Below are 72,089 nucleotides of genomic sequence, written 5' to 3'. Positions count from 1 at the left end.
ACGAGCAGTGACAAACCAAATGTTCATAATATACTTGCAGTAACAGTAACGATTGGGGGGGGGGGTTGGTTGTTTGGTAATTAAAGAGCAGAACAAGTAAACTGGAATACGAAACTACTAATATTAAAAATGGGTTGTTTCCTCTGATTCATAAGCCATTCTCTTATCCTGGGTTATGGAGAATTCGTCCCTAACAGTCAACCACTTAATCCAACCCTATTTCAATTTACTAAGCGAAAATCAACTTAGGGTTTTCAATACGTGATTAGGCACCACATACACCAGTTAGCCCTTCATCCATTAAGCATGAACGCAAGTTAGGCTCAGAGGCAATTAATCGAACACGAAGCGTGCACTGATGAATATTCACGAAATTGGGATAACTTGTGAAGGGAAAACTGCCAGGAAACCACATTACAAGTGAAACCTCAAAGAGAGTTGGGCTTCATCCTCAAAAGGAAACAACACCAGAAAATCTAGCCTTCCATGGATTCAAACAGAAAACGCAAATGAAACATGAAGCAGAAACGTAAATGAACAGAAACGTAAATGAGACAGAAACGTAAATGAAAGTAGAAGAATAAGCAAGAATGAACTCGTAATTAGAAGCAGAAAACGGAAATTTGCATTAAGAACGAAAACCGTAACAACGGAACAGAAAAACGTGAAAACCTAAAACCAAAGCTCTGAATAATGAAAATAGCATAACAGAATGCCCTGCACGAATCCCAAGGCTGCTATTTAAAAAGAGTCACTCAAAGTCACTGGGCCCTATTACAATACTCTGGCCCAAAACGAAATAAACACTGAACAACATAAAATAAAATTGCAAAATTTCCTAATTAGAAATTAACTAATGTAAGCGTTGCTTTATTTTCCCTCTTCAAGTCCATAACCAAAATCCGGATTAAGCCCAATGTTTCATTAATTCCTGAAATTAGATTAAAAACATCAAATTAGCTAAATGAACCCAAATAATAAAACTGCCTGATTAATTGACAATTAAGACCAATCAGTAATTAAAATAGTGCAAAAAGGGTTTAGAAAATAGAAGAAAATGATGGCACATCACCTAGCATGACCATAGATTCGCCTCCACTCCTTACTTTTCCATGAACCCGGGTATAGGGCCCCTTTTTACTCAAACCCGTGGGTGCTTAGAATGCAGTGTAAAAATGTGGAAAAGACAGCATTTATTATATTTACACAGTTCAAAAAAATGCACACACAAAGTTTCACAATTCCACACTTTCCTAAAATAGGCCTAACTCACAAAAACAATCCCCAATGGAGTCGCCAACTGTCGCAACCTACCCTTTGGCGGGCGAGTGAGGCGAGGCTCACGGGTGCGTCTTCCAAAGGAGGAAAATGCGTGGAGTCGCCACCAACGTTTATTTGTGGAAAATGTCGGAAAAACCGAAGGAAACCGGTCATGAAGAATATTCCAAATTCGGGAGTTGTATTTACGTTTGAGGAAGGTATTAGCACTTCTCACGTTTGTCCCAAAGGACAACATCCTTAAATTAGAATCGTGTGAAATTGTGTATCTAAACTTTTATTTCTTTTTTATTTTGAGGTCGACAAAAGCTGGGCTGTTGCTCCTACGTACCCTCCATCGAAGAGGAAATCAGACCTACGTAGTTCTTTCTAAAGGGTGAATCAAGCGATTCTTTTTACTTGGAAGGTGGTCCTTTTAAGGCGTTGGACCTTAAAATGATCCATTTTTACTTGGTGAGAAAAAACTGAGGTATCGAACCTTAAAATCCTTTTTATTGATTTTTTGCGGACGAGCTTGACTTTGCGAGTTGATTTTAGCCTTAGTTTCACTTTAGTTATTAGTCAATTCAATCAAGAAAGAGAAATCCCAAAGAGAAACGTCCGATTGATTTTTTTGGTTTATTTTACTAAAAGATATTTTTTGATTATTATATTATTATTTCACCTCTTTTTGGTTTCCAACGTGGTTACGACATGACCGAACGCTCGGATTTCACTTTAACAGAAATTAACGGATATTACAATTCAAATGATCGGTCGAAATTTATTTTATTTTTTGATTAGGCGAAAAAATGACTTAAGTAAATGACTAAAGCACGTCAAAAGGGGGTACGAAAAGTAAATGAAATTAAAATAAAAGCACCTGAAACAAGTGGGGACCACTAAGGGTATATAGAATGAATTGAAAAGTTCGATTTCGGGAACTTACCGGTTGAAGACCGAAGAACGACGAAGAACGGTCGAAAATCTTCGCGAAATCACCCACGGAAACGTTACGGAAGTGCCTCGGCTTGGATTTTCTTCACGGAAACAATTTTCCTCACTAATTTTAAGTGATTACGAAGTACCAGAAGGGTTGAACCCCTTTCACCTTCACTCCCTCTATTTTTAAGAAAATAGGGGAGGAGCTTGCCACCCAGCTCGCCCAGGCGAGCTAGGTTGCTTCCTCCAGAAGCAACCGCCATCTAGAGGAACATCCTGGAAGGTCCAAGTGGGCCTGGTTGCTATTTGCACCCCCTTTTTTTACTAAATAGACCCCCTTTTGCTTTTTTGGTGATTCTTTTTCTGTAACGTTACGAAACTTTACGAATTTCGTAACCATACTTGTTTTCTTTTTGTAAGGTTACAGAACCTTACGGGTCATGTAATTACTCCTTTTTTAGCTTTCGGAATGTTACGGAAACTCACATATTGCGTAACAATACTTCCTTTTGATTTTCGGCATGTTACGGAATTTCATGGATTGCGTAACAATGCTTACTTTTGATTTCTGGCATGTCTCGGAACTTCACGTATTGTGCAACAAAGGGTGCCAAGTACCTCGAAGCGGTCAACCAAAGGTTGCATGTCATCAAACAATAGTCCCCAGACGAAATTAGGGTATGACAGGTACCTATAGGGAAGATCCAATAGAGGATTTAGCTTTCCATACCAGGAAGCCTTCTTTACAACAAAGAGAAGAACAAGATGAACAATTGCAAAAATACAAGTGGTGAGGATGTCTCCTTCACCTTTAGGATCTCACAATCACTCACAAACTCATCTCAAGCAATCAAATCGGTTCCTGCTTCAAGCTCTGGTCTCTGCAGATCTTCACATAGCAAAATCTCTCAAATCTCTCAGAGAAATAGGGATTAAATCAAGAACTCACATGAGTAATTAACTTAATTTTAAGATAAGCATAAATTCAAAAACAAAGGGGGAGAATGGAAATTTATGTGAGTGATCGACTAGGAAAAAGTGTGTGTGTGTGTTTCTTGATTTTAGAAGATGTCATCATAAAAAAGGAGGAGATTGTAGAAGCAAAGCTTCATGATGAATCAAGAGTGATTCAAAGATGTTTTGATGATAACAAAAGATGATGACAAAGGTGATGACAAAAAGCTCAAAGGTCAATCAAAGAATGAGTTCAAGATATTCAAGATAGAATCAAGAACACTTCAAGATTCAAGAGGAATGTTGATTTCAAGAATCAAGAATCAAGATTCAAGAGATCAAGATTTCAAGAATCAAGATTCAAGACTCAAGATTCAAGAATCAAGAGAAGGCTTAATCAAGATAAGTATGAAAAGGTTTTCTCAAAAATTGAGTAGCACATGGTTTTTCTCAAAACATGTTTACCAAAGAGTTTTTACTCTCTGGTAATCAATTACCAGATTGTTGTAATCGATTACCAGTAGCAAAATGGATTTCAAAAAGTTTTCAAATGAATTTACAACGTTCCAATTGATTTCAAAATGCTATAATTGATTAAAATGTTTTGGTATTCGATTACCAGTGCCTTTGAACATTGAAATTCAAATTCAAATGTGAAGAGTCACATCCTTTCACATAAAAGCTTTGTGTAATCGATTGCATTGATTTGGTAATCGATTACCAGTGATTGTTTCTAAATAATTCAAAAGATGTAACTCTTCAAATGCTTTTTTGACTTTTTCAAATTGGTTTTAAGTTTTTCTAAAAGTTATAACTCATCTAAATGCAAGGCTTTGATTTGCTTTTCAATACACTTTTCCAATCAATCTTATACAATCCTTTACAAGCCTTGAATCTCTTTGAACTTCTTCTTCTTCTTTGTGCCAAAAGCTTTCCAAAGTTTTCTGATTTTCTAAACCTTGAAAACTTGTGCTATTCATTCTTTTCATCTCTTCTCCCTTTGCAAAAAAGAATTCACCAAGGACTAACCGCCTGAATTCTTTTTGTGTCTTTCTTCTCCCTTTTCCAAAAGAACGAAGGACTAACCACCTGAATTCTTTTGTGTCTCCCTTCTCCCTTGTCAATGAATTCAAAATGACACAGTCTGAGAATTCTTTTCATTCTTCCCATTCCATTATACAAAAGTGTTTGAAGGACTAACCGCCTGAGAATTCTTTTGTTTCCCCATTCACAAAGTATCAAAGGTTTAACCGCCTGAGATCTCTGTCTTAACACATTGGAGGGTACATCTACTTGGGTTGTTGACTGAGAACAAGAGAGGGTACATCTCTTGTGGATCAATTCTAGTGGAGGGTACTGTTGGATCGAGTGGCCTATGAATAATTAAGAAGGGGGGTTGAATTAATTATTCCTAAACCTTTACTAATTAAAAGTTACTCTTCTAAGGCTTTTACTAAATTGTTAAGATACACACATAAGCTCAAAAGGGGCTATCTAGTCGGGTGCCTGGATGATGGGGGTGGTAGTCAGTGCTCTTTTGAGGCAATCAAAAGCCTCTTTGCATCTGTCATTAAAGTCAAACTCCACCTCCTTTTGCAACAAGTTGGACAATGGAAGGGCTACTTTGCTAAAATCTCTTATAAAGCGCCTGTAGAATCCTGCATGACCAAGAAAAGATCGCACCTCTCGCACACAAGAGGGGTAAGGCAATTGTGAAATAACAGAAATTTTTGCAGGATCTACTTCAATACCCTTATTGGAAATAATGTGGCCTAAAACTATACCTTGCTCAACCATAAAATGACATTTTTCAAAATTTAGAACAAGGTTAGTTTCAATGCATCTATTCAAAACTTTTTCCAAACTATTCAAACAACCATCAAAAGAGGATCCATATATAGTGAAATCATCCATAAACACCTCTATTCAATTTTCTAAAAAATCACTGAAAATACTAATCATGCACCGCTGGAAGGTACCAGGGGCATTGCACAGGCCGAAAGGCATCCTCCTATAGGCAAAAGTGCCGAAGGGGCAGGTGAATGTGGTCTTTTCCTGATCCTCAGGAGCAATAGTAATTTGCATATAACCAGAAAAACCATCAAGGAAACAGTAGTGGGATTTACCTGCCAGGCGTTCAAGCATCTGGTCAATGAATGGCAGGGGAAAATGGTCCTTTTTGGTAACCTGGTTCAGCCTCCTATAGTCAATGCAGACTCTCCAACTGTTCTGCACCCGAGTAGGAATTAGCTCCTCCTACTCATTTTTTATCACTGTGAGGCCGGTCTTCATCGGGACTACCTGGACGGGACTCACCCATTGGCTGTCGGAGACAGGATAAATGATTCTAGCTTGCAAAAGCTTGGTTATCTCCTTCTTCACTACATCAAGAATCACCGGGTTGAGTCTTCTCTGTGGCTGCCTTACTGGTTTAGCTCCATCCTCTAAATTTATTCGATGCATACATGTGGATGGGCTAATACCAGGGATGTCCGCCAGGGTCCAGCCTATAGCCTTCTTATGCTTCTTGAGAACTGACAACAACTTCTCCTCTTGCTCATCAGCAAGGGAGACAGGTATAATCACTGGAAAACTCTTGCTATCATCCAAGTAAGCGTATTTTAAATTTGATGGCTGAGGCTTCAATTCTGGTGTGGTCGACTGGACAGTGGTAGAAGAAGATGGTTTCTCAGCCTTTACCTCATAAAGAAAGTCAGAGGTATGTGTACTTCCTGAAACATGGTTAGTCCTATCTGACTCTATAAAATCAATCTCAAGAGGTAAAACACCACCACCAGACATGCAATCAATATCACTCTCAAATTCACTCTCAGATTCACTCTTAGCATCAAATTCAGACATATGATCAAGTACAATTTCAGACTCAATGCATGAAGAGTGAGAGGCATGCAGATTAGAATAAAGATCAGTCATGTATTCATCAACAACATGGTCAATTATTTAAGCACGAAATACAAAAAGATCTTCAGATGGGTATTTCATAGCATCCACAATATTAAAATGAACAGTTATATCACCAAACTCCATGGATAGTGTGCTTGCATAAACATCTATCTTAGTTCTAGCCGTTTTCATAAAGGGTCTGCCTAGAATGATGGGAACTGATCCTTGAGAAAATCCATCTTCCATATTCAAAATATAAAAATCAACAGGGAAAATCAGTTCACCAACTCTAACTAAGACATCTTCTATGAAACCAACAGGGTAGGCAACACTTCTATTAGCTAAATGAATTACCACATCAGTTGACTGCAAGGGACCTAGAGATAGAGAATTAAAAATAGACAGAGGCATAACACTAACAGAAGCTCTTAAATCTAGCATGGCATTGTCAAACTTACTATTCCCTATAATACAAGGTATGTTGAATGTACCTGGATCTTTGCATTTTTCAGGAATTTGAGGAACAGATTTACCAATCAATGCGGAAACATTTCTGCCCATGCTAATCCGTTCACTTCCTTTAAGCTTCCGCTTATTAGTGCACAGCTCCTTCAAGAATTTGGCATATCTTGGAATTTGCTTTATTGCATCCAACAGAGGTGTGTTTACCTCTACTTTTCTAAACGTGTCCAAGATCTCTTTCTCTGCCTCTTCCATTTTTTTGTTGGAAACTGCTCTTGGAGGGAATGGAAGAGGGGGGATGTGCTGCTTCTGCAAATCAGAATTACCTGTGGAAGAAGATTCACCTGCACATAAATTGTTAAGTAAATTTTTGTCATCACCTTTTTCTGGAGTAGAGTGAAGTTTGGCAGGTTTATTTGCAGATGAGGAAGGTGCTACGGGTTGAGGTCGTTGACATTGCTTTCCCGACCTCAATTAAATGGCATTGCATTTTTGGGATTTTGGACAGCTTGAGAAGGCAACTTGTCAGAATTCTGGGACTGTTGTTGATTTAATTGGGTAGCTAATTGTCCCATCTGATTGGTTAAGCTCTGAATGGAGGCTCTAGTCTCTTGTTGAAACTGCATGTTCTGCATAGTCATTTGCCTCACAAGTTCTTCGAGGGAAGGTTGTGGAGGGGCCTCAACTGTTGGCTGTTTCTGGGGTTGTTGCTGTTGTTGGATTGGTGGAGGAATGTATGGTCTGCTTGGGCCAGCAGCATTTTGGAAGGAAGGAGCAGGCTGTTGTTGTTGTTGCTGAGGGCTGGACCATCTGAATTTAGGGTGATTCCTCCATCTAGGGTTGTATCTGTTGCTGGAGAGGTCATAATTGTTATGCTGTGGTTGATTTTGCTGCTGAGGTTGAGGAGGTCTATTGTAAATATTTGCAGCATAAGCTTCAGGCTGCTCGATTGCTCCAGGTTGCTGCATGGAAGGGCAAAGGTCTGTATGGTGGTCAGCAGAGGAGCACAAACCACAAACCCTTGTGTCGCAACCTACCCTTCGGCGGGAGGGCGACGCGAGACTCGCGGGATGCGTGTTCCACGAAAGGAATACACGCGGAGTCGCCACCAACGTTTATTTGAGGAAAACGTCGGAAAAACCGGAAAAGACGCGATCTACGAACTTTTAAGTGAAAGGTTCGGGAGTTGTATTTACGCACGGGGAAGGTATTAGCACCCCACACGTCCGTCCCAAGGGACGGCAGCCTTTAATCGAATGTGCAAACATGACTTTGATTTTTTATGTTCCCTTTTTATGTCCTTATATCCTTTATACCCTTTTTATATTTTTCTCTTTTTGTGGTCGACAAGGGTGTTTCCCTTTGCTCCTACGTATTCCTCAATTGCGATGAGGAAATCAGACCTACGTAGTTCTTTCTTATCAAGTGATTCTTTTTTACTTTAAGAGGTGATCATTTTAAGGCGTTGGACCTTGAAAATGATCCATTTTACTTAGTAAGAAATTGAAATGACAAACTTCAAAAACCTATTTTTATGGACGAGCTTGACTAGGCGAGTTGATTTTAGCCTTAGTTTCACTTTAGTTATTAGTCAATTCGATTAAGAATGAGAAATCCCAAAGAGAAAACGTCCGATTAATTTTCCGCTTTATTTTACTAAAAAGATGTTTTTTGATTATTATATTATTTTTTTACCTCTTTTTTTGATATCCAACGTGGTTACGGCACGACCGAACGGTCGGAATTTATTTTAACCGAAGTTAACGGATAATACAATTCAAACGATCGGTGGAAACTTATTTTATTTTTAGGCTAAGCGAGAAATGACTTAAGTAAAATGGCTTAAGCACGTCAAAAGAGGGTATAAAAAGTAAATAAAACGAGAATAGAAATACACAAAACACAATGTGGACCACCACGGGTACATAGAATGAATCGAAAAGCTTGGTTCGAGGTACTTACCCATTGAAGATCGAAGAACGATGAAGAACGTCGAAGAACGGTCGAAACCTTTGCGAAATTCTTCACGAAAAACGTTACGGAAACGTTTCGGAAGCGCCTCGGCTTAGATTTTCTTCACGGAAACAATTTTTCCAAGCAAATTCGAAAGAGAGAGAAGTGCCTAAGGGGCTGAACCCCTTTCCTTCTCACTTCCTCCCCTATTTATAGCAAAATAGGGGAGATGCTTGCTGCCCAGCTCGCCCAGGCGAGCAGGGTTGCTTCCTCCAGAAGCAACAACCTTCTGGAGGAATATTCTGGAGGGCCCAAGTGGGCCTGGTTGCTATTTGCACCCCCATTTTTACTAAGTACACCCCCTCTGCTTTTTTTGGTGATTCTTTTTTCGTAAAGTTACGGAAACTTATGAATTTCGTAACGATACTTGTTTTCTTTCCGTAATGTTATGGAACCTTGCGGATTACATAATCATCCCCTTTTTGACTTACGGAATGTTACGGAACCTCACTAATTATGCAACGATGCTTCCATTTGATTTCCGGGGTGTCACAGAACCTTTACGGATTGTGCATCAATATTTTCTTTTGTTTTTCGGCATGTCCCGGAATTCCACAAATTGCCTAATGATGGGTGCCAAGCACCTTACAAGGACCAAACAAAGGTCGCATGTCATCAAGCAAAGGTCCCCGGACGAAATTAGGGTATGACAATTGCCCCTCTTTACTTGTCTTTTATTGGAGATAAAAGGAAAGAAAAGATAAGACACTAATTTCGTTCCTTTCGATTGACGAGAGTCGCGGGTGACCATAAAATCTCCGCATGCAAATGACTTGTTGTTCCCGAGGGAACAAAAGGTGCAGAAGACGATGTCAGTCTCTGCATGCTATCAAGCGTTATGTCTTACAGATAGCAAAAGAATGTTTATACGGATAACCACTCGGGTATTTCCGCCCGTCAGCGTGACTCAAAAGTAAGTATGACAGATCTTGTGAGTGCGGAAGATGATGTAAATCTCCGCGTGTCAATGGGCTTGTAGGCCGCGATTGACAAAGGGTGCAGAATGACCATAATTTGTCTCTGCGTGCCATCGGACACGACTGTGTCTGAATGGCAAAGGGGTGCGGAATGACCAAATTTTGTCTCCGCATGTCATCGGGCCCGCCGCCTCTGGATGACAAAAGGGTGCAGAATGACCAAATTTTGTCTCTGCGTGCCATCGGACACGACTGTGTCTGAATGGCAAAGGGGTGCGGAATGACCAAATTTTGTCTCCGCATGTCATCGGGCCCGCCACCTCTGGATGACAAAAGGGTGCAGAATGACCAAATTTTGTCTCTGCGTGCCATCGGACATGACTGTGTCTGAATGGCAAAGGGGTGCGGAATGACCAAATTTTGTCTCCGCATGTCATCGGGCCCGCCGCCTCTGGATGACAAAAGGGTGCAGAATGACCAAATTTTGTCTCTGCGTGCCATCGGACACGACTGTGTCTGAATGGCAAAGGGGTGCGGACACGACTGTGTCTGAATGGAAAAGGGGTGCGGAATGACCAAATTTTGTCTCCGCATGTCATCGAGCCCGCCGCCTCTGGATGACAAAAGGGTGCAGAATGACCAAATTTTGTCTCTGCGTGCCATCGGACATGACTGTGTCTGAATGGCAAAGGGGTGCGGAATGACCAAATTTTGTCTCCGCATGTCATCGGGCCCGCCGCCTCTGGATGACAAAAGGGTGCAGAATGACCAAATTTTGTCTCTGCGTGCCATCGGACACGACTGTGTCTGAATGGCAAAGGGGTGCAGAATGACCAAATTTTGTCTCCGCATGTCATCGGGCCCGCCGCCTCTGGATGACAAAAGGGTGCAGAATGACCAAATTTTGTCTCTGCATGCAATCGGACACGACTGTGTCTGAATGGCAAAGGGGTGTGGAATGACCAAATTTTGTCTCCGCATGTCACATGACCTCAGGGCCAGTATGACAGAGATTGTGGGGCGGCCGACAAAAGCAAGGCTCTTGCTCCTACGTATCCTCCAATGAGGAACTCAGACCTACGTAGTTCTGGATAACTTGTGAGACTTGAAAAAGTCTCCACCGGAAGATGTTGACATCTCCGGAAAGGGCGCAGATGACCATATTGGCCTCTGTTCATCAATCACACTTGGGGTCACTGAATGACGTGTGCGGATAACTGTAAGGTATCTCCGCGGGTTACCAGCTCTTGGGTCATGGCAACAAAAGGTGGTGTGGTCGACAAAAGCGAGGCTCTTGCTCCTACGTATCCTCCAATGAGGAACTCAGACCTACGTAGTTCTGGAGAACTTGTGAGACTTGAAAAAGTCTCGGTGTTTTCTTCACTAAAATGCAAACATGCTTTAGCAAAGAGACAAATATTCCAACTGATTAGAGCAGCATATGCTTTTTTGAGTGAAAAACAATGCGTCTACCGGGGAAGGAGAGTATGCTGATGAAATTTTCTCATAACCATAAATGAGATTTTGGATGTTTAGCATTTCGTTTCTAAATGACCATCTAGAGGAAACACTGGGTTCAACAAAAATAGAAGAAAATCACTCAAAGTGTATCAATCTCGCACAGGTAAGTGTTTCATCCTAATTCCGAACCATAGATATGTCATGACTTGACTTTGCAAATTATTTCCTATCAAATAAAAAATTACATGCGTGATCATGGATCAATAGGGCTTCCCTTGGGAATGGGTTCTTTTGGTGGGATTTTCGGCTTTTGTGTGTTTTGGCTTTTCCTTTTCTGTTTTTGTTTGACGCGAGGCGAGCAAGTCACCGACGCACAGGATTTTGGCTGGTAATCAAAGGGAGAAGACCACTTTTAGGTTATGGTTTCCTTTTCTTTCTTTTGTTCATTTGGTGACAATTCTGTATTGTTCAGATATTGTCTGGTCCAAAGACCTCTCTGCACATTTCTTCTGGTTTCTTTGACCAGGAGCTTTCTTTTTTTTTTACTTTCTCCCATTCTTTGGTTGGGAATTTTCTTTCTTTTTTTTTTCTTTCTCCCACTCTTTGATTGGGAATTTCCTTTCCTCTCCTTTTTCCTTTGATTGGAAATTTTCCTTCTCTTTTTTTTTTTTTTGCTTTCTCTTTGATTGGAAATTTCCTTCTCTTTTTTATGGTGAGTTAGGATTTTGGCTCAAAGCTTGTAGAATGGCCAGACATGATACATGTCAGGGTTTGGTTTGGTTCAAGGGTAAAAGGGATGCCCCACATTATTTCCATGACACAAATGCAAAAATGATGATTTGGAAACTTTATGCAAAACTGGTCATGCATGCACCTATGCGGACACTCAAGTGTCAAATTTTTATGGTCATGTGATGCTAGGGCTCAGGATTCATTTCCTCTATTTTAAATCAACCCAATGTTTCCAAAATATGTTCTTTTATCCATTTGTGCACTCATCCGAGTCCATTTTGGGCGTCTGAGAAAATTTTCACAGCATTCACCCCTCAGGTGTTTACACATTTTTTTTCAAAAACTAGTTATGATCAGTGAATTTTTTCAAAGAAAAGTTGGAAGTCATCTCTTTTCAAAAGCATGTCGGTTTTTCAGCTAAACAACTTATTTTTTCTTTTCTTTTTCCTCTCTTTTTCTTACTTGCTCTCTTTTTCATTATATTTTTTTTATTTCTATTTTTATCATGATTTTTGTTTGTTTTATTATTATTTTTTTGGACAATGTTCCTAAACGAAGAACTCTACACGGTTCCAGAATTTCAAACATCATTGATAGTAATGATATAAACACTAACGCAACAATCCAAACAAAAATGTATGCGCTGTACAAATGACAATCGAAACAACAAAAACAAACATTAGTCTCTCAAGTCAAAAAATAACATAACATAAAAATGATAAAAGAAATATGAAAGAAAACATGAATCTGGGGCTCTCCCAGTCATGAAGCTCCACTCCCTCTCAAGAAGTCAAGCAAATCGGCCATCTTCTCATCCTCGTGGGCCTCCTCTCCATCGCCGGGAACTTCCGGGGGCGCTTCTCCTGCTTGGGCCTCGGGCCAATCCCCGGGCCATGCGACCTCTGCCCTAAACTGGTCTGGAGTAGGGCATGAAAAAGAAGCGAAGCCCTGGCTCTGCATGCTGAGGCTCATCTGGTACAGACAATCATGGGTCTGTAAATGTGCCCGGTGGTTGGCCGCCTGCTGGCGAACCAAATGTCGTAAATACTGCTCCATGTCAAATGACCCAGCCTGGCCAGCCTGATGAGGTGGTGGGGGCGCGCCTGCGGCCTTTGGAGCATCACCCTGAGCCTGTCTCTGGGTACAGTACTTCTCAATAAAAGCCCGGGTGATGGGCGGCCGAATTACCTTGGTAGGTGCAACAGGGACTCCGAACGACTGGCAGAGTCCTGTGATCAGTGCGGGAAATCCCAGGGCCCTGTTGGACTTATCTGGGTCCAAAGGGTGCCTGGTAGGCGCCATACCTGCAAAAATATAGATGGCATCAGTGATTAACTGAGCCACATGAACACTCATCCATGTCAGGATGGCGTACACCAGCTGACACTTCGGCAGGGGGAGGTCAGAATTATGATCGCTGGGCAGGATGTTGCTGAGGAGCAACGTCATCCATATCTGGGTCAGGGTGGTCATGTTGGTGCGCATGATTCGCACCCGCCTTCCGGCAGCAGTTCGGGCAAAATCTTGCCCCGGTATACATAGCAACTGGGCGATGGCCTCCTCATCGAACCCATCAGACCGGTTCCTCCTCTGGCCATACTCGCACTCCTAGCCCTCTTCCAGCACTAACGGATATCCCTGGAGCTGGCCGATAGCATCTGCATCGAACGGGATCCACTGACCCCTTACCCAGGACCTCATGTCACGCACGCCCTCCTCTGTTGGCCAAGCATTGGCATAAAACTCAAGGACTATTTCTGGATCGAACTTGGCCATGGGGGTAACCAGTGATGTCCACCGCCGGCGCCCTATCTCCTCCTGGAAATCAGTATACTCGTCATCCCTGAGCTGGACGCGTCGCTCCCGGAGAAACGACCATCCCTTGATGGCCTCGAAGCGCTGCTGGTGTACAGCGCTCCTAAAGTGGTGACTGTCATACTCAGGAGTGGAACTAGTTCCTTCGGCCGCCTTGTCCTTCCTGGACCTCTTTGAGGCAAGCTTCCTCGGGGCCATTTCCTGCGAAGGCAAACATTTGGAAAGTTAGTTTTACCAAGAAATGCTACTCTTAAAACAAAAATGGCATACAACCTCCTCCAATAAACACAAACATCAATGTAAATTTAGAGCAAACTCATGCACATACTTCTTTACGAATGTTCACTTGCACAAGACATTCTTATAACTAAGAAAAATGCACCCATGTACAATCAAGGCACCTTCGTTACCTAGATTATTTATATGTACTTCCAAGGTGTATTTGTTACCTACATCTCATGCACTTCCTTGGCTAAATTTACATACATGCGCACTCAAAGCATTTGGGGTACCAAAAATTGCACATGTGCATATTCCGGTATTTCTAATATTTATGCATATACAAACTTTGTGATGAATCTTGGCTATCTACACAATAAGGTGCTACATTTCATGCTTTATTCAAGTGTTTTTGCTACCTAAAGCAGCATGCAAATTCAAGTATATTTTCTTTTGCTGACTAAAATTGTATTCAAATTAAAAGGTATTTTTGTAAGGTATTTTCTTTACATAACATGCAACATATATATATATATATATATATATATATATATTTTGTGAGACATTTGACTACCAAAAATTACATGTACATACATCCAAGTATTTTGCTACCACACCCAAAGTGTAAATTGCCAAAGGTATTTTGCTACCTATTCTAAACCTACACATTTATGATGAGCAAAATTCCTAAACATCTAGGCGTAGGGAAATTATTGTAGCGTGGCCCATAGCTGATTGCTGGCCAAAAAAAGGGTAACTTTACCCAATATGCACCTCATCTTGTGTTCTTTTGCATAAAACTTTGGTTCCTAGGCCTAGGATATATGTGGGGCAATTACTCTAGCCCTTTCGAAACTGAATGCATGTCTCAAAAAATATGTGCAAACCAAATTGCCCCATGGGTTGTTTCCTTACAAAAATCATGCGCTAATGCCATTGAGGCATTTCACCGAACACTTGGTGGGCACGCGTTTAGGCATCAATAGCAAGAGAACGGGGACAATGTGGCATGTCCCATTGCTTCAAAATGCATTATAGGCCTAGGGCCATCCCATACACACCCCCAATTCAACCCAATCAAGCAAGAAAACAAACCAAAATTGCCCCGCATATTTGAGCATATTCCCACATTTTAGAGCACCAAAAGGAGATCAAAATACACCAATGAAAAGCTAGAAAGCTCAGGGATGGAATACTTACTTGTTGGTGATGAACAAAAGCGCGAAACGGAATCAAAAAATGCGAAAAATGATGACCCTAGGGTTGCAAACTCGTCAATCCCGTGGGTATGGCTTTTGAAAGGGGGGAAAAGAAGTTTTTGAATGCAAAAACGTCCCCCCTTTCGTCATTTTTATATTTTGGTGCAGGGGTTGCTCGCCCAGGCGAGCTAACCTGCATTTTTTTTTTTTGAGGGAACATTAACCATGTCCCCTCCTTTCTCATGGATTAGCGTCTTGCCTAACTTGAACTTACCTAAGTTAGAATTAGGCGTTGATTACTTATTTTTAAAACAAACAAATAGTAAAAGAAAACTGTGAATACAAAGGATACGGGGCTACCTTGCAGCGACGTTCTTTGCTTGTCTAGCGCAGAGAAAGGGCAACGATCAGTCGGTCGTGACCCCATCCCCACTTGCATCCGTTCCTAAGTACCTGCAAGTAATAAACAACCAGGTATGGCCAATCTTGACCGCGTCGTTGTCTTACCTTGATTGGTTTCTGCTGTCCATGTTTGGTCCCTACCCCAGAAGGTAGCTCAAGATGATCCTGCCCCTGTTTTACCACAACAATATGCATGCATATGCGTATGCATGAATGTTTTCAAATGCAGCAAATTTTAGTGAAAGTTGGTTTAGGTTCAATTTTAATTAAGCGCTTGGGGCATCCCATGAACTGAGCGGAAGGGCTCAAGTGGTCACAAATTAACGCAAGGTTTGAAACCAACGTGAGGACTAAAGCCTCGAATCCACATTCATTTCTTTGAAAGATTGTAACGAGAGATACAGCAGACGGGAAATCCCTGGGGGAAATCCAGAAAACGCATAAAGATAAAGAACATGCAGCGACATCCTTAATTGCCCCAGATTCTAAGCATAATATCGCTTGACGACATCAGAATTCACGGGTGAAGGTAGCTCTTCGCCATCCATGTTGGTAAGCACCAGGGCTCCTCCAGAAAAAGCCCTCTTCACAACAAAAGGCTCTTCGTAGTTCGGAGCCCATTTCCCTCGATTGTCCTTGACAGCATGGGACATTTTCTTTAGGACAAGGTCTCCCTCATGGAACTTGCGCAAGCGTACTTTCTTGTCGAATGCACTCTTCATTCTTTGCTGGTACAAACGCCCATGACTCATGGCCGTTAAGCGCTTACCCTCAATGAGGTTGAGCTGGTCATAGCGCGTTTGAGCCCACTCTGATTCCTTTAATCCGGATTCTTCCAAGATCCTTAATGATGGGACTTCTACCTCAAATGGTAACACAGCCTCCATCCCATATACCAATGAGAACGGCGTTGCCCCAGTTGACGTTCGCACTGAAGTTCGGTAACCGTGTAACGCGAATGGGAGCATTTCGTGCCAATCCTTGTATGACACGGTCATCTTTTGGATAATCTTTTTGATATTCTTATTGGCCGCTTCCACGGCTCCATTCATCTTTGGCCGGTAGGGTGTGGAATTGTGATGCTGGATTTTAAACTCCTCGCACATTTCCCCCATCATCTTGTTATTCAGGTTGGTGCCGTTGTCCGTCATAATCTTCCTTGGCAAACCATATCGGCAGATGATCTCTTTCTTAATGAACCTGACCACTACACCCCTCGTGACACTGGTGTAGGAAGCCGCCTCGACCCACTTGGTGAAATAATCTATCGCCACGAGGATGAAGCGATGACCATTCGAGGCCTTGGGCTCAGTGGCCCCAATGACATCTATTCCCCACATGGAGAAAGGCCAAGGGGCGGACATGACATTTAGAGGATGTGGTGGGGCATTGACATTATCTGCGAATGCCTAACATTTGTGGCATTTCCTCACATGGACACAACAATCACTTTCCATGGTAAGCCAGTAATAACCTGCTCTTAGGATCTTCCTGGCCATAGCATGCCCGTTGGCGTGCGTTCCAAATGAGCCCTCATGGACTTCCTCGATCATGTGATTCGCCTCCCTGGCATCCACACACCGCAGGAGTGTCATGTCGTGATTTCTCTTATACAGTATGCTTCCGCTCATGAAGAAACCGGCCGCCAACCTTCTCAATGTCCTCTTATCATTGTCGGCAATCTCTGATGAGTATTCTTTGCTTACGACATATCGCTTGATGTCGAAATACCAAGGTTTTCCGTCCCGTTCCTCTTCTACTTGGCAACAATGCGCGGGTTTGCCACGACACCAAAATTCAATGTAGGGTAGATCCCCGTGCGGCGTTAGCTGGAACATAGACGCCAAAGTAGCAAGCGCATCCGCCATTTGATTTTCCTCGCGGGGAACATGATGGAAGGAGATCTCATCAAAGGTCTTAGCCAATTCCTTGATATAGGCTTTGTAGGGTATCAGCTTGGGATCTCTAGTTTCCCATTCCCCTCTCAGCTGATGGATTACCAATGCTGAGTCGTCGTATACCTTGAGTAGTTTGACATTGGAGTCAATCGCTGCTTGGACGGCTAGGGCACATGCTTCATATTCGGCCATGTTGTTGGTGCAGTCGAATCCTAGCCTGGCTGTGAAAGGTACACATTGATTGTCCGGAGAGACCAATACTGCCCCAATGCCATGGCCTAGAATGTTTGACGCTCCGTCAAACCATACGGTCCATTTGTCCCGATCTTCGTCCAATTTTTCCTCAAACAAGGCCATGATGTCCTCATCCGGGAATTCAGGATGCATGGGCTAATAGTCGTTAAGAGGCTGTTGAACCAAATAATCTGATAAGGCGCTTCCTTTTATCGCCTTTTGGGTGACGTAAACTATATCAAACTCGGATAACAGGACTTGCCACCGGGCGATTCGTCCCGTGAGAGATGGCTTTTCAAAGATGTACTTAATCGGGTCCATCTTGGATATCAACCAGGTAGTATGGCTCAGCATGTACTGCCTTAGGCGATGGGATGCCCATACTAAAGCACAACACGTTCTTTCGAGCAAGGAGTAATTCATTTCACAGGTCGTGAACATCTTACTTAGGTAGTAAACAGCGCGCTCTTTCTTTCCGGATTCGTCATGTTGCCCCAGCATACACCCCATTGACTCGTCTAAGATTGTCATGTACAAGATGAGAAGCCTTCCAGGTACTGGTGGCATAAGTACGGGAGGATTCATTAGGCACTTTTTGATCCTTCCAAAAGCCTCTTGGCAATCCTCATTCCAACGATCAGTTTGGTTTTTGCGTAAGAGCTTGAACAACGACTCACAAATGGCGGTGAGCTGCGATATGAATCTGGCAATATAATTCAAGCGTCCCAGGAAACCTCGGACTTGCCTCTCTGTACGGGGTTCTGGCATCTCAAGGATAGCCTTCACCTTTTCGGGGTCTACCTTTATCCTTCTCTGGCTTACAATGAAACCAAGCAATTTCCCTGATTTGACCCCAAAAGTACACTTGGCGGGGTTCAACCTTAATTGATATTTCTTAAGCCTTTCGAACAACTTCCGCAGGTTGACTAGGTGTTCTTCCTCGGATTTAGATTTGGCAATTATGTCATCCACGTAGACCTCGATCTCTTGATGCATCATATCATGGAACAAAGCTACCATGGCCCGTTAATAAGTTTCCCCGGCATTCTTGAGTCCAAAGGACATCACCTTGTAACAGAACGTTCCCCACAAGGTGACGAATGTAGTCTTTTCCATATCCTCTGGCGCCATCTTTATCTGATTGTAGCCGGAGAAACCGTCCATGAAGGAAAATAAAGCGAAATTGGTCGTGTTATCCACGAGGATATCGATGTGTGGCAAAGGAAAATTGTCTTTGGGACTGGCCCGATTTAGGTCCCGATAATCCACACACATTCGTACTTTCCCATCTTTCTTAGGGACCGGTACGATGTTGGCAACCCATTCTGGATACCGAGCGTCGGCAAGAAAACCAGCGTCAAATTGCTTCTTCACTTCTTCTTTTATCTTCAAGGATGTTTCGGGCTTCATCCTTCTCAATTTCTGCTTTACCGGGGAACACTCGGGATTTAGAGGTAATCGGTGTTGTACAATGTCAGAACTCAAACCGGGCATATCTTGGTATGACCAAGCAAAGATGTCTTGGTAGTCTTTTAGCAGGATTATTAATTCTTCACGGATAGGTGCGGTAATACCTGTGCCTATCTTCACTTCCCTTTTTCCACTGCCAATTCCTAAGTCTACCAGCTCTGTTTCTTCTTGATGAGGCCCCATTTCTTGGTCCTCATGGGCGACCATTCTTTCTAATTCTGGGGGAAGTCCCACATCCTCGTTTCCTTCATCTTCCGTTTGACTCATTTCTTGCTCGAAGTGGATAGGCGGGTCCCAAGTATTAGTACCTTCGGGGGACTCATCATCGGATCCGCCGTTTCAGAAAAAGAAGTAAACATGCAAATGAATGAGAATGGGTAGAGATGTAGGAACAGATGAAGAAAGATCCTTGTATTATAAATTCAAAAACAAAAGACACAAAGCTTTAACAAAAGGAAAAACTCTAAAGCCTAGGCCCAACTATAGAGCTTTAAAAACCGTAAAGGTTTACATTATGCTCGTTGCGTAAATGCCGGGGCGTTCCTCCACTCGCCAATTTCCCAGCTGGAAATCAGGAGGGCATGGTCGTACCAAATCCAATGTACTCGGAACATCATCTTCGTCTATCGTGACCACTTGACCTTTGTCTCCCAGACCCGCGCTTATAAAGCTTCTACTTATGTGGCAGGGCGGGCTTCCTTCACTTTCTTGCCTCAACCGCGAGCTTTGACCACCGCTCTTTCTTTCCGCGATGCTTCTCTTTATATCCGCCTCAGTGGGTTTATAGCCTAAACCATACTTCCCACGATTTCCTTTGGCATTTATCAAGCTAGTTATGTCGTCGTTGGCTTTGCCTAAACCCATTCCGGGTTCGTAACCGTTCCCCAACATAACACGGGCCATCATTACTGCTGCATCGGACAGGCAAGCTTGCCCAGAGAAGGAGTCCACGGAGGAAATGCTTACCACCTCGAAAGATTGGAAAGCGGTTTCTAATGACTCCTCTGCGGCTTCCACATAAGGCATAGAGGATGGGCAGCTCACCAGGATGTCTTCCTCGCCTGATACGATGACCAGATGCCCTTCCACTACGAATTTCAACTTTTGGTGGAGTGTTGAGGGAACAACTCCTACTGAGTGGATCCACGGGCGCCCCAACAGACAGCTGTAGGGGGGGTTAATATCCATTATTTGGAAGGTGACTTGACAGGTGTGAGGGCCTATTTGTACTGGGAGATTGATCTCTCCCCTAACCTCTCGGCGGGTGCCGTCGAAGGCACGAACCACCATTGAACTTGGCTTTAAGTGGGAGGCATTGAATGGTAATTTCTCCAAAGTGCTCTTAGGCATTACGTTCAAACTGGAACCATTATCGATGAGCACCTTGGCTACGATATGGTCCATACACTTGACTGATACGTGCAAAGCCTTATTATGCCCTCTCCCCTCGGCGGGGATTTCTTCTTCGGCGAAGGCGAGATAGTTGTTGGCAGTGATATTGTTGACCAGCCCTCCGAAACCTTCTACCGAGATATCTTGGGCCACATGGGCCTCGTTCAGAACTTTTACTAGCAGAGCTCGATGAGGCTCGGAGCTCATAAGTAACTCCAACAGCGAGACCCTGGCCGGGGTTTTGTTGAGCTGTTCGATAACCTTGAATTCGCTCTGCTGAATTATACGGAGGAACTCGCTGGCTTCCTCTAGTGATACCTCCTTTTTACCATCCTTTTTCTCCGGAAGACCTTTTGCCGGAATATTTTTATTCGAAGCGTGGGGTGCTTCGCCATCCTGTTCCTCCGCCACTTTTCCTTTTCCCTTGACGTTCGCGGGTTGGACTGGTAGGTCCGGAGGCGCGAACACACGACCGCTATGGGTCACACCACTCAGCCCTGTGATATTTGTCACCTTAGCCGACAATGAGCTGACGTCGGTGGCTTCTTCATCCTTCTCCCTCGGAGGTGTATGGTACTGCGTGGCTACTTTGGTATGGGAAAGGAACAGGTTTAGCTGCTAAGGGGTGTCCGGGCTTTTGCGAAGCTGTGCCCTTGGTGAAGTATATCACCAAGGGTTTGGGCCTCGCAACACTGCTCCCATCCGTGGACTGCATGCATATATGCTGCTCTTCTTTTCCTTCACTGCCAACTTCCAGTCGACCTTGATCTATCATTCATTGTAACAATTCCTCTACTCCCAAACACGTTTCCATGTCATGCAGCTCGCCGGAATACAGCAAACAGGAATCCTCCTTACACCCACCATGGGGAATCACACCTCCCTTTTGTAGGGCCTCAAAGATAAACCTCCTAGGGGTTGCCACATCCTTTAAAGGTTTAGACCTGCGCGGCCTATCGGACTCAACGGCGTTAACTGCTCCCCCTCCATGATTGGCGAGCGGATTGGTTCTCACATTGGGCCGATCCTCTTGGAAGGTCAGCCATCCAGCATCCATCAAATGTTGGACCTTGTATTTAAGGGCCTAGCATTTTTCAACGGAATGTCCCGGGACACCCCCATGGTACTTGCAAGTTGCATTAGGGTCATACCACTTTGGGAAAGGGGGTTGGAGGACCTTTCCGGGAGTTACCACGGCCAAATGGTTGGCGATGAGGGACGGCAAGAGGTCTTCGTACGTCATTGGGAGTGGGGTGAATTCTTGAAATGGCCTCGGAGGGAAGTTCCTTGTTGCGTTGAAATTACCGGTCGGGCGAGTTGTGTTCGGATTTGGAACTTGGGGAGCTTCCCTCTGGGTGGGTGCCTTAGGCTGCACAGGTGCCGAAATAGAGGCGTTCCCGGTATGAGCCGAGAAGCTCGGGTGATGTTGCGCGTACTGGTGGGTACCATGAGGTGTCTGCGGGGGTTTGACCCACGCGGGCGTTGAAGAGACGGCATGGGCATCTCCTTCCTTCCTTTTTGCCCCTGTTGCCCCGATTCTTTTGACATTCGCACTCGTGGAGGAAACGTAATCAAACTTTCCTCTTTTCAATCCTACCTCGATTCTTTCCTCGGCGAATACTAGGTTCGCAAAGCTGGACGGCATGTAACCTACTAGCTTCTCATAGTAGAACACTGGCAGAGTGTCTACCATCATGGTGATCATCTCTCTCTCAACCATGGGAGGAGCTACTTGTGCCGCCAAATCTCTCCACCGCAGGGCGTATTCTTTAAAGGTTTCGCCCTCTTTCTTGAACATATTCTGCAGCTGAGTGCGATCGGGAGCCATATCGGAATTGTACTGATATTGCCTTAGGAAGGCAGTAATCAGATCCTTCCAAGTACGGATACGAGAAGCTTCCAAATTAGTCTACCAAACTACCGCGGCTCCGGCCAAGCTATCTTGAAAAAAGTGTATTAAAAGCTTTTCATCCCTAGAGTGTGCGCCCATCTTGCGACAGTACATCTTGAGATGGTTTTTGGGACAAGTCGTCCTTTTATACTTGTCGAAGTCCGGCACTTTGAACTTCGGAGGGATAACAACGTCGGGTACTAAGCAAAGATCCGTCATGTCTGCGAACGGATAATCCCCAAATCCTTCCATGGATCTCAATCTTTCCTCGAGGAGATCGAGCTTCCTCCTTTCTTCAGTTGCCGGGGGCGGTCCTTCCGTGGACAAAACTATTGGTTGTGTCGTGATGTTGGGCTGAGGCAACGTGCTGGGTGATGGCCCTTCGGGGATCAGGGGATAGAACTCGACATCCCTTCGAGCATAGTCTTGAGGGTCTTTGTGGACCTCGTCGGGCTGTTGAGGAGGTTCTCTTTCAAGGACGGGAGAAGCAATATGGACCGCATCGTCTTGCAAGACGGGTGGTGAGTAGTTGGGCGGCAATCCATAAGGGTAAGCCGCTCGGTTGTATCCCAGGTGAGGGCCGCCATCGTGCCCCAGTGTGTCCCTTCCCCGTCCGACTATGTTTGAGGGAGGATGGTGCGCAGTTGCCAAGAGAGTTGGGTCTGCTTCGGCAGTCGAACTGACAGCGGCAGCGGTGGCGCGTTTAGTTATGGTGTTTTTCCCTAAAAAACCAAACGTGAGGAGTGGGTAAAGAAAGAAAGAATGCATGGTAGAGATGAAATGCAGGAGTGATTTGATTCGCACAAGCTTTTGGGAGTAGAAACATGGGACCAACTCATTTTATTTCAAAAAGAAAGCCGTATCTAGTCAAGGTCTGAGAGACCATACAAGTTTCCTAGCGATTTCTAATTATGTGGGCCATTAAGTCTACCATATGCTGACAATAGCCTAGAAGCCCATGAATTTCTTCGGGGGCGGAGTAGGTGTCCGCCATCGCCTTGGCCTTGGCTAACAATCGGGGAAGTTCTTGACTCCCGTTCAAGGTAAAAGCAAACCGATCCATCCACATGGTTGCCTCTTGGTGTAAAGAGTCGATCACCCTTCCTCTAGCCTCTTTTTCCGCGTATACTTGGGCATACTCGTCCGCGAACCTATGCTCGTGGGCCATGGCTAGGCCTAACTCATCTTGGTACTTGGCGATGATAGCTAGCATGTTGGTCTCCGTCTCGCATAAACGCTGAGACAAGCTCCTCTTGGACCTCGAACAGGCAACTAACTCCTCTTTCAAAACCATGCTATGTGCTCGCGACTTGTCCCTCTCTTCCCTTCGCAGCTTAAGTTCGTTGTTGCTACCCCACAGAGCTCCGCGAAATTTGTTACGGCCATACTCTTCCTTGCGAGCCCTCTTGGTCTCTTGTTCAAGGGCTCTCGCGGTAGTTGCATTCTCTTCCCGTAATCCGGCACACTCCTCCCGGATATGTGTAGCGGCCAATTTGAACTTCTCCTTGGCAAGTTTCGCCTTTCCTAACTCGCTTTTGAGAGCTTGGACTTCTTCGTCCTCTTCCGGTGCTTCAAAACTCTCTTCGCTGATGACTTTTAACTTGGCGAGCCAATCTAAACCTCGTATATGAACTTTCAGCCATTCATGGTAACCACCAATGATGCCATTACGAATGCCCCTAAGTTCTTGATCTTTTCTTAATGGGGTTTCCCATGCCTTATGGATTCTTTGTATAGCCTTGAAATTTTGCGCGCCGAAATCCCTTACAAGGAAAGGAGACATGCTTCCTTCCGTCGGTGCTCCCCTCATGGGGTACCCTAGTTGTCTTATAGTGAGCGCGGGATTGTAGTTAATACAACCCCTCGTTCCTATTAGCGGAATGTTTGGGTACCCTCCACATGAGAAAAGGACTCCTTCTTTTCCTTCCTTCCATCGGGGGAACCAATTGATTGTTCTACCTCCTATCCCGGCCAAAAGCTGGTCCCAATCTATTCTCCTCTTTTCAGTACACGAGCGATGGCTCAGGAGCGGACATGGATGCCTTGTGTGTTGCTGGAACAAGTGCGAAACCAACCAAACACAGAGGGCGGGCAAACAACAGATGATCCGTGCGCTACTCTTTTCGCACCTTCGGTCAAATGTGTCAAATAAATCTGCCAAGACAGCTACCACCGGACTTTCCTTGCTATGGTGGTATGCAAGGAAAGCGTCGATTGCTGCTAGGTCCACCAAACCATCCACGTTTGGAAAGAGGACGACCCCAAAAATTAGCAAAGCTAACACATCCATAAACGGGACCCAATCTTCTTGATTGGCCATACCCCTCGCCTTGTCTTCTAGGTACCTCCGTGGTAGGCCCGCTATGCCGTTCCGAGTCTGTTTTATGCGGTCCAAACCTCTTGCTGAATCCTTGACCACAGTTGCAATTCTGCTCAAAGAGGGGAGACACCCGGACGAAAGGTATGGTTTTCTTCCCCCGAGAGGACATCCTAGAATTTCCTCAAATTCTTCAATGGTTGGTACCAATTGGAAGTCTCCGAATGTGAAGCATCTCAAAGGCTAGTCGTAGTATTGGGTGAGTGATGCAATGGCTTCTATGGATACCTCTGCTATGGTCAACTCTAAGATCTTTCCGTAAGTCTTGCGGAAGGCTTGCATTTGGAGAGGTTCCATCAACCGCCCTAATTCCTTGATGCTGGTGGTATCTAGGCTTTTAACCTTGACTTGGTAAAACCTCTTGCCGGTTTGATTTGTCCCCATGCTTACTAAAGTGAGACAAAAAGCTGGTGCAAATCAAAACTCCGATATCTCATGGGTGGAATGGATGAATGCATGAAGGAATGCATATGACACAGATGCAATCTAGGAATGCGGGGGCCTGAGGAATTGTCTCCTTCTTAGATACAACGTCTAGGGGTAGCAAGGTGCCCCAACGTATGTTTTTAAGAAGGCGACACGGACCCTCCGTTGGTTTGTTTATAGAGGGGATCAAGACAGAACCCATATGCATATGCAAAAGACGCAATGCGGGAATGTACATAGTATGACAATATTCACTGAACATAAGCAAAAGGGTATATGATACTTATGCATGGCAGTGTGAAAAATGGCACGCAGCGTGTTTGCTCCGTGCCCCTATTTAAGGGACCTATAAGGGAGAGAACTAACTAGGCATTTAGTGATAGCCCCCCAAGGTAGTCATATCTCTCTTGATGGTTTCTAGAGGTATTATCGTCTTCGAAGAACATATTGCAGCAGTAGGGACTACTAGCAACAATAAGTTTTCAAAGAGAAAAGCTCTAGATGAGGGTTCACTGTAATCAAGCAAGTCGGAGACCTAGCATGATCACAGATTCACCTCCACTCCTTATGTTCCCATGAACCCGGGTATAGGGCCCTTTTTCACTCACAGTGTGTGCAAATAGTGTTGGTGTTTGTGTGCATCAAATGAATAAATATTTACTTCATGCATACATTTTAAAACGCACTAAAAGCAATAAAGAGTTTGTATACACAAGAACATAATGAAGGGAAACCCACAAAGGAGTAAGTCATGGTAAAACATTGTACAAGATTAAATGGCCTAACTCTCTAAAAAGAGTCCCCAATGGAGTCGCCAACTATCGCAACCTACCCTTCGGCGGGAGGGCGACACGAGACTTGCGGGATGCGTATTCCACGAAAGGAATACGCGCGGAGTTGCCACCAACATTTATTTGAGGAAAACGTCGGAAAAACCAGAAAAGACGCGATCTACGAACTTTTAAGTGAAAGGTTCGGGAGTTGTATTTACGCACGGGGAAGGTATTAGCACCCCACACGTCCGTCCCAAGGGACGGCAGCCTTTAATCGAATGTGCAAACATGACTTTGATTTTTTATGTTCCCTTTTTATGTCCTTATATCCTTTATACCCTTTTTATATTTTTCTCTTTTTGTGGTCGACAAGGGTGTTTCCCTTTGCTCCTACGTATTCCTCAATTGCGATGAGGAAATCAGACCTACGTAGTTCTTTCTTATCAAGTGATTCTTTTTTACTTTAAGAGGTGATCATTTTAAGGCGTTGGACCTTGAAAATGATCCATTTTACTTAGTAAGAAATTGAAATGGCAAACTTCAAAAACCTATTTTTATGGACGAGCTTGACTAGGCGAGTTGATTTTAGCCTTAGTTTCACTTTAGTTATTAGTCAATTCGATTAAGAATGAGAAATCCCAAAGAGAAAACATCCGATTGATTTTCCGCTTTATTTTACTAAAAAGATGTTTTTTGATTATTATATTATTTTTTTACCTCTTTTTTTGATTTCCAACGTGGTTACGGCACGACCGAACGGTCGGAATTTATTTTAACTGAAGTTAACGGATAATACAATTCAAACGATCGGTGGAAACTTATTTTATTTTTAGGTTAAGTGAGAAATGACTTAAGTAAAATGGCTTAAGCACGTCAAAAGAGGGTATAAAAAGTAAATAAAACGAGAATAGAAATACACAAAACACAATTTGGACCACCAAGGGTACATAGAATGAATCAAAAAGCTTGGTTCGAGGTACTTACCCGTTGAAGATCGAAGAACGATGAAGAACGAATGAAGAACGTCGAAGAACGGTCGAAACCTTTGCGAAATTCTTCACGGAAAACGTTACGGAATTGTTTCGGAAGCGCCTCGGCTTAGATTTTCTTCATGGAAACAATTTTTCCAAGCAAATTCGAAAGAGAGAGAAGTGCCTAAGGGGCTGAACCCCTTTCCTTCTCACTTCCTCCCCTATTTATAGAAAAATAGGGGAGATGCTTGCCGCCCAGCTCGCCCAGGCGAGTAGGGTTGCTTCCTCTAGAAGCAACAGCCTTCTGGAGGAATATTCTAGAGGGCCCAAGTGGGCCTGGTTGCTATTTGCACCCCCATTTTTACTAAGTAAATCCCCTTTACTTTTTTTGGTGATTCTTTTTTCGTAAAGTTACGGAAACTTACGAATTTCGTAACGATACTTGTTTTCTTTCTGTAATGTTACGGAACCTTGCGGATTACATAATCATCCCCTTTTTGACTTACGGAATGTTACGGAACCTCACTAATTATGCAACGATGCTTCCATTTGATTTTCGGGGTGTCACGGAACCTTTACGGATTGTGCATCAATATTTTCTTTTGTTTTTTGGCATGTCCCGGAATTCCACAAATTGCCTAATGATGGGTGCCAAGCACCTTACAAGGACCAAACAAAGGTCGCATGTCATCAAGCAAAGGTCCCCGGACGAAATTAGGGTATGACACCTTGCAACAGGTACAGATTTCTGATTCAAGGCCAGCTGGGTTACCAAGTTAACCAATGCATCCAGTTTGCCTTCTAGCTTCTTAGTCTCAGATGATGCAGCTGAGTTTGTAGCTACCTCATGCACTCCTCTAATGACTATGGCATCATTTCTGGCGCTAAACTACTAAGAGTTGGAAGCCATCTTCTCAATTAAATTTCTGGCTTCAGCAGGAGTCATGTCTCCAAGGGCTCCACCACTGGCAGCATCTATCATACTTCTCTCCATATTACTGAGTCCTTCATAAAAATATTAGAGAAGAAGCTGCTCCGAAATCTGATGGTGAGGGCAACTGGCACATAGTTTTTTAAATCGCTCCCAGTACTCATACAGGCTCTCTCCACTGAGTTGTCTAATACCTGAGATATCTTTCCTGATGGCTATGGTCCTGGAAGCAGGGAAAATTTTTTCTAAGAATACTCTCTTAAGGTCATCCCAGCTCGTGATGGACCTTGGAGCAAGGTAATAAAGCCAGTCCTTTGCCACTCCCTCCAGAGAATGAGGAAAAGCCTTCAGAAATATGTGATCCTCCTGGACATCTGGGGGTTTCATGGTGGAGCAGACAATATGAAATTCCTTTAAATGTTTGTGCGGGTCTTCAGCTACAAGGCCATGAAACTTTGGAAGCAAATGAATCAGTCCAGTTTTAAGAACATATGGGACATCCTCATCAGGGTATTGGATGCGGAAGCTTTCGTAGGTGAAATCAGGTACAGCCATTTCCCTTAGAGTCCTCTCACAGGGTGGAGGTTGTGCCATGTTCTCAGAAGGTGAAAAATCAGAATGCTCAAAATTATAATGCTCCAAATCAGGATGTTCAAAATCACTAATAACAGAATGCACAGATTCACCAGTAATGGAATGCTCAGGATGATTAAAAGGTATAAAATGATGCCTAACTAATCTATGAAATGTCCTATCTATCTCAGGGTCAAAGGGTTGTAAGTCAGATGGATTGTCTCTAGTCATACACTACATTCAGCATGCACAACTAGTTGCCTTGTCATGTAAATAAAGGTGCAGGTTTGAACTACAGCTACCCTCAAATGATATCCAAATGACTTGAAATTTTGTGAGCAACCTTATAAAATGATGAGAAGATAGCACAAAAAATTTTAGACAAAAATTCAAAGTCTAACTATGAAAGCTAAAATTGTTGGGTTAAGAAAAATAAGTGAATAAAACTTGAAAAATAGAAAACTTTTGACAGAATCGCTTTTTTTGGACGATGGAGACCCCAGCCGGCCATAGGCATAGGAAATTTTTTTCTACCCCAAATGCATGTATAATAATTGCGATTCTGATAACTGGAGCAAAAGTTATGGCCGTTTGAAGTTTTGACAAACACAAAATTTGCTAGTTTTTTGGAACTTTCAAATCTGACCAAACTAAAGGCTCTAGCTATTTTTCCCACAAAATATGGATTAAAAGAAGTTACCACACAAAAAATTCCGCCAAAAATAACAACCCTAGCTACTAAAACAAAAAATCACAAATAATTCAACATGGGTGGTCGCTAAAATCCGTCTCTAATTGATTTCTACTACTACTCTGTTTTGCCGCAAGCAAAAGTGGTCGCTAAGTCCGTCGCAAAACACTATTCACAGCAAAACACCCAAGACTGAAACAGGGGAAACGCTTAATGGGAAAACTGAAACAGAACACACACTAAACAAAATACCAGGACACTAAACAACACTAACACACATACTAACACAATACTAACAATTAAACATAAAACACGAAAGCATTAAACACACAACACTAGCTAGCTATTATGAACCTTTGGACACTGCTCCCTGGCAACGGCGCCAAATTTAATCGAGGCCGCACCCGAATCAAATAAACATGAAAATGCAGTAACTAGGAAGTGATCCTAGGTCGTTTCCTAACGAGCAATGACAAACCAAATGTTCATAATATACTTGCGCAGTAACAGTAACGATTGGGGGGGTTTGTTTGTTTTGTGATTAAAGAGCAGAACAAGTAAACTGGAATTTTAAACTACTAATATTAAAAACGGGTTGTTTCCTCTAATTCAGAAGCCATTCTCTTATCCTGGGTTATGGAGAATTCGTCCCTAACAGTCAACCACTTAATCCAACCCTATTTCAATTTACTAAGCGAAAATCAACTTAGGGTTTTCAATACGTGATTAGGCACCACATAGACCAGTTAGCCCTTCGTCCATTAAGCATGAACACAAGTTAGGCTCAGAGGCAATTAATCGAACACGAAGCATGCACTAATTAATATTCACGAATTTGGGATAACTGGTGAAGGGAAAACTGCCAGGAAGCCACATTACAAGCGAAACCTCAAAGAGAGTTGGGCTTCGTCCTCAAAAGGAAACAACACCAGAAAATCTAGCCTTCCATGGATTCAAACAGTAAACGCAAATGAAACATGAAGCAGAAACATAAATGAACAGAAACGTAAATGAGAGCAGAAGAAGAAGCAAGAACGAAATTGTAATTAGAAGTAGAAAACGTAAAATTGCATTACGTGAACAGTAGCATCAAGGCAGAAAACGTAAAAACCCTAAAACCAAAGCTCTGAATAATGAATAGCATGACAGAATGCCTTGCACGAATCCCAAGGCTGCTGTTTAAAAAGAGTCACTCAAAGTCACTGGGCCCTATTACAATACTCTGGCCCAAAACGAAATAAACACTGAACAACATAAAATAAAATTGCGAAATTTCCTAATTAGAAATTAACTAAGGTAAGTGCTGCTTTATTTGCCCACTTCAAGTCCACAACCAAAATCCGGATTAAGCCCAATGTTTCATTAATTTCTGAAATTAGATTAAAAACATCAAATTAGCTAAATAGGCCCAAATAATAAAACTGCCTAATTAATTGACAATTAAGACCAATCAGTAATTAAAATGGTGCAAAAAGGGTTTAGAAAATAGAAGAAAATGATGGCACATCAATCATTCAAGGTAAGCTCTTTGGTCAAAAGGCTTGTGTATGTACAATCACGACCTTCATCATGTTCTCGTTTATACATTTCATTCTAAAATTTAGAGATTTAAGCTTTTCTTTCTCAATCAATCTGTCTACTGACTAACAATTCTAAATTCAAGTTCACATTCTTGTTCTTTCTTTGTCTAACAGACACACTTGCTCAAACTCATGAAAAGAAACACAAACTCCATCACAATCATGCACTCAACTCAAAATAAAAGCATACAACTATTTTCATAAGTCCATAAAAGTGCTTCACTGCCATATCATTGAAAACCAAGTTAAACTATTCAAAATGCTTCAGGATGAGCAAACTAACTACTCATAAATAAAACTAGCAGTGTATGTAAACATAAAGGAAATACTGTACGAAAACCAAAATTATAAAAATAATAAATCAAAAAGCAAAAAGTATCATCAGGAATCAAAATTCCTATGACTGGTCCTGGGTGTCCTATGTCTGACCATCCTCCTCATCTGTCAGCTGAAGCACTGGAGTAGTTGGAGGAGAAGTGTCTATAGCTAGGACTGGTGTAGTCGGGTCCTCTGGCATCTCTAGGAGAGGAGTGAAGGGGTTTGCTGCAGGCTGAGGTGAGGGTAGGTTTACCACTGGTGCAAAAGGCTTTGAAGTAGCCTTAAGGGATCGCTCAGGAGTGGCAGTAGCTACCTGTCTCACCTGTGTCTCCTCTGCCTCTTCTCCTATATCAAATGGCTCTGGGATGGTGGCCTCAGATGACTCATCCTCCATATGTTGAGGTACCTGGGCTGTGGGACCTTCATCTTCCCTATGAAGAGAAGGTTGGGTCCCAGGCCAGGCTACCATCTCCCTGAACTGCTCAACTGAAGGAATAGATCCTGGAGGCACCACCACCTGTAAATTTTGTAGTAAAATGATCTGTTCTTGATGAATGCTCTGAAGCATGGCTTCAAAGCGCTGAGAATCTGTCTGAGCTGGGATAGAAGGGACTGCTGAAGTGGATGCTGGAGTAGGAGTTGCATAAGTAGAAGGAAGCTCAGTTGGCCTTGCCCTCGCCTTCCTAGCCCCTCGGATAGAAACTGTTAGATCGTCGGGATTCCAACAATTCTTCTTGATGTAGGCCAAGTTAATGAATGGGGTTAGGCGCTCAAAGGTAAGGCTATCAGAGACTACCCCACTGGCCCTACATAATGCGGTTATCAGAGTAGGGAACCCGAGTCTAGAAGTGTTAGACTGGGCTATAGAGGTCATCTGGCCAGAGATCAGTGCTCCTATGTTCATATCCAAGTGAGAGACTAGGCCAAAAATTAGCCTAGCTCTGTCCACTGTCAGATCAGAGGTATGTGATGTAAGGGCCAAGTTGGAGTATGAGAGGACACTCCACACCTGAGCTAGTGTAGTCAAATCCTTCCTGAGAATCTTCCCAGGATGGCCCTCAGAGTTCAAGATGAACCCTTGGCCATGTATGCATAAAATAGCCTCTATCTCTCTGAAGTTTGTAGGCAACCTGCAGTATCTGGAGTATGCGAGTAGAGTCTCTCCCTCAGCTAATACCACAGGTGTCTCCAGGAATGTGTTGAGACTATCAGCATCAATCTTCACCAAATGACCTCTGACTCTGGACTGCTTTGGTGGATGGTCCTCAGAATTGTATAAATTTGCATAGAACTCTTTCACCAAAGCTAAGTCTATGCTCCCATCAACTAAATTGGTGAGGCGTTTATGGAAATTACGCCTCTCCAGTTCAGCTTTAAAATCATTTATCTCAATGTGATAGAGCTCTACCTTCCTCTCAGGTAAAATGTTTCTCCCTAGAACATTATCTGTGTATCTGGTCCAAGCATCTAAGGAAGAGAATCTCCTTGTGTCATACTGTGTTGTGGGTCTTGAACCAATACTTTTATGTTTCCTAGAAGCCATCTGCATATAAAGGAACCAAACAACTAATCAGGACACAAGTTATTTGAATTTCAAAAACTGAAAAATAAAACTGAAAAAGATATTGGTCGCTTAGCGAGACATGGTCCTCTTAGCTAGCCTTTGCAAAAAAAAAAAACACTACCGCTTAGCGACATGAGGAGCCGTTTAGCGGAAGTTGCAGAAATTTAGCTTCTGTAGAATTGGCTTAGCTAGACATCGCCCGCTAAGCTGAACATCTGTCGCAAGGATATGTGCTAAGTATTGGGAGCTTAGCGAGCGAAGGTCACTTAGCTCAACGGATGCCGTAACAAATCGTGCTTGGCTCAGGCAAGCTCGGCTTAACGCGTGGTTATTTACAAAAATTTGTTTGAGTTACCTAGGCTTAGCGATTCAGCCTCGCTTAGCCACAGGTAGCTCAGCAAGAGGATGAGTGTTCATCCTCAAAGGATGAACTCGCTTAGCACGATAGGTTCGCTTAGCGAGTCCTTTCGGGAACGCCCATTTACACATTGAGTTCTGATGAACTCGCTTAGCGCAACATGCTCGCTTAGCGAGTTCATTGCGTTTTCCAGAAAATGCAGAAAACGCAATTCGTTTTCTTGCACTTTTCAAGCCTCTAAAAGGCATATCCGACATGCAATGTGTGCATCATACTCAATACAGTATACAAGCGTATATAGTCCTAATCTTAAACTAATTCTAAAAAAACATAAAAACCCTAAAAATCTAAAAATATAGTTGAAATCTTCTACCCTAAAGTTTAGACAAGAAAAAGAGAAAAAGAATCAAGGAACTTACTTGGATTGTTAATGCTTTTGGATTGGAAGTAGACAATGCAAAGAGAAAGCACAGATGCAAAATGTGCAAATTTTTGGAGAGAGAGAGTAGAGAAGGTGTTTCCGAAATCTGGCAAGTGTGAGTGTAACAGCAGTTACACTCACTTAAGCATTTTTCGACACTTTCGCTTAGCGGAACGCTGCGCTAAGCGAGCCAGAGAGACGTTTGGTTTCTCAACAAGGCTCGCTTAGCGGATCTACACGCTTAGTCGACGTTTCAAATTCAAAATTCATTTTTTTTACATAGGCTTGGCTTAGCACGAGGATAAGACCGCTTAGCGAGGTTTGCAGATCCGAAAAGCTGCCACTCTCGCTAAGCCAGGCTCTAGCTGGCTTAGCTAAAATGATGCATCTTAAGTACAAAGGAGCATGCGCTTAGCTGATAAGAACTCGCTTAATGCTCACATTGCCGCAATGAATTCAGCTTAGCTGCCATGACTAACGCTTAGCTCAGTGGATGCCACAACAAATCTCACTTGGCGACACTGAGTCGTACTTAGCCAAGGATAAGCTATCGCTTAGCGATCAGGCTAAAGCTTAGTCGAATTCAGATCGAATTGAAGTTGGCTTAGCTCATCCTTGGCCAGCTTAGCAGACCAAATCAGCCTTAGATGCAAGGGTTGGGCGCTAAGCGCTTGAGACTCACAGCTTAGTGCATGACCAAAGATGCGCTTAGCACGAGGCTCGCACTTAGCGAAAGGACTATTTTTCAGAAAAATGTTTTCTAAGTTATTTTTCAGTCCTTTTTCCAAGAAATTGAAACCCTTATGTTAAACATGCAAAGATAGGCTGCTATACTCATATGTACAGATTATACAGCAAGTTCCAAATGATTAAATGCATGAAAAACAAAAATAGCAGAAATTAAAACTGGGTTGCCTCCCAGGAAGCGCTTCTTTAATGTCATTAACTTGATGCTTTTACCTCACTGGGTGATTTTATGTTTTGGTTCTTACTTTCAGAACCTCTTGACCTCCTTCCATTACCTGTAACCAGACATTGTGTTCTGGAGCAGGCTTGTTTTCAACAAATAAATCAAAATCAATTTTCTGATCTTCAAAACCTAGCTCCAGCTTCCTCTTCCCCATATCAACTATGCAACTTGTAGTCAACATGAATGGCCTTCCCAATATTGCAGGGATGTCAGTATCTTCAGAGATATCCATTACCACAAAGTTTGTCGGGAAGATAAAATGTTTTATTCTGACCAACACATCTTCAATTACTCCATATGGCCTGGTAATGGAGTGGTCAGCTAGTTGTAAAGTCATTCGAGTGGGCATTATTTCCAACTCTCCCAATCTTCTACACATGGAGAGTGGCATCAAATTGATGCTGGCTCCCAGGCCAATAAGAGCTTTTCCCACATTGACTTCTCCTATTGAACAAGGAATAGTTACACTCCCAGGATCTTTATGCTTGGGTGGAAGGATCTTTTGGATCACAGCACTGCACTTTCCTTCCACTATGATGTTTTCCTGGTGAATATATTTATGCTTCCTTGTTAACATATCTTTCAAGAATTTAGAGTAAAGTGGCATCTGCTGCAAAGCTTCTCTGAAGGGCATAGTTATTTCCAATTTCCTGAAAATGTCTAAAAATCTCGCCAGATGACAATCTTTTTCCTTCTTGGAAGGTACCACAGGATATGGTACTTCCACACCTTCATTCACAACTTTTTCACTTCTACTCTTCTTTGCATTCTTATTATTTTTTTCTTCTTTTTCATTTTTTTCATTTTCTATTTCTTTTTCTACTTCTTTTTCTTTTTCTTGGTCCTTCAATTCTTTATTCTTGACCATTATTTGTTCCTCTTTCTCTTGATTACTTTCACCTCTTACCTCATTTTTCTTGCCATCAGTATCTTTCTTGTTAGCAGTTTTCTTCTTATGCACCACATTATCCTCATCCTTAGCCTCCACAAACCTTTTTCTCCTTGTCATCACAACTTTGCATTCCTCCTTGGGATTCTGTTCTATATTTGCCATAAAATTGTTGGATGACTTGTCAGCTATCTGCTTGGCCAGTTGTCCCACCTAGACCTCAAGGTTCTTCAGTGCTAACTCAGTGCTTTTATGATTTGACATTGTTACTTACATAAACTGAGTCAAGGTCTCCTCCAACGTAGTAGTCCTCTGGAATGTGTTAGGTCCTTGTTGGATTGGCCTGTTTGAAGGCCCACTCTGGTCTTTGTTGAACTGGTTACCAGGGTGTGTCCTCCACTGTCCTTGTTGATTATAGGGACCCTACTGAAAGCCTGAAAATCCTCCTTGAGTATACCCTTGTCGCTGTTGATTTCCCATATAATGAATTTCTTGAGTGTTTTCTTTAGTGGGAATACATTGGCCTATTTAATGAGCCTCACCACAGATGGTACAATCTGTGACCTGCAAAACAGAATTAGTTGGAAATTTACCGAGTGTTTCTTTTGAAATCTCAAGTTGCTTAGAAAGCAACTTGTTCTGTGCCAATAAAGCGTCATGTGATGATAGCTCTATCAAGCTTTTCTTCGTGGGTTGATGGGTTCTGTCTCTTAGAATAACATGATCACTGGCTGACATGTTCTCAATTAGCTTAGTTGCTTCTTCTGGGGTCTTCAGTTGTATCTTTCCCCCTACTGAAGCATCTAATAGTTGCTTGGTTTGTGGTCTCAGCCCATCTATAAACATATTCAATTGGATTGGCTCAAAAAACCCATGAGTGGGAGTTCTTCTCAACAAGCCTCTGAACCTCTCCAATGCTTCACTCAGAGATTCATTAGGAAACTGATAAAATGAAGAGATTATAGCTTTCCCTTCTGCAGTCTTGGACTCTGGGAAGTATTTCCTTAGGAACTTTTCAACAACTTCTTCCCAGGTTTTCAGACTGTTACCTTTGAATGAGTGGAGCCACCTCTTGGCTTCTCCTGCCAATGAGAATGAGAAAAGGTTGAGCCTAATGGCTTCGTCTGGTACACCGACAATCTTAATAGTGTTGCATATTTCAATGAACGTTGCCAAGTGTGCATAGGGGTCTTCATTAGGTAATCCTTGAAATAAATTCCCCTGTATTAAATGAATAAAGGAATGTGGGTAGTTGATGTTGTTAGCTTGCACTTCAGGATGTGCAATGTTGGTGAAAAATTGTGGTACTGAACTACTTGAGTAATCCTCAAGGGTAATCCTCTGGTCATGCTCTTCTTCCATGGTAATGACTTCAGGTAATTGAGTGGCGGATTCCCTTGATGATGGTGAATCAGGTGATAATAAGTCAGAGAAATGATTCTCCTCCTCAAGAATGGATGCAACTGCTTTGTCTTGCAGAAGTTTCCTTCTCCTCTCGGCTCTGTTCCTTCACAATGTAGCCTCAACTTCTAAGTCCAAAGGAACTAAATTGCCGGTGGGAGATCTATGCATATACAATACTAACAGAACAACGGTTATCCAGTGTAACAAGAAAAGACAAATAGGAATTAAGAACAAATATTCACAAAAATAATCAAAGAAAATAAAGAATAGACACCTAAAGACAAACTAACTTCCCAAATAAAAAGAAGTTCCTCGGCAACGGCGCCAAAAATTTGTTTGGCTTCCGGCAAGTGCACCGGATCGCACAAGTAGTATAAAACGGCAAGAACCAAGTATTGAACACTCGGGGAACTTGTGTTATTTGGTAAGCTATTTCAACAAATAGGTGTCTGGTGTGTAAAGGTAAGTGTGAATATGAATAGGTGTATAAATTATCTGTGCAAAAAGAAAGAAAATCACGTGAGAGAAATGATGTGTAAAAATAAGTAGAAACACGTTGGTCTTCCTAATAGGTGCCTGATGCTGAAAAGATATTCTCTAGCTAACGATGCTCATGTGTTCCTATGGTGTCTCCTGAGATACTAAACCCTGATTCCTCATGATAGTTTAGCCTAATCCTGATCAAGCATCGTCCGTAGATTCCTCTTGTAAGACTAAACTCAATCAGGACCGCATTAAGACACACATACACAACTAACTTATAGCACCCCGATTCCTCGTGATGGTGCGACAACTTAGCCCTGTACTATCAAGGACTTTAGAGTCAGACCAGTTTCCACTGTTGAATGACCCTAACAAAGCATGCATCTACGTGATCAAGGTAAAGGCATACAGGAGTGAAAAGCATATAGCACAAAGAACACACAAAACATCATTAAATAGATAAAATAAATATATTTACATCAGGTACCTACAGGGAAGATCCAATAGAGGATTTAGCTTTCCATACCAGGAAGCCTTCTTTACAACAAAGAGAAGAACAAGATGAACGATTGCAAAAATACAAGTGCTGAGGATGTCTTCTTTACCTCTAGGATCTCACAATCACTCACAAACTCATCTCAAGCTCTCAAACTGGCTCCTGCTTCAAGCTCTGGTCTCTGCAGATCTTCACAGAGAAAAATCTCTATGGAACTTGGACCTTTCTCTCTCGAGAAACCCTAGACATGCAAAGCTCTGAATCCCAGTCCAAACACTCCTTCTGAAATCTGATTTCAAGCTTAAATAGGTGGCCTTGTTTATGCTCGTGCACTTAGCGCACTTATGGACCGCTTAGCGCACATTAGTGAATTTCGGCTTAGTGCGTGCCTTTCTCGCTTAGCGGATGAACTGAAGCGGTGTGCTTAGTGAGATGAAGTGGTGCGCTTAACAAACCTGTATAGCTCATCTTCTTCTAGAGTCTTCGTCGCGCTTAGCCCATAAGTGTTGCGCTTAGCGGAGGCTCGCTAAGCCAGTAGATTGGCTTAGCGAGAAGGTGAAAAATAGCACTTTCCAAAGCTTTCCTAATTAACCTAAAATTGAGAGAAAAAGATTATTAAACACACAAAAAGGAAGTACTAAGTATTTATTACCTATACTTAACAGAAAATACTTATAACACTACAAAGTAACCATAAATTGGAAGAGTTTGCTACAATTTACACAAGTTTTATACACAAAAGTTAGTTGTATTCACCGATTAACATGTCCCTTACGCCATTGTCACTGACTTATGAAGACTTCCTGGCGAGGCTAGGCGTCAAGCAACTCGTAACCTTTGTTGAACATCCCTAGACAACGGTTAGGCAAAGGCAACCAACAAAGTTATCGTCAGGGCCATGCACACTTGACTTGACAAGTCTAAGGGTCTATGGAAGGAGGAACTCCCTAGCATACTTTGGGCCTATCATTGTTGACCCCAGACAACGACCAAAAAAACTCTTTTCCAACTCACATATGGCGCAGACGCCATCCTACTCTTTTCACTCTATAAGTACCAAGTTTCATCTCACTTTTTTCTTACTCTCCTAACTCACGTCTTACTTGAGCGTCAAAGTCCTTTATTTTGTAGGTTCCCCTCTTATCTTCTTAACAAAAGGAACTCTCAGTTTGACGTGTGAGATCTTAGAGCCCACATTGGCCACATCCACCGTGACGTGGGACAACTCCGAATTTTGGTATGTACACAAATGAATCACTTTGGACGTTCAGAGAAAGCTTGGCTTTCTAAAACTTTGGATGCTTTCTTTTAAAAGAGCATCAATGCCACTTTTTATACAAATATTCTTATTGTGTCTAAGATAGGAATTTATATCTTTTTCTTGTCTGGATGCATTCTAAAATAACTTGTTAGATCTTAAAATATCATAAATTTTGTTATCATCAAAATTATGTGAATTTTGAAGGGTTAGACTTTTCATTCTTGATCTTTGGTTCCAACAATGTTAACTTTATTATTATTTCAACAAAATTGCCCTCTCCTATTGGGCTACAATCTAATAAATAGGGTCATTCCTAGTTATGCTGCTTGTGAACAGTTCCATCTGAGAACAATATTAAAGGCTTTTTTTTTTATGGAAAAAATGTAATATTAAGTCATTCTCATTTGTAATTAAGAAATATATATATATATATATATATATATATATATATATATATATATTTCTTAATTACAAATGAGAATGACTTAATATTACATTTTTTCCATAAAAAAAGCATATATAAACTTAAACAATTAGGTTGCCTTAGCAGTCCAAAGACATCATATCAATTAGATGTGTATTTAAAGAGAAATAAGAAAGCTTTTTATTAATATATCTTAGACGATACATATTCAAACAAATCACAAGTTTTTTATTTCCTTAACACGTAAGTTATGACACTTGAAAGTAAAATCGATTAACATGGACACATCAATGCACGCAAAGATCATTAACCGAGGGTATCAAATGCAATTCGTTTTTCCTCCCAATAGCCACTCCAAATTGTTCGGCCATATCCATATTCTCAGGTTTGATTTTATTTGGGAGTTCCCAGTTAAAATGATAGAGCAATAGAGCTAGTGGAAGCATAATGGTGGCTAAACCAAATGTCATGCCAGGACATATTCTCCTTCCTCCCCCAAAAGGAAGATACTCAAAATTATTCCCTTTGAAATCAATAGAACTAGCCTCAAACCTTTCAGGGACAAACATTTCAGCATCAACCCAATATTTGGGATCTTTACAGACTGCATATACGTTTACCATGACTTTAGTTTTGGCTGGTATTTCATAGCCATCGATAATGGTTAGTTGAGAGCATTCTCTAGGGAGCAATAAAGGAGTAGGTGGGTGTACCCTGAATGTCTCTTTGATCACCAACTTCAAATAAGTAAGTTGCTCTAAATCACTTTCATGAATTATTTCCTTTCCTCTAAAAGCTTGTCTCAATTCAGCTTGTGCTTTCTCCCTCACTCTTGGATTTCTCATCATTTCTGTCATAGCCCACTCTAGTGTTGATGCTGAAGTATCAGTTCCAGCAGCAAATATGTCCTAATCAGGCAAACAAAATATTTTAATGTAAATTTTGATAAAATTAAAAGGGAAATTATATATATATAACAAAAACTGGAGAAATTCTAGTATAGAAATATCAGATGACAACGGAAAAAGAAGTGGAAGATAAAGTAATTAACACAAACAAGAGGAATTAAAAATTAATGTATTTTATCTATTTGATTAAGATAGGAAATACGCAGGGGGAGAGTTAACTTTTGTGAGATTTACCTGAAAATATTTTCTCCACAATACCCTAGATTTTCTTTTGTACAATGCTTTTGTTTAATTTTATTTAATTACTATAAAAAAAAGAAAAATCGAAGAGAAAAATATGTGATAAAATAAGTTATGTGACAATGAAAAATATTTTTTTTTTTTGTAAATATGTGTATAAAAATAATATAATTATATAAACTCTTCTAGAAGTTAGATGATTAGTTTTCCTATTTTAGAATCATCTATAATACCAATAGTGACAAACTTTTTTCTTTTGAGCAACAAACAATTTAAATTTATTAAAGAGTTATTATATTTGTACACCCAATTCTTCTTTTGTCTTTTCAAATAATTTTCTTCCCAAATTATTTTTATCAATAAATATTTGTTTAGTTTTGTTATAAATGTTAGAAGAAGAATTTGAATCCACCACCATTCTCTCCTCCCTTCTCCCTTTATCCTTAGGCTTTCCCTTCTACTTTTCTTCCCGTACTTTCGTTTCTATATATATATATATATATATATATATATATATATATATATATATATATATATATATATATATATATGATTGTTATATTATTTTTCATGTCTATCTAATTTCTATTTATATGTAATTTGACATTTTAGTTTATCAAATATGTAGCAATTGAGGTACAGAGTATGATGCCCTCAAGAGCATAAGATATTGATACTCTTACACTCCATTTTTGGGTGTATGGGTGGAAAGAAAAGAAAAAGAGAAAAAAAATATGAGGGAAGAGAATATGTGACACATGATGTGATGAAAAATGAAGAAAAAGATAAAAACACAAATATGATGAATGTGAGTTGTAAGAGAAGTTAAATGGTATGTACGACTATTTTCTCATAGCATATTACAGTATGTGGTTACAATCAAAATGTTTCTTCTTTCTTCATAGAGTCCACACCCTGGACAACACTTAATACATGATGAAACTAAAATCTCACCCATTTTGCACTTAACAAGATCAGACGACAACGTACTTTATAAAACAAATTGAAAGCAAACAAGGAAGCTATAAAATGATAACTAAACTTATTTTAGTCTTAAAGATAAAAAGAATTAAATTTTTACAATTGAATATTGGGCTGGTGAAGAAGAAACAAGTCTAAATTATCATGCATGCTATCTGATGTTCGTCACTCTGAATGAACAGTAGCTGGATGAGCATTTTAAAATTTGTTAGAAAGGGCATTAAAAGGCGCTTATTTAAACGTACAATAATAAGAGATGCTAAATTTCACCACAACCAATAATAATAATAATAATAATAATAATAATAATAATAATAATAATAATAATAATAATAATAATAATAATAGTAATAATAGATGTTAAATTTCATGAAAATACTTTCAAATTTAATTGTTATATATTTTTGTTAGTGTCAAAATTTTTATATTGTTAACCAATCAGAAATTAATATTAATGTAATTTTTAAGATAATTATAGTAAAAGTTAACAAATATATCAAACATAGTTATTTGTGACTAAATAACACTATAAATTTATTTTATATTATCCGTGCGTAACTTATTTTTTATAAACTTATTTGTAATTTGTTTTTTAGTTTTGCATTGAAGACCTAAAAAGTGATTTTTTTTTTATAGAAAATTATATGAAAGCACATTTAAAAATAATAGAAGAGGATATTTCTAGTTTTAGTTTATTAACTAATGGCATTAGGACACCAGATAACATTTGTTTTTATTTTTTAATGTCAGAGAAATGGAAAACACGGGAAATGAAAGAAAAACATGTGGTATTCAGGCAGATTTAAAATATAGAAGTTTTGCCACATAAACTAACCAATATCAAGGCTTTGATGTTGTTAGTCGTCATGTTTATGTTTAGAGTATCACTTTGTTGTTGGATTCTGAGAAGAACATCAATATAATCTTCGTCCTCAATTTCAGCTCCATCTTCTTTGGCACGTTTATGCTTTTCTTGATGCTCTTTGACGATGGTTTCCAATAGCTTGTCAACCTGCTTGTGCAACTTCTTCAATTTAGCCATCTTCCCAGTTATGAAATATAAGAATGGAATTGAAGGAAACAAATCAGCAAGGTCGAATCCTCCCCCAATTTCAACAATTCGTCGGATCAAAGACACAACGAATTCGTCTTGCTCCTTATATATGCCGCCAAATGCTACCCTGGAAATAGAAGCACATATTAATGAGAAAATTCTACTAGTGAGATTGATTGTCGAACCTGCTGATTCTCGAATCGAGTTGATAAACTTTGCTGCCTCGTCTTCTCTAATCGAAGCAAAAGACTGAACTCTTTTCACGCTCAGAACCTCCGTCACACATATTTTCCTCATTTGTCTCCAGTGATCACCATATTGAGCAAAAGCAATGCCCAATCCCCCATAGGTCATTATTTCGCCAGCAACAAAATAGGGTCTCTGAAGAAAAGAAACATCATGTGTTTTCACTATTTCCTTGGCCATCTTTGGGGAGGATGCAACCACTGCTGAAATTTCACCAAGTTGAAGGTGCATGAGGGGTCCATATTTTTTGGAAAGTTTTTTGAGAGCATGGTGTGGAAGTGAACCTGCTGCTGCTAGTTGATGCAGGTTTCCTATGATAGGTAGTTTCTTTGGTCCTGGGGGAAGTGTGTGAGAGACATTAGTTTTTAGCTTGTAATATTTTGCAAGCAAATGCAACAGAAAGAACAATGCAATAACTAAGAAATAGGTTTGAGCTTCCATGGCTTTTTAGTTTATAGAGTTAGCTCTCAAATCAGGTGGTTATATTGTTTGCCGAAGACTGATTCCTATTTATAGAATCTTGAGTCTCAGAAGTCAACAATTTATCCATTTGTTTTTGGAAGATGTATATTTGGGGCGTTGAATGGCATTTTTTTTTTGTTGATGGCCGTTGAATGCATGCTTTAGATTGTCGCTTAACTGCAGTTATAGTTATTTTTCCCTTTTTTATAGGGAAAATTTCAACATAGATTTATGGGAGAAAAAAAATGTGATGACAACGTAAACTTTTTGGCTTTCAGGGAGCTTTTTCACTGGCAGTTTGCATTTTTGGCTTTCATAGGACTGTCATGTTTTTCGTTGTATACAATATCTTTCTTCATCCTGATGATGATGCCTTGCTCATCCTCTTGTTTGGAGGAATTCTATAACAACGGTTTAGGTTCACTTAGTTATAATTCTTTTTGCTTTTATTAACATGCGTTTTGGTTTGGTCTTCCATGCTTTCTTATATTATTTTTTCTTTTATTTAATATATTTTCGGTTTTGCTTACAAAAAAAAAAAGACCTCAACTTTCTAAGTTTTTTTCTTTTTCCATGACATAAGTGTTACATTTTATCACTTTTTTCTTTCTGTTAGTCTTTTTTCCGTCTCAATTCACTTTATTTAGGATCCATCATTATTAAGTAAAATTGTAGACGAATGCCACTTATGCATCAATAACTAATGTGATCGTGATGCATTTCTGGATCACAAGTACCTTGATCATTGCAGCGGTAATTGGGGTTGAACAGTGTCAAAAAAAATTTGTCGTTGCACTCTAGCTAATTGGTTTGAAGAAAATAAAGTATTTATTTGGGCATCATTTATTCCTTTAAAAATTTATCCTTATTTACGCATGTGTTTGACTTTTGTAATGTTCATTCATCAGTTTTGAAAAAAAGCAGACAAAGAGAGTAACATATTTATCTCTTTGATTTTAGATTATACAAATTTGACCCTTCACATGCACGTAAAATGTAAGTTGCTAAAGTCCAAAAAATTAACCAAATTAAAAGTATTGATAGAATTCGTTCATAAGGTGATGATGAGTTCAATAATTCCTACTGCAATTACAAACAATAAATTAATGATGGGGATTCTATTTCCAGTCTTTTGATCGTTGTGTTGTGTTGGGGAGTTTCAATTGATTAGGTACCATGCGAACCCTCTAACATGCATGCAGCTTATTTTTAAGCTTTCATTAGCCACTCTTATTAAATGATGTGCGATAAATCACGATTGCATGTTCCCTTTTCTGATCTTATAGGCACGTTATATGGAGGATATCATTGTTTAATTATTCAAGTGCCCAAAGATTTTGATTCTTAGAGAAAAATAAATAATGATTGAGCCTTCTGCTGCTTATATAACTTCATACGCCTAGTAGAATGTTACACAAGTTAATACAATAAATTCAAAACATCTTTGTCGTGTCCCTACGTTGTTCCATTAAAATAACAATACATAACAACTGTGTTAATATTTAATAGTAATATTTAATTTTAAAAATCATGAAAACTATATAATTTTAAAGGACAACTTAGAAAATGACAACAGAAAAGTCAAATTCTGGATATATACAAAAATTAACAATACCAAAGTCTATCTCATTAAGTGATCAAAGTCGGTTACATGGATCATATGATGTCATTTGACATAGTTAAAAATCAAAATTTAAGGAACATTATTTATCCTAAGATCTCATTTGTTTTTCCTTCAATAATCTTTTAGGTTTCACTCTTATCCTTTTCACAGGACTAAAATCATACAATCTACTTTTCTAGCTAACACCTCTTATGCTTCTTTGTACATGTCCAAGCTACCTCAATTATTTTTTGTCGTCTTTTTCTCAATCAGTGTTACACCAATCTTTTATTATATATAGTTATTCCATATTCCATCATTTATTAATTATATAACCACACATCCATCTTTAACTTTTTCTACTACTCTCATTTATCTCTCATGGTGTTCTCTTAAGGGTCAATATTCACTATCATATAGTATAGTTGAAAGTACCTATATATAGCTGGACAAGAAAACTTTCCTCCCAATTTGATGGATACTTTATGATCTCAAATAACTTTACTTGAATACAAATAAAAAAAAATTACAACTTAAATAGAATTTTTTTTAAGCTAGGTTAGAGATCATGATGTTTCTCAACACATTAAATTAAAGATTAATCTTACTCGTAGTACATAACTATCATAGAAACTTTCTTCAGTTCCACGGTGTTCATCTAGAAGTTACTCATCAACTTTGCACATAATCTTTTGACTTGAATTTGTTCAAATGATTAAACTAGACTTATATCTTAGATTCTAAAATATTTTTTTATTCTAATTCTAAAGTTATTTGTTTTTACCTTGGTTGCTTTATTTTTTCTTATTTTATTAAAAGGATATTTTAATTTTTTTATCAAAATAATACAATTGTATTTAAATATATCATTATATTTAAATTAAATTTATTAAATATTTTTTAATTTCATAACAATATTTTATATACAAGACTATATATCTCAAATATGATTAAATAGTTCTGATTATATTAGGCGAGTTGTATTTTATAAATACAACTTAACATATATATCATAAAGCGCAGATACATTGTATTTAATAAATAAATTTATGTATTTTTATTATAAAAACATACAACTAAAATCTATCTATTATTTTATAATTAGGACTTGACAAAGTGATATTATATAAGAAATCACACTGATAAAAATATAAAAATAAATAAAAGAAACTGCAGCTAAGGAGAAATTGACCACAGATTTTGATTCTTTTTTGCGAACGTATTGTGATTTGGAAAGGAGTTTAATAATTTTTTTTATACAAAAAAATGGAGTTTATGGAAATTCTTTATGACTATATAATTTTATAATTTATTTTAATTTTACAAAATTTATTTAAATATTTTTAATTTATAAATAAATTCATAAATTAAAAATTATATAGAATTTAATGAAATTTTTTATCCAAATTCGATCGACTTAATGCTCAATTCACTGTTTATCTATTGTTTATTTATTTTGAAAAGTTTATCCAGTGCAGTTACGACCTGGAAACGAGATTATTCAACCACAAATCGTATCTGTTTAATTTAAATAAATAATATTCAGGTCACTGGTGAGCTGATATTCAAAAAACGTCACATAACCCCTGCGTAAAGGTTATGTATTTTGAACCACCTTCAATTCGACCATGTATAATCTATTTACCCAGTCCAGTCAATGTTTCTCCGATAATACAATATCTTTTGTTTATTTGACTAGCTAATCTATGATAGAGATTATGGATAATATATTTAACGAAAAATATTTAATGTTGAAATCATTCTATTGATATAGCTTTGGTTTAATAAAATTTAAGTTATTAATATAAATATAAATGTAAATTTATATAAATGATAATAGTATCCAAGGTATATAATAAAAGAGAGGCCCAATGAAATTCCTAAAATGCTCATGATTGAGAACTTGACATGTGGCACTTTTGCTAGATTTTTGGTAATTTTACCCCTCCAACTTTGAGGTTAGTTTTCTGCCACCTGACTTGCTGTGTTGCTTTTGTTTTCTGTCATGTGACACTTGTGCTATGTTGGTTTGGTCTTCTTCCCACGTGCATTTGTTTTGTTCCACTATATGATGCGTTCCCTTGCTGTTTTGTTTCTTCTTCAGTTTTTTGGTTTGTGAAGCAAGCATTCATTTTTTCAGGTTCTTCTCCTTTGTTTTTTTTGTTTCTTTTGCTGCATGTTTGCGTTCATATTTTGTGGTTCCTTGCCATGTCCTCTTATTTCGTACATAGGCATCAAATTTGGTTTAGTCTTTTTTTTTTTGTTGTAAATTTTTGGAAAATAAATCCCCTATTTTTTGTCTAACTTTTGAGTCCATTTTGGTTTGTTTTGCAGTTTGGTAGAGGGAAACACCAAAGATGGGTCTTTGCTTTGGTTGCTTCAGCATAAACGAACGCGTGTGCAAGGAAGAAGAGAGATTGACCTCTGAAGAAGCGCATGCCAAAGCTGCCGAAGTCGCATAGAAAAGGTTTTGCCTTTATCCATTCCTCAATTTTCCTTTTTTTTTAATTCAATTTCATTAATATTCTCAATTCCTGCAAAAAATTAAAATTTACGGATTTGGGTTTTTATTTGTATACCTACATGGCCAGTGTAGTTGGTGATAACAAAGAAAACCATTTTTCTTTTAGGAAGCATTAACTGTCATGCAGTTACATTGTTGGTGAAATGGGTTGTAAGTTATGTGTTTGGTGAAATGCCTAAATGAAGTTTTAGTTTTTAATCTTAAAAATTCATGTGTGTGCTGGTTTTGGGATACCTCCATGTTTATGATTTCTGAATTATCTATTGTAGAAACGAGTTTATTTGATTTTATAGTATGCACCCAAAGGTGATCTTTACAAGGAATCACAAAAATGCAAATATTTCAATCAAAGACGTGCATTATTAGAAAATACACTTTCAACATCGGTTATTTATGGCATTCTACATCGGTTTTATAAATAACCGATGTTAATATACACACGTTAACATCGGTTATGTATAAATAACCGATGCTAACGTTTGTATATTAACATCGGTTATTTACATAATCGATGTTAACGTGCATGTTGACATCGGTTTTTGTAAATAATCGATGTTGTTTACTATATTAACATCGATTTTTGTTAATAACCGATGTTGTTTTCAAGTTTCTTTTCTATATAAACTTTCTATTTTTACAATAAACCCAAAATTGTACCTATAAAATGCAATTTCAGACCCAATTCACAGTAAATAAATATTTTATTCTGCTTTGAAGCAGTTTTAATCATAATAAACATTGAATACTTGATTTATCATAAACAACGATCAACAAATGAATTCAATGTTCAAATTAAATAGGAAATGTCAAAAATGTTAAACCAAAGTAAGCTAAGCTAAACTTAATGTCCCTAGATCCTAGGTCTGATCTCGAACTCGAAGATAATACTGTGCCCACTGGATCTGCAACGCATTTAATCTCTCTGGCTCCAATGGTCTAGGATCGTTAAAATACTGCATGATGAAATAAATGATAATAAGTTAATAATGTAATAGAAATTATAAAAAAAAATCGAATTTGTTTGAAATAAACATACCGCTTCCCAGTTATTCCTAAACCTAAAATGATGGTGGACATCCAGTGCATGACATAGTAGCCGCACTCAGTACTTCCTTTTTGTCTATTACACTAAATAGTTGTCTGGCCTGTTAGGCAATGAACAAAACCAGACAACTAGGTGTTCATTGGGAACAATGGCCACCATTTGCCAGTGTCCGCTGCAGTGGGGATGAATATAGGTTAGTATATTAGTAAACATTAATCAAATCCAGTTATTTTGCGTGACTTGCCCATTCAGGTAGGCTCCAAGATAGACATTGCATTTTGAACTCTACATCCAACTCTTTATGTAACTTTCAGTCTCAAACTACGATTGCCCAGACCTCTGAATGGACTGTGGCTCGAGGAATCCATAGATATTAGAATTCCCCGCTCGCATACTTGTTTCAGTTAGATGCCTATTTATGTTAAGTCAAAGTTAAATATTTATGAATTGAAAGCAATAACTTAGGTAATTAAAAGTAATCTAAAATGACTTACATAATCCACAACTGTAACACTGATATGCTGAGACATTGACCATCGTGCGCAATTTCGGACAGGTCTTCGTGCTTTATGTAGAGCGGGAAGTCTGGATTAAAGACCCTGAACATGGTGGCATCCCATGTAACCTGGTAAGGCCTTAAGAAAAGCTCTGGGATGGTCAATGTCATCAGATAAAGTGGATCATCAACCTCCGGATGGGGCTTTTGAGGTGGTTTTGCTGAAGACACAATTGCCTGTTCATGAAACAAAGTTAAATGGCCTAATTTCAGGCACACTGAATGAATTAATTCAAAAAGAAGAAACATATAGTAAGATTAAAGTACCTGATGTGATAAAGACTTGACCAGATGTGTCGGCCAAGTAAGGAAGGTGTGAATTGTTTGCCCCAATAAGGAAACCTCATTAGTGGGTACAAGAACTGGAGCATCTGCATCTATAACCTGCTCCACACCCACCTTTACTTGGCCAGACAACAAAGGAGTGTTATGAACAACAGTGGGTCCCTCATAAACTATCCCTAGGGCAACCAGGCGGGCAGGATCTGCTTCGATGTACAAGCCGCACCTATCTGAGTCACCCGTCTCAAGATCATTTCCTGAGGGATCAACACAACTCCCCTTTGTGCTTACTCGAGGACCTGAGGGACCAACCAAAGGCTCGGGAGGCAGTGCAAGTCCCTGAGATTGCATCTGGGACTGCATCTGGCTGAACGATGCCGTGAGCCATCGCGTCACTTTTTCTGTGATGGACTCCTCTAACTGGTCCCTGATTTGCTGGGTCAGCTGCTGCAATTCCTAAAGAGGCAGGGAGGAAGAGCTGCGGGACATCCATGGAGCCAATCCAAAGTATTGCTTGATGGTGACACCGGCTCCAACAGCACGGACACATCCAGGGTGCTCTGGACGTCCAATAGCAGCAGTGATAACATCTTGACGTCCATGGGGGATGAAGGATCCCTGTGTTGCCTGCTCCTCAAAGGAATCCTGCATAGAAAACACATAGTTGTACATGGCATTCACAAAATATTGAAATATAATTATAATGGTTAGTTGAAAATAACTTACGATCTTCTCAGCGATTTCCTTTGCGGCCTCAGTCGTCATCTCCCCTATTTTCTTCGTGCTGGCCATCTTCCACTTCACATGGCATCTGACCGGGGATGGAGGGTCGATGACACCATCAACGCTTCTTTACTGTGCAGCTTCCTCTAGCTTCTTCTTGGTCTTCTCAGCTTCTGCTCCAAATATTCATAACCCCCATGACACAAAACGTGGGGGGCAGTGTTCTATTTCTAGATGGCCTGTGCCTTTTTGCTTACATCCTGCAAAAATAAAACAATAATATTTCAAATTGCTAGAATGAAGTATAACAAGTTAATGTTTTTTGAAAAACAACTTAAATGGCAAGGAACATACCTCCCAAGAAGGGTCTCTGCGAGTCTGGCAAAACTGGACCCATTTTTCCTTGCTTATGCCATATTTCTCACAGATAGTGCCGTCCACACCATCCTGATCGGCTGTAAGGGCCCATTTCCTCGTGAAGTCTAATTTAAACTGCCTCCATCTCTCACCAGTCTTTGGGATTTCAAATTCCGCCTGATAATAATAAATAAGCTTATTTTTTGTTACAATAATGTAATTTTTGGCTATTAATTAAACAACATCAAATAAGAAAAGAAAAATACCTGAATATCCTCCCAAATCAAGTCCTTCTGAGCAGTAGGGACCTCCTTCCAGTTCTTGTACGTGACGTCCACCTTATCACGCGCCAAAAATCCCCAAATATGTTCTTAATTTCTTCATGTGGGGACCGTCGGCCTTACCGTCGGCAGGGACAATAATATTTTCCTTCTTCATTCGGTCGACCTCTTTCTGAAGCAAATTGCAAGAACTGCTCGATGTCATCCTCATATTCTGGGCTCATGTGACTTTCATTCATCCAACTTTGATCCATCTAAGCAATTCCATGCATAAAAATCTCACTTTTTTATTTATAGGTGTGGCCCTATCCCATTTAGGAAGACTGTCTTTTATGTTAGCTTCAAACATCAGGGTTAGCATTATTTTGAAAATTTTGACTAAATTTCGGTAGCATTTCACATTGGTCTCCAAGTACACGACATGACATCGGTGAAATGAATTTTCCGATAATCAAGTATGCACTCAGAGAACAACTTGAAATGCATTGAACCGAAATTTGATCAAATTAATCAAAATAATAATAACCTTAACGAATGAATCTAACATAAAAATACCAGTTCCCCAAACTGTCCAAACGGACAATTCAAGACTAAATACAATGACTAATGCAAACTGTCCACAAGAATCATTGCATTCAGTCTCAAACGGGAATCTAAGATTCACTCAGCATGAACAACAATTGTTTATATAGCAAATTACATTGATGACGTACAAGAACATACAAAATCTAAATTTCAAATACAGACAAATATCAAAATCAACAGTTCTTTACGTAACTAATTTCAAATTTTGGGTTTGGAGGGTGCTTATGCTTTATTATTGTAGTTGGTTATGTGTCTTCTTTTGAGAATATGTTAGAGGTATGACAGAGGTGGATGGAATATGTGACAACCAAGAAGGATTAGCTTGTGAGTACACCAGCCAACCCACTGCTTCCAAAACCAGTAGACCAGACCTCTTGAGTAGACCTCATGTGCCAGCAAAGGTGACTAAACTCTGCCTTTCAATTTTTAGATGAGGGTGTGTGTGTGTGTGTATCAGCAGGGTGTGTCTGTCTGTCATGAGGGTGTGTATGTGTGTGTGTCTTTGTGTGTGATTAGGGTGTGTGTGTGTATCATGGCGGTGTGTGTGTCGTTGTGTGTGATGAGGGTGGGTGTGTGTTTGTCATGAAGGTGTTTGTATGTGTGTGTGATGAGGGTGTGTGTGTGTGTCTTTGTGTGTGATGAGCGTGTCTGTGTGTGTGTGTGTGTGTCAACTTAACCAGAGATTAATTAAATACAAAACAAGGGATAAATTTTATAGAGGTTGGCAATATGGTTTATAAATATGATTGCCTTCATCGAGAACTGAGAAGTAATCAATCACACTCATATTCATAGTCGTATTTGGTTATTCTTCCTTTGAGTCAGTCAATATTCACTACTATATCTTTTTAAATTTTCATATGATATGAGACACTAAGGGATTTTAATTGCCATGACTATATGCAGTTGGGCAATTATTGTCACCATACAACTTTATTTGTGGCTAAGAGATTTTAATCGTTAAATTTTGACTCCTGAACCATACAACTTTATTGTGGTTGTTATATTCATGAAGTAATCTTTCTATTCCTTACCTAGTTTTTGACTGGGTTTTTGGTTTTCATATAAAATCACCGAATCAATTTCACCATATGACAATTGCAATTCTCACCAACAAAATCATCAGCAGAGCAAACCATACAAAGCATACATATGAATCACAGACCAAAAAGTGTAGCAAACAAACCTCAGTATCTGCAAGATTACATCAAGGAAGTCCAGCCAAGACAATGATTATATGGTAAGAGGATATTGGCTCTAGAAGATTATCCTATATGCTATTTTGTAATTCTGTTACAATCAAATCCAAGGGCAATCAGTTAAGTTATTGAAACTGAACTGAGCTTGGTTGTAGAACTTACAAGCTATTGGACAATATGATGAATGAAGCGTTAGTTCAGTTATGCAAATTCAGCTGCTGCAAAGAGATAATAAGTAAGCATTTTGACAAGAATTTATACCTACTTAGTAATATGAAGACTAGAGAAAAGAAAAATGAAAAGGGAATTCTAATGCAAACTGTGAACAATGTATAGATGTCATGCCATGACTAGTAATTTATGGAATTACTAGTCAAAATTGAATTGAGAGAAGCTAAGCAACAAAGTTCTATGAATCCAACTTCCTCCATTTCAAAACAGACAATGGCCAGCCATTCTACATCTCTTATTAATGGCATTCCCATCAATGAGGCATCTAACCTTGGGTGGCAGCAGCCTCAAGTTATGGCAAAACCCATCAATTGATTCAAAAAATTAAAAATGAATTAAATAAAAAATTACAAATCAGTTTGAATTAACTTCAAAGGGAATGCCTATTAAATTGTTAATTGCTGGCTTAATTAGTGTTGCATAAAGTGCATGCATGTAACAATACAGATATTCATAATTGACTGAATAGACATTGAGTTGAATAACAAATGCTACTATGAGTATGCAGTGAAAGTGTTAGGGCTCTATGTTGCTCTAATCTGGCTGATAATGCAAGATCCAGTTTGCTTGCTGAATGTGATCAGATAGATTATAGTGGCAAAATAAAGTTAGCATACCGAGAATGATTCCTTGTGCTTTTCTATAGTAAGAACTATGTAGAGTCCTGAACCTTTCCTGCCCAGTTGCAATAGATTTCAACGTATTTGGTTGTTGTCCTCACTCCTGATTGTTTTACAGTGTACACAAATGTCAGAATCAGAATCAGATATCTTACACTATAGTTTAATGCTTATATGAAGTCTCAATTATACTCATAATCCTTCAAGGATTGAAATAAAAATATGCATTCCAAATGCCAAAGAAAAAGCATACCAGATTATAGTAACTAAATTCATATACATAAGGAGTTATATACGACTGAGTGATAAAAAAAAATATACCGGATTTGATTCTCCCATTAAAAAAAAGTTAACAATTGATAACTAGAAAAAATAAAAATCATGTAAATAACACAAACCTCTGGTTATGGACCACTCATGATAAGGAATGATTATACAATTTGGAAGCAAGGAAAATGCTAAGTAATTTTCTTTTTGTTTCTTTGACAACACCTAGTTAAGCTTTCCATATTAACAAAGTAACATTTCAATGCATTGACAGATTTTGCTATGAAGACTCCTTAGAGCCAATAAAGGTGAAAGCTTGTATATTGTAGATTAAGTACTTGGGGCAGTGAAGTTGTTGTGAAAGCAATTGGAGGCATTGGTACTATAATAGAAAGTGAGCAAGTTTTTGAAATTGCGCAAATGTTCATGGCTCCAGCTACCATTGTAAATAGTAGCATAGGTCAAATTATTACCAATTATACAAAGTCCACAAGGTATCATAAGATGCTCTTGATTTCTCTCTGAATAACCTCTAAGGTCAATATTTGGTTACTTTTTTTATTTTTCTTTAACAAGCTTATTATAAATGAATCTTTGTTACAACACTTTTCTTCTTATATATCTCATGATAAGTTTTTATTTGAATTTCTTGTTAAACTAAGATCACCATCGGCAGTAATACATAAGAGCCATGAAGTAAAAATTCCAGCTCCATTTGCTGCTTCATTTTCACCTAGAGGTCCAAATACAGGATCTCAACATATTCTGAAGGTACTAGTACCAAAAGCTGCAAAATTTCCTCCATTATATAGTTAGTGGACTTATTTTTGATCTTCTTGTAAACTAACCATAAAGTTAGTATTTAAGAACTAAGTGAGTTTTATAATCTATTTGATGCAGCGTGATGTTGCAGCTCCTGGCATTAACATCTTGGCATCTTATACAACTATGAAGTCAATTACTGGTCAGAAAGGGGATACCCAATTTTCAGAATTTACACTTATGTCTGGAACTTCTATGTCATGCCCTCATGTTGCTGGAGTAGTAGCATATGTGAAGTCATTTCACCCGGATTGGAATCCTGCTGCAATCAGATCAGCCATTATTACTACAGGTGAATTAAATTTTAAACCCATTTCCACTTTAGTTAGGTTTTTTGTTCCATCATATGCATTTTTAACTGTATTACACTATTAACTTTAGTAAAAGTGCAGGAAAATTCTTCAAAGTTGGACTCTAGCATATGGTCAAATGATTTGAAAAGTGGATTCTTCCATGCAGATCCTCATCCAGGAAATATCCTGATTTGTAAAGGATCAGAGGCAAGTCATCAACTATATTGGTTTTGTAATATCTCCTTAACTGTGATTTCATCTCTAGGTGAGTATCATATAGTTATTGTAGAGTTGTGTTAATCAACATGAATTACTTATGGAAATGACCATAATGGGTAGAATATTGAGAATTAGTTCTACACATCAGGATCTAATTTTTTGTATTTTATTTTTTTTAACTCTTAACTATCGTAATGTACTAACTTCCCTCAATTCAGGTTGCCTTGCTAGACTATGGACAAGTGAAGGATTTCCTAGATTAGTTGAGGCTTGCCTATACAAATCTAGTTCTTGAGATTGGTAATGGTGACCCATTAAGACCTGTAGAGAGGTATATGTACTGAAACATGCATTTAAGTCTTATGTTTGCAATTGGTATTGTAATGCTATCTTGTTTGTTGAGAATAAGAACATAAATACATATCTTTGCTAATACCAAGTTACAAACTGAACTAGCAGTGCTGCTAGGAATAGATAATGAAAGCAAGGATTAAGAGTAAATTCATGGAAGTCCTATAGCATGACAACATCATCATTGCTTGAAATAAGCTATCTTTTATTTAGGTATCCATAAAACACAAACTGATAACCGATAATTATATTTGGTTGTATTACATCGTTAGTAGTAATGCACCTTTCTATGAAATAGACATCACTTAATTGATCACCAACAATCCCATTTTGTCTGCAATCAATCAAATTAATAAGCATATGAGACCCAATAATCTATTATAGAAATCAACTAGGTCTAAACACCAGCAGTAGCAAAACCCTATTAAGCCAAACTGTAAGCATAACAGAGACAACACAACTACCCTATTAAGTCTACAATTACATGAAATGAAGCAACATTCTATACACCTATCATGTATCAAATTGGAAAGCTATGCTAGAAAACATAAAAGAATACTATCTGAATATTGCACTATTTCTTTGCCCGACAGATAGAAATTTATAGCTAAAAAGCTCATACACTTCATAATAAGTGCTAGAGGCTTCACAGAACAGAAAGCTTATAATTATGTTATACTAATGGGACAACAATTTCTAGCATATTATCCTATTTCAATGCCTTGTATGGCTTCACAGCAGTCTTTCTCATTTGACAAGTTAAAAGCAAGTATAACAATTCCTGGATTAAGTATGAAGTCCATAATACATATAAAATCTAAACCTAAAGTTGTGGCCTGAATTTGCTACACCAACTCTTTCTCAAATCAGGATATAATTATCAAAAACTGATATCCGATAGTCTGAAGATAACAAATCAAGTTGTCACAGACTAATTAGAACCAACTTAAATGATATTTCATTTTGTTTACGTGAAGAATGGCTCCATTTTGCTTGATGTTTTAGTTTAATGAACTTCCTTGGAGCTTAAAGGTTTGAACTTAGAAATGAAAGATAATAATTTAATCTGGTCGTGGAAAAATGATAATAAAAGATTTGTCACTCTGCACAAACTAGTAGACAATTTTGTAAACTTGATCTCTGTCCTCTTTTTTTAACGTTTTTGAGTTCATTTGAGAGAGCTTGTTTCTCTCCATTACAATTTACTCAGTAATTAAATTTCTTCAAACTCAATTAGCTAGTAGCCACAAGTGATCCAATTATCAATTTGGCAGCACTGTATTCTGTTCTTGCTCCTTAAGATCAGAAATATATTATTGTGTACCATTCTTGTGTATGTTTTTATGACATGAACAACTTGTGTTGGTTGGCAGTCCTATTAGGAGTTTTATGGAAAATGAATGCGCCATTCTTTGATGATTATTTTATGCTTGTAATTTCCCTTTACTATTGTTGTTTCTGATTTCTGACTGCATTTTGGTTATTTTCTTTCTATTTTTTCTGTCATTGTAAATTTTGACATTTTATCTATTATTTTCTACTTCGTTTTTATCTTTTAGTTTGGAGGATGGAGCTGGACATCCAGATGTTTTTGAATAATGCTGATCAACAACATTTTGAGTTTCAACATTTCCCTTCTTCCTATCTCCAATTGGTTGCACACCGTGTTGCTCAACACTACAACATGCAAAAAATGGTTCAAGATAATGCCTTAGATGGTCAGGGAAGTAAAATTCTGGTGTGGAAGTTACCAGAAACCAAGTATCCTGTGGTTTGATTATCTGAAATACCTGCTAAGCAGTTGGAAAATGATAAATCTGAGCAGAAAAAATTTGTTATTAGACCTAGGCCCAATAGAAACAGTTTGAATGATGCCAACGGAGTTGGGACGAAAGGAAATCCTGTAAGAAGTGTGGAAGAAAGGAAGGAGGAATATGACCGGGCGCGGGCATGTATCTTTAGTAGCCCTAGAAGCTCTGAATCAGGCGATACCTCATCCATGGTTCCAATGGACGGGAGAAATTCTTCTACTAGCAAGGATGAGAATGAAACTAGCAAGAACCCCATGGCTGATTCAAAAAGATATATCAGTGTCAGGGATAGTTGTTCGACTCGAGTTGCCATAGTCAGAGATAGGGAAAAGGATCATAGTGATCCAGATTATGACCGTAGTTATGGAAGGTGAGTCATATTACTATATTCTATTATTTAACTGAGAGCTTTCCAACAATTGAATGCCGTAGTTGCAAATGCATGTTTATTCAGTCATTTTTCTGCACTAAACTTGGAAGTTTGAGGTGTATTTATATATGACAATAAAAGATTAAAAGCTATTTGTTTGTTTGTGAGAGACGAAGTAGGGGAGGGATACACAACAAAGACTGAATAATGACATTTCTGATAATTTGATGGCACTTGGATTTAAGAATCTATATAACTTGTAATGTGATGTTTAAAGATGTTTTTTGTTTCTTGAAGGTTTTAGCTATTTGATAGTTGATGCGATCTGTACTGATTTAGTAACTTTGAGTATACATTTTTCTGAATGAATTACATTATTGGTGCAGGGGTATCCCAGCCTCTACTGTTAACTTGGTGCCATTTAACTTGCAAAAAGCTCAACCTTTATTTGCTCAATACGATGCTACATTTAACCAGTTGCGTCAGATGTGACAAACAGCTTAGTAAAAAGTGTTTGTCTGAGGAGTGGAATGGTTTTTGAGTGATACCAATATATTTTGGAGTGTTAGCAGCCTCTTGTCACAGAAGATAGATTTTGTTACAACAAAGGGTTGGTCTCCTTGAATGATCAAGGAAACTAACGCCTTATATTCTAACACTAAATATGCAGGCACTGAGTAAGAGCTATGAGCTTGTTTCTGGTGGAACTGAGAATCATCTACTTTTGGTGAATCTGAAGAGCAAGGTAAACTACAACTTTTCATTCAAGCATCCTCAAATATACTATGTTACGAAATTATAACATTCAATGCTAATTGTTTGTTTGTTATTGTCACAAAGCTGAATTGAAGTTACTGATAACTAACCATGGTCATGATTTACTTCAACAGAAATTGTAAATCCTTGTAAAAGTAACAACACATTATGTTGGATTCATAAAAGATAGCTGTAATTTTCATCTAACAGTAATATTAAACTGAGACTAACATTCTTTTATAAAAAAACAAAAATCTCTATTAGGGTATTGATGGCTCCAGAGTTTAGAAGGTGTTGGAATCAGTTCGCATTGCAGCTAACAAAAACACAGTTCCAGGAGATGTGTCAGCTATGGTTTCTGGTGGTATCAGAAAGGGTATAGGGTCTTCGTTGTTTTATATTTTGATTTTGGTGTCATTATTCATTTACTTGATCTTAATAGTTTTAGTGGATTTTAGGAACTCTTGCTCTTACTTCTAGTGGATTTCAGAAACTAACTTAAACCAGCTTTAGCTTAGCTGCCTTTAAATGTAATGTCATCCACTAACCTAGCAGTCTATGGCAGCTTGCTGAAAATAATTGAAAGCAGTGCTAGCCTGTGCATGTGGCTACTATAGGGTCAAACGTTTTAAAGAATATTGTTCCCATCTTTCCCCATTTCAAATTCTAAAACTAAAATCCAAAATAATAACTATTTGGAACCCCAATTGCATACACAATCTTCTAACAATGTTATGACTTTTTATAGTAGAGTAGAGACTGATTTCTTAGACTTTTTTTCACCAAAATTGTATAAGTGGTTTTAATTTTAGGGGAATGGTGCAAGTTTTGAACTTTTTGTTCAATCAAATTGGAGTAAGTCATGATTACAAGGAGTGTGTTGCCATGCTGCTCTTCATATGTAGTGTGCACTAGCTACTGTGATTTTGCGTAGTTTTGAAACAACACCACGTGTCATGTGTTTTTGTGTTCTCTCTATCTAGATTTTTCAATTTGTCATGTTCTCTTTGTAAACCTTCCATGTTTTGCCACTCATTCAACTATATTGAGGCAAGTTAACTACAAACCTGTTGCCATGGGTGAGAACTACTTTTGCTCATCACCACCACCACCAAGGGTGAGAACTCAACTAGTCCATTTGCCAATTCAATTGGAGCCAAAAATTGGGAGTAGTCCTATGGAAGTGCAGCAGAGGAAGCCAACAGTTGCTGCTACTACTATTCAATTGAAACATTAAGTTTTTAATTATGTTTTTTAATTTTTGGAGCTATCTGTTATTTTGCAGTTGTTGCTGCTACTATTTGTGTTCTCCTCTTAGGAAGCCAGCAGAGGAAACAAACTAAAGCAGGATCACAACATTCGGTTCCAGATCTATATTGATGACAGAGAGGGACTATACCTTATAATATAGTTTTGTAAGGTACTAGTTGGATAATGATGGTTATGAATAAGACAATAGAAGGCTAAGTCATTATCTAATGTAAAAGGAGACTATGAGGAATGAAATGCCATAAGTTGAGTGTATATATCTTAAAGCTTTAGTAGTCTTAGACTTGATCATGGTGGACAACTCTGAGTATAAGAGGGAAGAAAGGTAATAATGTCTCAGCAACAATGGTTTAGCCAACTATATAGGGATTGTGGTAAGAATGTATCCTAAGATAATAATGAGAATTAACCCTATAATAATGGTGAGAATGAGATAGGAGTCTACGTGAAGTAATGATTGAGAGGTGAAGATCGGACCAAATGCATAAAGGATTCGCTAGAAACATGGTGAGGGTAAAGCATACAAAGCATAGATATCATAGAATCAATTTTGACTGGGTTTTTGGTTTTCATACAAAATCACCGAATCAATTTCACCATATAACAATTGCAATTCTCACCAACAAAATCATCAGCAGAGCAAAGCATACAAAGCATAGATATCAATCACAGGCCAAAAAGGGTAGCAAACAAACCTCGGTATCTGCAAGATTACGTCTAGGAAGTCCAGCCAAGAGAAAGATGACGTGGCAACAGGATATTGGCTCTAGAAGATTATCCTATCTGCTATTTTGTAATTCTGTTAGAATCAAAATCTTTTCTGCTATGCCCTATATGCAAAATCAATAGGAATGTAAAAGACTAGGATAGCAAACACAGTACGAGGATAGCAACTACGATAGCAAACACATTACAAGCCAAAAGATAAAATTTACCAACATCTAAAACTAGCCTAGATTTAATTCAGACCTCCTTGGAAGCAATGTAAGAGACTGAATAAGTACCTCCAAATGGAAATCTGGTCAGAAGCTATGTTTCAGCAGCTCTCTGCATCAATTAAGCCACTATATAAAAATTTCACGAGCATATAATAGAAAATATTTCAGTGTCAACTTTAAAATTTTTCTCATAGAAGTAGAAGCATGTATACATGATAAAGATTGTAACCCAAACACAAAATTCAGAATATCACAAAGACAATAACTGATGACTAACAAGTTGAAACTATTGAAGACTTAATGTACCCACAAAACTATATAGACATATTGGCAAAGGAAAGCATAGCAATGACAACACAACTGCCCTATTAGGTCTACAATTACATGAAATGAAGCAACATTCTATACACCTATCATGTCCCAAATTGGAAAGCTATGCCAAAAAACATAGAAGAATACTATATGAATATTGCACTATTTCTTTGCCAGACAGACAGAAATTTATAGCTGAAAAGTTCATACACTTCATAATAAGTGCTAGAGGCTTCACAGAACATAAAGCTTATAATTATGTTATACTAATGGGACAACAATTTCTAACATATTATCCTATTTCAATGCCTTGTATGGCTTCACAACAGTCTTTCTCATTTGACAAGTTAAAACCAAGTATAGCAATTCCTGGATTAAGTACGAAGTCCATAATACATATAAAATCTAAACCTGAAGTTGTGGCCTGAATTTGCTACACCAACTCTTTATTATATTACAATGCCAGTGTATGACATTAGTAGATTTGCAACTTCCATGATGGAGGGTGACATTAGCAGATTTTATGTGTGATGTGTGTGTGTCATTAGGGTGTGTGTGTGTGTGTGTGTGGCAAGGAAAAACCAACTCCACCAAGTCTTCCCTTGTCTCCAAAACACAATGCCAATTTGCAATTGCAACACCAATGTTTAGGTCCAATTCATTTAAGAATGATCCAATTTAATTAGACCACAAATTCATTAGTGTAGCTTCTAAAATAAATCCCAAAACCTAGTCAGATCTACTTCAAGCATAAACATGCTTGTAAACAGATTTGGAAAAGAAGGGGAAATTTGAATCCAAAATAGAATTAAGAACAAGTTTGAGAATCCAAATCATTACCCTTTTATAGCAATCACCAATGGAGAAACTAAAAAAGCATAAAACACAAACAAGGGGGGAAACCTTGAATCTGAAAGGTCACAACTACACAAATGGTCCTAGTCTATTTTTGCACTATTTTTTTCCTCTTTTATAACTAATTATCTCCCAATCCCAAGATTACTCTTATCCCAACTATTAGCCCATGGAATAAGCTTTTCAACGATATCTCATTTGCCTAACTTGGCCTCGAATTCAATGATATATGCTCAAAAGACAAAAGGTATGTCATGCATGCTCGCCCAATACTTCTGGTCTAACTCTAAAACTGAATTTTAACACCGAAATTCCCAAATTCATCCTTTTTACAAAGTTTGTAGATATCTTTATTAACTTTCCTAGCATATAAAGAACGTCATAATTAGAGATCTATAGCTTAAGTTATGACTAAAATGTTGATATAGTGTCAAAATATAACTAATGTTGTCAAAATTAAGACCAAGTTTGAAACCTAGAAGCAAAGTTAGACTCCTTGTTGATGTAGTCAACTTAAACAAATCACACCACTATGCTCACTTAGTAGTTAATAGCATGATATACTAGCACCAATCATTAAAGAAAACCAGAAAGAAAGTACAGGATCACTACTAGTCGTCCTATAAATAACCCTTAAGATAAAGAAATAGCTACAAAGTACATGTTAATATCTAATTGCAGGTTATTTTTGTGATGATGTCAACTTTACTTTGACTATATTTTCTGACCTAAACCTTAGGAGATTTCTAAGTTTGCATAAGTGCTTCATTTGTATGATTTTAGGTTCCAAAAACTCTATCATTTTTCATTATTGATAGTGTCTTTCTTTGAGAAGATATGATTCATGATTAGTAACTTGTGTGATTTGCAGAAAGTGCTGGAAAAGGAGACTCAACTTCTCTTGGCCCAAACATAATTGAACAACATAAAGAAACAGCTACAATGTGCTGAGAACACAAAATCCAAAACTCTTTCCGAGCTTGATAAGGCCAAAGTGACACTTCAGGAACTGAGAACGAAGCTCAATAGTGTTAGGGAATCTAAGCAATCAGCAATAGAAGTTGCTAAAGCTATGAACAATAAGGCCAAACAACTTGAACAGGCATTATCCCAAAAAGCTATAGGATATGAAGCATGGAAACAAAAACTAGAGCATGAAAGAAAGGAGTACACAACAACAGTGAAGGAAGAAAGTAGATGCTTCCAAGCAACAACTCAACAAAATAATGCAATATTTTGACATAGTTTTCAAATCAAGACTAGCTTCATTCCAAACCCTAGTAGTAGTAACTAATTAACAAACTAACTAACAATCTATAAGAACAAAGAGCATGTACGCAGAAGCTCAAAGTTACAATGAAGACATGAAGCTTACCTCGAACCCAACAACGACAATACCGGTGAGACTGGCAGTGAAATGTACCTCAGGTGACCACGAGTTCCCCAATCCTTGCACCAGAAACCAAAAAAGGGCCTTAGCTTAACCACGAGTTCCAGAAACAGACCTAGTTATTCAATAGAACAACACAGGTAGACGAAATGTACCAAGGTAAGTTGGGGATGGACAACAAAAAGTGACCTGTCATGATCTTCAGTGCAATGGAGAACAACAAGCTTTGATGTTAACAATGCAATAGAGAAGAGAGCGCGAGAGGGTACACGAAGAAGAAGAGAGCGTGAGGGGGTAAACGGAGAAGAAGAGAGCGCGAGCAAAATAGGTCGCGTCAAATATAATTTAAAATGTAAGTTCAACATCGGTTTTCAATAAAAAAAACTGATGTTAACAAATTGATGTAAACGATAACATCGGTTTTATTCAACAAACTGATGTTAACTGATCATATGTTAACATCGGTTTTCTCAAAACCGATGTTAACGAAGCGACGTTAACCTTGGTTTTCTTCAAAAATGATGTTAGCGTTGCTTTCTTAATATCGGTTTTTTGAAAACCGATGTTATTGTCGCTTCGTTAACCTTGGTTTTCTTCAAAACTGATGTTAGCGTCACTTTGTTAACATCGGTTTTCTTAAAAACCGATGTTAACGGATACACATTATTTACAATTATGCCACCGCATTTACGTTAACATCGGTTTTGTCAAAAACCGATGCTAATCCGCCGATGTTAAATCTGGTTTTTCTAGTAGTGGTGTAACTATTGTAAGTATATAGCATACAACAACATTCCTTCTTTTCCTTTCCCCATATGCTGTTGTTTGTTGATTACATTGTTGTTGTGGTCACTATCAACAATTTTTTCGTCATCTTCCCCATATGGGTTGTAAGTTATGTGTTTGGTGAAATGCCTAAATGAAGTTTTAGTTTTTAATCTTAAAAATTCTTGTGTGTGCTGGTACCCGAATCAAATAAACATTACAATGTAGTAACTAGGAAGTGATCCTAGGTCGTTTCCCAACGAGCAATGATAAACCAAATGTTCATAATAGATAGTAGGAAAATAGTAACGAATTGGGGGGGGGGAGGTTGTTTGCTTTTGTAAATTAAACAGCGAGTAAGATGTGAATTAGAAAATATCAGAATTAAAACACGTTGCTTCCCCTTGATTCACAAGTAAGTCTCTTATCTTAGGTTACGAGAGTTTATCCTTTATCAGTTCAACCACTTAATCCAACCCTAAATTAAATTACTAAGCGAAATTTAATATAAGGCATTCATTATGTGATTAAGCAACACATACACCAATTAATCATAAACGATCATTAAGCATGAACGTAAATTAAGCGCATAGACAATTAATCAAGCACTAAGCATGCATGAATTAATAGCAACAAATTCAGAGTAATTAGTGAAGAGGACAACTGAACATAATTTAATAGTAATAATAGAACCTCAAAGAGAACTGTGCTTGATCCTCAAGAGAAAACAACGTTGGAGACTTAGCCTTCCATTAATCAATAGAGAACGAAATTTTATTGCTAGAATGAAAAGTAAAAACTGGAATTGCAAAACGAAAAAGTGTCTAAAAGAAAAAAAGCCTAAAACTAAAAACGAAAGAGGAGAGAGAGAAGAGAGGAGAAGAAAAGGGGCTAAAACTAGAACCTTGCTGCTGTTATATAGTTTTCCAGCCCCAAAGCTTACAAATATGTTTTAAATCCAAGCCCATAAATAAAATCAAATCAAATCTAGATAAGATAAGATAAGATAAGATCTAGATGAAATAATATCTAGATGAGATCAAATCTAAATAATATCTAGATAAGATAAAATTTTGTAGAATAAAATAGTCTGCCCTCTTCAAGTCTAAGCCCAATTCTGAATTCAAGCCCAATGCTTCATTAATTCTTGAAAATAGATTAAAAACATCAAATTAGCTAAATGGGCCCAAATAATAAACCTGTCTAATTAATTTGACAATTAAGACCAATCAGAAATTAAAATGGTGCAAAAAGGGTTAAGAAATAGGAGAAAATAATGACACATCAAAACCCCCCATACTTAGCCTTTTGCACTCCTAGGCAAAATGAAACAAAGAACAAAATCCAAGGATATCAAAGAGAGACAAACAAAAACATTTACATAATTCTCAATAAACATCAAGGAATGAAAGGAATGGGTAACATCTAACATGAAGAGATCCAAAGAGTCAAGACGTTCGTGGAAATCATCCAAGCAACCCAATCATGGCAAAATAGTAAATCAGCTCAAGAATGAAAAGTGATAAAGCCTCACAAGATATACACTCTATCTCTCAAGTGTGTAGGCTACTATTTACCCTCAAAGCACCCATGAAAACCAACACCACATAAACTTGGCAAGATTCTACAATTGACAATCAACTCATAAACACAAGCACATGAGGATCAAAAGGTCTTTTAAGGTTGTAATGGGGCCAATGATAAGGTAGGGAAAAATATGGAATAAGTAGCTAAATACCAAAGGAATAGAGGAGCAATGGGGAATAAGTGCATATTAAGAAAAAATAAGAAGAGCTAAAGATAAAATTTAAACATAAAGAGTAGAACCAAGAGTCTCATCATTCTTTATCTATTTAAGATCTTATTCACTCAACTTTATGGCTTTTTTTTCCGAATTGATTCAACTTGAAATTTTTTTTTTTGCAATTTTTTTCATCATTTTTTTAACAGTAACATTTGAGAACTAGCATATCATTCAGCAACATGTCCAACATTTAACCCATATACAATGTACATCAATATGGCCCAAAAATATTTTATCCAACAAAACCCCCCCACACTTATTCCCAAAAAAATTCCAAAGCTCCAAAATTCCTTAAGGGTAAGGTGATATCATGGTTTTTCACTTAAGGCTTGTAGTGAGCTTCAAAACAAGGAAAGGGAAACAAGGCTCAAAAGGGCTATCAAAGGAATTAATTCAAGGTAGGTCCATTTGGCTAGAGGCTTATAAGAACAAAATTGCCTAAATCATTTCCAAATATGCATGTGAATTAGGAAGCATCAACAAGAATCAAGCCAAGGCTATTGTGCAAGCCATCAATGGGGCAAAACACACCAAAAGATTATGATGATGGATGACTCAAATTCTCACAAAGGTAAACTTATCACTTTCAAAACTATCATGACATGTAGAGGAAAAACAAGGATTTCAAATCACAAAATGTCAAGAGACATTTATTTTCAGAACAATTAGCCATTTCATGAACATATCCTATAATTCAAAGAAAAATATGCAAAGTTGTACATGCAAACAGAATTGACCTAAAATATTAAACTAGAAACCCAACAAAACTAACAAATTTAACACAACTAACAAAATTAACAAAACTAACAAAACTAGCAAAACCAAAACCAAAGAACACTCCCCCCTCATACTTAAACAACACAATCCTCAATGTAGCACAAGTAAAAGATTAAAAGAAATTAAACCATCAAATAGAATCTGACAAATGTAATAAAAATAAAGAAGGAGATAGGAAAAAAAAAACTCCCTAAGTCATGGCCGAAAAGAAGTAAGTGAAGTAAGCAGATCTTTTGAGCAAGGACAACCCCTAATGTGTAATTAGATGCATCGCACATTAGCTCAAATGAGGCTGTCCAATCAGGTGCCTGAATGATAGGGGTGGTCGTCACCGCACACTTGAGGCAATCAAAAGCCTGTTTACACCGGTCATCTAAATCAAACTCCACCTCCTTTTGTAGCAGATTGGATAGTGGAAGGGCCACCTTGCTAAAATCCTTGATAAAGCGCCTATAAAACCCTGCATGACCAAGAAAAGATCACACCTCTCGCATGCAAGAGGGGTAAGGCAATTGTGAAATAACAGAAATTTTTGCAGGATCTACTTCAATGCCCTTTTTGGAAATAATGTGGCCTAAAACTATACCTTGCTCAACCATAAAATGACATTTTTCAAAATTTAGAACAAGGTTAGTTTCAATGCATCTATTCAAAACCTTTTCCAGACTATCCAAACAAATATCAAAAGAGGATCCATATATAGTGAAATCATCCATAAACACCTCTATGCAATTTTCTAAAAAATCACTTAAAATACTAATCATGCACCGCAGGAAGGTACCAGGGGCATTGCACAGGCCGAAAGGCATCCTCCTATACGTAAAAGTGCCAAAAGGGCAGGCGAATGTGGTCTTTTCCTGATCCTCAGGAGCAATAGTGATTTGCATATAACCAGAAAAACCATTAAGGAAACAGTAGTGAGATTTACCTGCCAGGCGTTCAAGCATCTGGTCAATGAATGGCAATGGAAAATGGTCCTTTTTGGTAACCTGGTTTAGCCTCCTATAGTCGATGCAGACTCTCCAACTGTTCTGCACCCGAGTAGGAATCAGCTCCTCCTTCTCATTTTTTATCATAGTGATGCTAGTTTTCTTCAAAACTACCTGGACGGGACTCACCCATTGGCTGTCGGAGATAGGATAAATGATTCCAGCATGCAAAAGCTTGGTTACCTCCTTCTTCACTACATCAAGAATCACCGGGTTAAGTCTTCTCTGTGGCAGCCTTACTAGTTTAGCCCAATCTTCTAAATTTATTCGATGCATACATGTGGATGGGCTAATACCAGGAATGTCCGCCAGGGTCCAGCCTATAGCCTTCTTATGCTTCTTGAGAATAGATAACAGCTTCTCCTCTTGCTCATCAGCAAGGGAGGCAGATATAATTACTGGAAAAATTTTGCTATCATCCAAGTAAGCATATTTTAAATTTGATGGTAGAGGCTTCAATTCTGGTGTGGGCGGCTAGATAGTGGTAGAAAGAGATGGTTTCTCAGCCTGTACCTCATAAAGAAATTCAGAGGTATGTGTACTTCCTGAAACATGGTTAGTTCTATCTGACTCTAGAAAATCAATCTCAAGAGGTAAAACATCACTAGGAATGTAATCAATATAAATTTCAGATTCACTCTCAGCATCAAATTCAGACATATGATCAAGTACAAATTCAGATTCAATGCATGAAGAGTGACAGGCATGCAGATTAGAATGAAGAGCAGTCATGTATTCATCAACAATATGGTAAATTATTTCAACACGAAATACAGAAAGATCTTCATATGGGTGTTTCATAGCATCAAGAATATTAAAATGAACAGTTATATCACCAAACCCCATAGATAGTGTGCCTGCATATACATCTATCTTAGTTCTAGCAGTTTTCATAAAAGTTTTGCCTAGAATGATGGGAACTGATCCTTTAGAAAATCCCTCCTCCATATTCAAAATATAAAAATCAATAGGGAAAATCAGTTCACCTACTCTAACTAAGACATCCTCTATGAAACCAGCAGGATAGGCAACACTTCTATTAGCTAAATGAATTACCACATCAGTTGACTGCAAAGGACCTAGAGATAGAGAATTAAAAATAGATAGAGGCATAACACTAACAGAAGCTCCTAAATCTAGCATGGTATTGTCAAACTTATTGTTCCCTATAATACAAGGTATGCTGAATGTACCTGGATCTTTACATTTTCAAGGATTTGGGGAACAAATTTACCAATCAATGCGGAGACATTTCTGCCCATACTAATTCTTTCACTTCCTTTAAGCTTCCGCTTATTAGTGCACAGCTCCTTCAAGAATTTAGTATACCTTGGAATTTGCTTTATTGCATCCAGCAGAAGTATGTTTACCTCTACTTTTCTAAATGTTTTCAAGATCTCCTTCTCTGCCTCTTCCATTTTTTTGTTGGAAATTGCTCTTGGAGGGAATGGAAGAGGGATATGCTGCTTCTGTAATTCATAATTACCAGTGGAAGATTCACCTGCATAGAAATTGTTAGGTAACTTACTCTTTAAATTTTTGTCATCATCTTTTTCTAGAGTAGAGTGAGGTTGGGCAGGTTCATTTACGGATGAGGAAGATGCTACTGGTTGAGGTCCTTGACACTGCTTTCCCGACCTCAATGCAATGACACTCACATTTTTGGGATTCTGGACAGATTGAGAAGGTAATATGTTAGAATTCTGGGACTATTGTTGATTTAACTGTGTAGCCAATTGTCCCATCTGATTAGTTATGCTCTGAATGGAGGCTCTGGTCTCTTATTGAAACTGCATGTTTTGCATAGTCATTTGCCTCACAAGTTCTTCAAGGGAAGGTTGTGGAGGGGCCTCAACTGTTTGCTGTTTCTGGGGCTGTTGCTGTTGTTGTTGCTGGATTGGTGGAGGAACGTATGGTCTGCTTGGGCCAGCAACATTTTGAAAATAAGGCTGTAGTTGTTGTTGTTGCTGCTGTTGTGAAGGATTTGACCATCTAAGGTTGGGATGATTCCTCCACCCGGGATTGTACCTGTTGCTGGAGAGGTCATAATTGTTCTGTTGTGGCAGATTTTGCTGCTGAGGTTGAGGAAAAGGTTTTGAATATTGGAGGAGCAGCTGTTCAGAAATCTGGTGGTGAGGGCTCCACCACTGGCAGCATCTATCATACTTCTCTCCATGTTATTGAGTCCTTCATAAAAATATTGGAGGAGCAGCTGCTTAGAAATTTGGTGGTGAGGGCAACTGGCACATAGTTTCTTAAACCTCTCCCAGTATTCATATATGCTCTCTCCACTGAGTTGTCTAATGCTTGAAATATCTTTTCTGATGGTCGTGGTCCTGGAAGCAGGGAAATTTTTTTCTAAGAATACTCTCTTGAGGTCATCCCAGCTCGTGATGGACCTTGGAGCAAGGTAATATAGCCAGTCTTTTGCCACTCCCTCTAAAGAATGTGGAAAGGCCTTCAGAAATATGTGATCTCCTGGACATCTGGTGGTTTCATGGTGGAGCGGACAATATGGAATTCTTTCATATGCTTGTGCGGGTCTTCACCTGCAAGGCCATGAAACTTTGGAAGCAAATGGATCAGTCCAGTTTTAAGAACATATGGGACATCCTCATCAGGGTATTGGATGCACAAGCTTCCGTAGGTGAAATTAGGTGCAGCCATTTCCCATAGAGTCCTCTCACGGGGTGGAGGTTGTGCCATGTTTTTAGAATGTTCAAAATCAGAATGTTCAAAACTATAATGCTCAAAATCACCAATAACAAAATGCTCAGGATGCTCGAAAGGTACTAAATGATGTCTAACTAATCTATGAAATGTCCTATCTATCTTAGGATCAAAGGGTTGTAAGTCAGATGGATTGCCTCTAGTCATACACTATATTCAGCATGCACAACTAGTTGCCTTCTTATGCAAGTAACAGTGTAGGTTTGAACTACAGCTACCCTCAAATGATATCCAAATGACTTGAAATTTTGTGAGAAACCTTATAAAATGATGAGAGATAGCACAAAAACTTTCAAACGAAAATTCAAAGTACAACTATAGAAGCTAAGAATAATACTTGGAAAATGAAAAAATTTTGACAGACTTGCAATTTTTGGAAGCAGGAGACCTCAGCCAGCCTATGGCAAGCTACCACGGCATGGGAAATTTTTTTCTACCCCAACTACATATAAAATGATAGTCATTCTGATACCCGAAGCAAAAGTTATGACCGTTTGAAGTTTTGACAAAAATAAAATTTGCTACTTTTTTTTAACATTCAAATCTGACCAAACTAAGGGCTCCAGCTATTTTTCCCACAAAATATGGATCAAAAGAAGTGACCACAAAAAAATTCAGCCAAAAATAACAACTATAGCTACCAAAACAAAAAATCCCAATTAATTCAGCAAGTGTGGTCTCTAAAATCCGTCACTAAGGGATTTCCACTACTACCTTGTTTTCCCGCAAGTGTTCTATTCAGCAAAAGTGGTCGCTAAATCCGTCACAAAACACTATTCACAGCAAAACACCAAAACTGAAACAGGGGAAGCGCTGAACAGAAAAACTAAAACAGAACACACACTAAACAAAATAACAAGGTACTAAACAACACTAACACAACACGAAAGCATAAAACAACTAAACATAAAACATGAATCACTAGCTATTATGAACCTTTGGACACGGCTCCCCGGCAATGACGCCAAATTTGATCGAGGCCGTACTCGAATCAAATAAACATTAAAATGTAGTAACTAGGAAGTGATCCTAGGTCGTTTCCCAACGAGCAATGATAAACCAAATGTTCATAACAGATAGTAGGAAAATAGTAACGAATTGGGGAGGGGGGGTTATTTTCTTTTGTAAATTAAACAGCGAGTAAGATGTGAATTAAAAAATATCAGAATTAAAACACGTTGTTTCCCCTTGATTCATAAGCAAGTCTCTTATCCTAGGTTACAAGAGTTTAACCTTTATCAGTTCAACCACTTAATCCAACCCTAAATTAAATTACTAAGCGAAATTTAATATAAGGCATTCATTATGTGATTAAGCAACACATACACCAATTAATCATAAACGATCATTAAGCATGAATGTAAATTAAGCGCAGAGACAATTAATCAAGCACTAAGCATGCATGAATTAATAGCAACAAATTCAGAGTAATTAGTGAAGAGGAAATACTGAACAAAATTTAATAGTAATAATAGAACCTCAAAGATAACTGTGCTTGATCCTCAAGAGAAAACAACGTTGGAGACTTAGCCTTTCATTAATCAATAGAGAACGGAATTTTATTGCCAGAACGAAAAGTAAAAACTGGAATTGCAAAACGAAAAAGTGTCTAAAAGAAGAAAAGCCTAAAACTAAAAACGAAAGAGGAGAGAGAGAATAGAGGAGAATAGAAGGGGCTAAAACTAGAACCTTGGTGCTGTTATATAGTTTTCCAGCCTCAAAGCTTACAAATCTATTTTAAATCCAAGCCCATAAATAAAATAAAATCAAATCTAGATAAAATTAGATAAAATAAGATCTAGATGAAATAATATCTAGATGTGATCTAATCTAAATAATATCTAGATAAGATAAAGTCTAGATAAGATAAAATTTTGTAGAATAAAATAGTCTGCTCTCTTCAAGTCCAAGCCTAATGCTTCATTAATTCCTGAAATTAGATTAAAAACATCAAATTAGCTGAATGAGCCCAAATAATAAAGCTGCCTAATTAATTTGACAATTAAGACTAATCAGTAATTAAAATGGTGCAAAAAGGGTTAAGAAATAGGATAAAATAATTGAACATCACTCCCTGTTTATGATTTCTGAATTATCTATTGTAGAAAGGAGTTTATTTGATTTTATAATATGCACCCAAAGGTGATCTTTATAAGGAATCACAAAAATGCAAATATTTCAATAAAAGACGTGTAAGTATTGTAAGTATACATCATACAACAACATTCCTTCTTTTCCTCTCCCCATATGGGTTGTGTTCGCTTCCGGCAAGTGCACTGGATCGCGCAAGTAGTATAAAACGATAAGAACTGAGTATCGAACTCTCAGGGAACTTGTGTTACTTGGTAAAGCTATTTCAATGAATAGGTGTTTAGTGTGGAAAGAGATTTGTTTACTATGAA

At 38.7% G+C, this 72,089-nt stretch overlaps 1 protein-coding gene, 2 non-coding genes and 1 pseudogene across 3 annotated transcripts; 3 read left to right on the top strand and 1 right to left on the bottom strand.

Moving 5' to 3' along the window:
• Positions 1-27,749: 27,749 nt before the first annotated feature.
• LOC114372788 lies at positions 27,750-27,856 on the top strand. The gene has a single exon (XR_003658351.1). It is a non-coding gene; the product is annotated as a small nucleolar RNA R71 (small nucleolar RNA).
• An 11,370-nt stretch (positions 27,857-39,226) lies between these two features.
• On the bottom strand, positions 39,227-42,969 carry LOC114370673 (cytochrome P450 71D8-like). Its single transcript, XM_028328068.1, has 2 exons — positions 42,037-42,969; positions 39,227-39,980 (listed from the first exon to the last, which is right to left on the bottom strand). The coding sequence occupies exons 1-2, from the start codon at positions 42,940-42,942 to the stop codon at positions 39,360-39,362; spliced, it is 1,527 nt and encodes a 508-aa protein (XP_028183869.1). The 5' UTR covers positions 42,943-42,969; the 3' UTR covers positions 39,227-39,359.
• Positions 42,970-51,197: 8,228 nt separating this feature from the next.
• On the top strand, positions 51,198-57,609 carry LOC114371604 (annotated as a pseudogene).
• An 11,570-nt stretch (positions 57,610-69,179) lies between these two features.
• On the top strand, positions 69,180-69,286 carry LOC114372797. Its single transcript, XR_003658360.1, has one exon. It is a non-coding gene; the product is annotated as a small nucleolar RNA R71 (small nucleolar RNA).
• The last annotated feature ends 2,803 nt before the right edge of the window (positions 69,287-72,089 follow it).

The sequence above is a fragment of the Glycine soja genome, chromosome 10, assembly GCF_004193775.1.
Source record: "Glycine soja cultivar W05 chromosome 10, ASM419377v2, whole genome shotgun sequence".
NCBI lineage: Eukaryota > Viridiplantae > Streptophyta > Magnoliopsida > Fabales > Fabaceae > Glycine > Glycine soja.
This window is presented reverse-complemented; position numbering and strand designations above follow the sequence as displayed.

Excerpts from the sequence above, each read along its gene's own strand:
- LOC114370673 (XM_028328068.1), bottom strand. The coding sequence starts at position 42,942 with ATGGAAGCTCAAACCTATTTCTTAGTTATTGCATTGTTCTTTCTGTTG. Across the intron at positions 39,981-42,036 it reads ACATCAAAGCCTTGATATTG|GACATATTTGCTGCTGGAAC; the intron begins GTTAGTTTATGT and ends TTGCCTGATTAG.